The sequence below is a fragment of the Lampris incognitus genome, chromosome 7 (genome assembly GCF_029633865.1).
Source record: "Lampris incognitus isolate fLamInc1 chromosome 7, fLamInc1.hap2, whole genome shotgun sequence".
Lineage (NCBI taxonomy): Eukaryota > Metazoa > Chordata > Actinopteri > Lampriformes > Lampridae > Lampris > Lampris incognitus.
The window spans coordinates 32,989,854-33,061,464 of record NC_079217.1 but is presented as its reverse complement, the minus strand read 5'-3'; the positions used below and the strand labels follow the sequence as shown (position 1 = coordinate 33,061,464).

At 43.4% G+C, this 71,611-nt stretch overlaps 3 protein-coding genes across 5 annotated transcripts; 2 read left to right on the top strand and 1 right to left on the bottom strand.

The window, feature by feature from the left end:
• Positions 1-157: 157 nt before the first annotated feature.
• Positions 158-6,073, top strand: serpinh1b (serpin peptidase inhibitor, clade H (heat shock protein 47), member 1b). Its single transcript, XM_056283438.1, has 7 exons — positions 158-284; positions 1,753-1,902; positions 2,154-2,346; positions 2,926-3,196; positions 4,468-4,566; positions 4,747-4,979; positions 5,363-6,073. The coding sequence occupies exons 2-7, from the start codon at positions 1,784-1,786 to the stop codon at positions 5,663-5,665; spliced, it is 1,218 nt and encodes a 405-aa protein (XP_056139413.1). The 5' UTR covers positions 158-284; positions 1,753-1,783; the 3' UTR covers positions 5,666-6,073.
• Positions 6,074-11,111: 5,038 nt separating this feature from the next.
• Positions 11,112-34,712, bottom strand: gucy2f (guanylate cyclase 2F, retinal). Its single transcript, XM_056283249.1, has 18 exons — positions 33,971-34,712; positions 30,820-31,121; positions 29,385-29,739; positions 28,978-29,062; positions 26,562-26,658; positions 25,637-25,765; positions 25,443-25,523; positions 24,487-24,663; positions 23,385-23,541; positions 22,270-22,419; positions 21,838-21,986; positions 19,351-19,514; positions 18,947-19,139; positions 16,888-17,062; positions 13,816-13,914; positions 13,510-13,604; positions 12,709-12,794; positions 11,112-11,196 (listed from the first exon to the last, which is right to left on the bottom strand). The coding sequence occupies exons 1-18, from the start codon at positions 34,710-34,712 to the stop codon at positions 11,112-11,114; spliced, it is 3,321 nt and encodes a 1,106-aa protein (XP_056139224.1).
• Positions 34,713-51,857: 17,145 nt separating this feature from the next.
• Positions 51,858-68,870, top strand: tsku (tsukushi small leucine rich proteoglycan homolog (Xenopus laevis)). Of its 3 annotated transcripts, XM_056283473.1 has the most exons (4): positions 51,858-52,037; positions 63,021-63,126; positions 63,240-63,551; positions 65,754-68,870. In XM_056283473.1, exons 3-4 carry the CDS (start codon positions 63,246-63,248, stop codon positions 66,492-66,494), a joined length of 1,047 nt encoding a protein of 348 aa, XP_056139448.1. In that variant the 5' UTR covers positions 51,858-52,037; positions 63,021-63,126; positions 63,240-63,245; the 3' UTR covers positions 66,495-68,870. The 3 variants fall into 3 exon arrangements, with proteins under 3 accessions (XP_056139448.1, XP_056139447.1, XP_056139449.1); XM_056283472.1 differs by lacking the exon at positions 63,021-63,126; XM_056283474.1 differs by lacking the exons at positions 51,858-52,037; positions 63,021-63,126 and adding an exon at positions 61,874-62,009.
• The last annotated feature ends 2,741 nt before the right edge of the window (positions 68,871-71,611 follow it).

The window sequence follows — 71,611 nt, the reverse complement described above, 5'->3', positions numbered from 1 at the left end:
CTTTCATCTCAGTTCTAATGGTTTCCATTGGTGGAAAGATTTCAGAAAACTAAACCTAGAACAGCAGCAAAGGGGTTAACCTCTCCCTATCCACACTCGGTTCATGGATGGAGGGGGACGTCCCAGCTCCTGGTTTCCTCAGGAAAGACAGACATCATTTGAATTTCCCACTCCCACTTCTAGAAATTTCTCTGTTAGGGTATATAGACCAGCAGAGAAAGGCAGGCGGATACTATTCTACAGATCGCTCAACTCAGAAGAGGAATTCTGCAAACCAGTGCCAGGTAAGAACTGGGAGTTAACTGGAGATAAGGCCTTGTTTATGGGACAGAATGCATTGGTTGAAGAGACGCTTTGTTTCCATGGTTTAAAGTAACAATGCAGCATTTTTTTGTCGAGCAACTTTCAAATCCAGTTCATCTTTTAAGCAACTTTAAAGACATCTTTTATGGACTAATATAGAGTAAATTTGGTGAGAAGAGTAAAAGGGAGGCGGTAGGAGTAGCTGATAGAACTTTTTTTTGACACTTCCGTAAGTGAGATGATGCTAAAGATTTGTGCCTGAGGCTCATCCATCCATCCATTTTTTTTTATATGATGCATGTTTGACCATATTCATACGAATTGTGGTTAATCTGTGAAATCTACTGTATATGCAGCCAAACTGGCCTTATTGGTCCACTTACCATTCACTTAAGGAGTGCTGGGACACCAAGTCAAATCTGTGCTCCACTGTGGCTGAGCTGACTGGATGATTTTTTTTTTCTGGGCCACATATAGGCCAATGAAAATGGTTTACGTGTCTTTGTGAACGCATGACGAGTAATGCATGTTAATTTAACTGAAAGAGGATCGAGGTTAAACCGCAAGATTGGATGGATAATGAATTACAGAACATTTCTCCATAAGAGCAAGTATAATGTTTTCATGCCTGCTCAATGGAGATTACCACATGCACCTTTTGTCTTTCAGAATGAAAATCGCAGACATCAGTATGAAAACTTTTCAAGGTATCCAAACATGATGCAAAGTCTGTGTTCCGATATGACAAATACACTGGTATTAAAAGAGAGATAAAGACGGCATATACCGTGGCACTATATATTCAAAATGGGGTAACACGTAGAGGAATGACAGACTAGCGACGCTTTAGAAATTGGATAAATCACAGCCCAGGGTTATACACATATTCCTTTGTTTGAAAAAGTGATGGGTGACTTAGCTTTAGGCTGCTGACCAACACCCCTGGATCGCTGTGATCAACTTGAAAAACCTTAACTAAGTATCCTTTGCAATAAGATAACACTCTGGAAAGGAAGACTTTGCGGTTGTCTTAACCGAGGTTTAGCAGAATGCAGACATGTCATTTTCATTTTATCACAAGCTATATCCAAGGCATATAGATGCCAGCACGGCAGGCAGAGGCATCATATTTCAACCACGGCTCTGCAGAGAGCACTACCGGACCTCAGCCGCTGCTGACGTGGCGAGAAACTCGGCTGCCAAAATCTGGAAGATTTTGCTGAGATTCACTGTCGACTCAAAGAGCTCTGTCCTGTAGCTCTTGCTTCCTAAAATGCAATTACACTCTGTATTGCAATGATGTTTTTCTGTGTTTTTTTTTTGAAAAATGTGTAAATAGGCTTTTATGATAATGTTGTTTGCAAGACACACAGTTCTTCATACACTTTCATACAAAATGTTGATACTTCATGCCATCATTTTTATTCTTTTTTTTCTTTTTTCCCCCAGGGTTTCATAGCTGCTTGTTCAAACAGAAAGGATGTGGCTGACCAACATTGTAGCTCTGTGCCTGCTTGCTGTCACGGCCTCTGCGGAGGACAAGAAACTGAGCAGCCATGCCAGTACACTGGCTGACAACAGCGCTAACCTCGCTTTCAGGTCTGAAATGTCACTGTCATGTTAATGTTGTGATACTACTGCATAGCATGGCATATCATGATGGCGGTATTTTGCTTTACATTAACATCAGGATATAAGTGGAGATTTTCACAAAGCTAAAAAATGACATTTAGCTATGATTTGGTTACCACTGAGCAAGAGTTACCGTCTGTATGAAATTGCTTGTCTGGTTTGTCAAAATTGTCTTTCGTATTGAGGTTTGACGTTAAATGTGTTTGATTTGGTTTTAGTCTCTATCACAACATGGCAAAGGACAAGAACACAGAGAACATCCTCATCTCCCCCGTGGTGGTGGCCTCCTCTCTGGGGATAGTGGCCCTCGGCGGGAAGGCCTCCACTGCCTCCCAGGTCAAAACTGTCCTGAGTGCCGACAGCCTGAAAGATGAGCAACTGCACGCAGGGCTGTCAGAACTGCTGACTGAGGCAAGAGCAGTAAAACACACTGCCAACTATGAACATTTCACTTCAGAACTGCTCTTATCCACTTTGAAACTATGCATGTCATATCTAAACAAGGACATACAGCACTGCTAACATGGCAGCCCTGGTGCTGTTCATGTGGTCAGCAGCTCCCCCTTGTGGAGAATCTTCAGCCTGCTAATCACACACGTGTGTGTGTGTGTGGGTGTGTGTGTGTGTTTGAGTTACAAGCCAGGTTCATGAGGTGCTTTGCACATAAAAAAGAGTGTACTGGAAATATATATTGTACACTGGATTCCATGTATTATTCTATTAATTAAGTAGTCCATGATATCCAGAGTAAAAACGTGTTATATGTCAAAGTATTCAGTCACTCGCTGCTTTACAATTACCTGTTGTGCTAAAATTAATTTTGCAAACAAAGGGTGTATTTTTTTTATACATATATCTGCCTGGCTCAGATGGGCCTAAACAAAGAGTAGTTACATTTAATGCATGACCTTAACAGGCCTCCTAAACAACCCACCAAATCTAATAATCATTACATACAGTGACATAATAACTGGTGTCGTGTACCTTCAGGTGAGTGATGCCAAGACACGAAACACAACCTGGAAGATCAGCAATCGCCTCTACGGTCCAAGCTCTGTCTCCTTTGCTGATAACTTTGTGAAGAGCAGCAAAAAGCACTACAACTATGACCACTCTAAAATCAACTTCAGAGACAAGAGGGGCGCGGTGAACTCCATCAACGACTGGGCCACCAAGTCCACCGGTGGCAAACTGCCCGAGGTCACCAAGGACGTGCAGAGCACAGATGGAGCCATGATTGTCAACGCCATGTTCTTCAAGCGTAAGTAGAGATGTAATAAACACCAACATCAACAATTGGTGTTTTTGGCCTCGGACTCATGTGTAATGTTGAACAATCGCGTCAGAAAATTCAACTCAAACATAATTCATCATGGGGCATCTGGGTGGCGTAGCGGTTGCCTACCAACACGGGGATATCCGGTTCGAATCCCCATGTTACCTCCGGTTTGGTTGGGTGTCCGGGAAGCCGAGTGTGGGTAGCCTATGTGTCCTGGTCACTGCACTAGCGCCTCCTGTGGTCGATCGGGGCGCCTATTCGGGGAGGGATAGCATGATCCTCCCACGCGCTACGTCCTCACTGATGAAACTCCTCATTGTCAGCTCAAAAGAAGCGGCTGGTGACTTGGGCGTCTGGGTAGTGTAGCGGTCTATTCCGTTGTCAACCAACACGGGATCGCAGGTCGAATCCCCGTGTTACCTCCGGCATAGTCGGGCGTCCCTACAGACACAATTGGCCGTGTCTGCGGGTGGGAAGTCGGATGTGGGTATTTGTCCTGGTCGCTGCACTAGCGCCTCTTCTGGTCGGTCGGGGCGCCCCCCGGATCGGCAGAGGGTGTGGAGCAGCGACCGGGACTGCTCAAAAAGAGCGGGGTAAATGGCCAGATACGATTGGGGAGAAAAAGGAGGGATATAAAAAAAATGCTGGTACTCCACATGTAACGGAGGAGACATGTGGTAGTCTGCAGCCCTCCCCGGATCGGCAGAGCGGGTGGAGCAGCGACTGGGACAGCTCGGAAAAGTGGGATAATTGGCCTAGTGCAATTGGGGAGAAAAACGGGGAAAAATCCAAAGAAAAAAAGAAAAGAAAAAAAGACAGATTTATCAATTAATTAAAGCAGAAATCTCAGAGATTCTTACATTAATAAATGTATGTATTATTTATTTATTTGACTTAACTAGGTAAGTTATCTTTTGCTGAATGAGGTGGCACAATGTCGATTCAACCTATCGGCCACTGATAGAAGCCCTTGCATTTGTAAGAAATACAACCGTGCGTCTTTGGCAACACTCCCACCAAAATCCCAAGCATCCGTAAGTGACATGTTTGCGGATAGGCGGAACGAACGCTCTGTGCTCCAGTATTGTGGAGGACAAATTAGTTAGCAGTTTCCAAATGAATCCTGGGAAGTGTATGCCAACAAAGAACCGTACCAGAATCTTCGAGATTCCCGCTTTAACAGTTTGCTGTAACTGAAATAGTTTCATGTTAAAAGTGAGCAGATGAATAATTAAATCCTCCATTGTCAATAGCACACTGGGATGAGAAATTCCACGAGAAGATGGTGGACAACCGCGGCTTTCTAGTCACGCGATCATTCACTGTTGGTGTCCCCATGATGCACCGTACAGGTGAGTTTTCTCCCATCATGTTTACATGTGATCTTTTTTTTTTCTCATTTTGGACTTATAAAAGCTAAGAGCTTATTTTCCCTGATACTATCTAGATACCCTGCTTTTAATTCAACCAGCTTCTCGTTACAATCAAAACAAGAAGCAGACATTCAGATTGTTTAAACCTCTCTTGCCCAGGTGTTTATGACTTCTACGAAGACACAGAACATGGTGTTAATGTGCTGAACATGCCTTTGGGCCAGAAGCAAACCTCTATGATCTTCATCATGCCCTTCCACCTGGAGCCCCTGGAGCGCCTGGAGAAGCTCCTGACCAGAAAACAGGTCGACACCTGGCTCAGCAAGATGACCCAGACGGCCGTGGCCATCTCCCTCCCCAAAGTCAGCATTGAAGTCAGCCACAACCTACAGGTAAATGATGATACCTACTTATCTCACAGAAAATGCAAGCCATGGAGCTGTGTTTTGTGCTAATGGTGTGATTTAGCCAATGTTTGTCTTGTTCTCTCAGTCAGTGGTTGACATGTATTTGCTATAGAAACCAAAGCTTAAAAAAATTAAGACGAAAATCCAGAGAAACAGGTACCTGATCAAAATAACATACGCTGAGATAAATCCTTCTTACGGGAGCTCTGTGGTGTGCAGATCTTCCATTGCAGTTGTGATATATATTTTCTCCAATTCTACGATATACCAAATTAAGAAAAAACTCATGTATTTTAAAAGGTATGAACATAAGATGTTTCAACAATCACACAATATACTTTTTAATTTTTTATGTTTCTCCTTTCTAGAAACATCTTGCCAACCTCGGCCTGACGGAAGCTGTAGATAAAGCCAAGGCCGACCTATCCAACATCTCTGGCAAGAAGGATCTCTATCTCTCCGAGGTCTTCCATGCTTCAGCCCTGGAACTGGACACAGAAGGAAATCCTATTGACACCAGCATCTTTGGCACGGAAAAGCTGAGGAATCCTAAGCTTTTCTATGTAGACCACCCCTTCATCTTCCTGGTGAAAGACAACAAGACCAACTCCATCCTATACATCGGCAGAATGGTCCGGCCAAAAGGAGACAAGATGCGCGATGAGCTGTAACGTAGATTTTTTTTTAATGTTGTAACTGTGGTGCCAACCTTTTGTCACAGGTGAAATTGTGTCAGGAAAAAAGTGTTCATGTTTTCGATAATGTCAAGAGCACATTCCAATAGGCAATCTGTGGACTGACTATCTGAGCTTGCTGATTTTACAGAAAGATTTAACACTTGCAGGGAATAAATGTGAATGAACACAATAGGTCTTTTTAAAGTCTTTCATATGATTTTTTTTCCAATATCCCAGAATTCACCAATATGTGCCTTTATTACCTTTTTTCTTGAAAAAAAAACAAACAATTACACAATGGCAGTCAGCATGACACAGCATGCTTTTATTAAGTATGGGATCTCTATTTCAACCCTTTTTACACAATAGTGGAAGCCTCTTGGATGAGAGGCGAAACGTCTTCACGTATGTATATATACCAAGTCCAATTGCACTTGATTCAACTCCTTTGTATAACACTTTTTACAGTTTTTTTTCTATTATTTTTCTATTATTTTTTTTTGCAGCCGGGTATTAGTAGTTATTGATTGATTCTGTTATGATCTATGAGTGTTTTCTTACATTATCTTTAACGTTTAAAGAGATAAGATTGTTGCACAAGCTTATTTCATGGTTTCGTAACACTCCCTGATGTTTCTTCCATCTGCACTGATGTTTTCCTCTGTGGTCGCTAAGCTTGCAATGGATCAGTGCCAAATGACGGTTGCTTAAATTATCCTCACCTGCCAGACATACGATGCAGTTGTATTGCTAAAGGTGTTTCCCACAAAATACTGTTGGAATGGTGTGATAATGCAACAATGTGTTTTCAATAAAAGATAACCAAAGGATGTTTTTGTGTGTGCAATTTCTTTAAAGCATCTCATACTATGGATTCCATACTGCAGAACACATAACAGTGGATTGTGTCTTTAACGACGAGTTCACCACAGAGATAACATCCCAGATGAAATGATAACAGTCTTTCCAGTTGACTGGTGGGAGCAACATTCCTCTCACGTCTGGAATGCAGGGAGATGACAATGATCCCTGTTCTCCTTCAGGAAAGTATCAGTTTGCAATGACCAAAAAGTCAAGGAAGTCTATAAAGGTGATAAGCTGAGCAGAGGACATGCAAACCTTTGAGTTCCATTACTTGGGATTGCAGGGTTTGCATGGCAGCAGTGGAAGTTGAATCTCTCATGCTGATAAAAAAAAAGACATTTCTTCGAAACTGACTAAAAAGTCATTAAAAAACAATCAAAATGCAGAGATTTGAAAGAACATTTTGTTCTAACTTCTGTAAAAAGACCCTATCAAAAAGCACTCCTATCAAAACCTCATCCTTTAGATAAGGTAAAGGAATGTAATAACACAAAAACATGTCATGTCTAGCTCCTCAAATGGATGCGCTCCCATCGTGGGAACATGAACAATGTATATAGACCCTCGAGATTTTCTTGGGTATGATCTAGGCGCCATCATCTGGTTGAAATTAGAATCATGGCCGGATTAACCCGCCAGGGGCTCCTGGGACAAAAATGCACTATGGGCCCCAACCAATCCGATGATTGTACGCTCTGTGCATTGTGTGTGTACAAAGAGTGGCTATGTACCCGTCTTAAGGCCTCCATCACTTCAGGTGATATTATGTTTAAATGGTGCATATTAGGGTTAGGGTTAGGGTTAGGGTTTGCATTCAACCAAAGGATCACAAACTAATTGACACATGGTGAATTTGGAGCCTCTGGGGCCCTTGGATGTCTGAGGCCCTGGGGCAATTGCCCAGTCAGCAATCCTGTCTTTAGTAGAATGAACACACCATGAGGAAATACAAATGACGCATGCTGTGACAAATCAAATATGTATTTACTTCATTATGCTGTATTTACATTACTTTACATCTCATTTAGAAATGTACAAGACAAGTAACAATAATAAATATAAACAGTAAATTACATAATGTACATGACTCGGGTTGAAATTGTTCAAATGTGTTATGGTGCACATCAAGTATTTATCAATATGCTATTATTGTCATAAGACCATGAAACTGCTTTACCTGCTTTGAGGGGATAATATCCTTAGCTGAGGTTTATCAATACATAAATACCTAATCGTTGGAATCAGTTTCATAAAAGGGTTATTGTTTTATCAGCCAGGTGCTTAAGGTACCTATCACCCTTTTTGAAAACTATTTTTATTTCATGATTTAGTCTCTGTAATCTTGAGCTTTATATTTTCTCGCCAACAGATATCCCTTTGTAAAAAAGAAAAAGAAAAAAGAAGATGGATTACTCATTTTGAAAAAGTATTATGTTTTCTTCTTCTTCAAGTATCCATATACACCAACCTTCAATATATTTGGTCAGTGAAAATCTCTCTTTTTAAATTTTTCAATTTACTAAGTATTTCCTTAATTCAAACACCGGATACATCCATTCAAATCTTTTGCTCCTACCTAGGTAACATTTACACTTTAACTTGTTAGATGGCGCTATGGTGTGTGAAGGCAGCAGCGAGCAGGGTCGATAACTCCATACTCAAACTGTCATCCGGAGCAGATGGTTTTACATGGCAAGTCTTCAAGGACTGAGATGTTTTTTGACACGAGGCATAGACATGGACCCATTTCCCAGCTCTTCCAAATACATTTAACCTACATGCTAAAGTGTTTGATATTATTTCCATTGACCGCAGAGGTACCAAAGAAGAAAACGTGTCACAGTGTATCTGTCCACACCTTGATGTCAAAAGGGGCCCTCTAAAGATATTCTGGCTTCTGCAGGTTTCCAGTTTGTGCCTCCACCTCTATTGAAGTCAATGGTAGGCAGCTCAAAATCTAGCTATTTTTACAAAATATTGAAGTACTCACTCTACAGTTTGTGCTTGAGCACATTAAACCATCCATCCATTATCTGAACCACTTATCCTGCTCTCAGTGTCAAGGGGATGCTGGATCATATCTCAGCCGTCATTGGGTAGCAGGAGGGGAGATACCCTGGGCAGGCCATCACAGGGCTCACACTCACACACACACACACACACACACACACACACACACACACACACACACACACACACACACACACACACACACACACACACACACACACACACACACACACACACACACACACACACACACACACACACACACATTCATACCTAGGGACAATTTAGTATGGCCAATTCACCTGACCTACATGTCTTTGGACTGTGGGAGGAAACCGAAGCCCCCGGAGGAATCCCATGCAGACACGGGGAGAACATGCAAACTCCACACAGAGGACAACCCTGGATGACGACCCCCCCCCCCAGGTTGGATTACCCCGGGGCTTGAACCCAGGACCTTCTTGCTCTGAGGCGACCACATTAACCACTGTGCCACTGTGCCGCCGCACATTAAACCCGCGGACAGAAATCAACTTTGTGTGACAATATTGAAATTACATTCAATAACTTTTCTTTTTACAACCATATGTTTTGATTGATTTCACTTATTATTGATAAACTACTGATTAAAAATATGATTTTAGAAAAGGAAATTATTTTCAACAGCTAACTAGAAATACTGCTCAATTAGGAGTAGCATTTCCATCATTTCAGGCCACATGAAATTCAAAATATGAAACAAATATACTTAAAAATGTGAAAAAAATATATGAATAATATCAAAATGAATGATTGCCTGCTCATTTACGACCAAATTTTCTCTCTAAAAATGTCACTTCTACAAGCAAATCTAACGACTACTACAATTCAACACCAGATGTTGTTAACCAACTTTTATTCAGTCAGTTAGCCAGTGATGAGTGCAGAAAAGTCACTGGGAAAAAAGGGGTTGACAAAATGGAAATTTTCTTTGAATTATTATAAATAACAATACCATGACAAATTTGAAACCAAATATTTCATTAACAAATAGATGCCTTTCTGTTTGCCAAAAAGTTTTTTTTTCCCTAATTATTTTATGGACTTCAGTGGAGTTAAAATTGTGCACTGGGACTCAAGTGAATTAAGAAAACTTTTCTGTTAGAATTTTAGAATGATGCAAGGCATGGATGGCCAGATTCAAATCATTCTTAACCTATCAGATCGATGTCATCACCCTTTTGTTAATGTAAACATCTGGAAAAGTATGAGTAAATTGCTGAATTTCTCGAACAAAATATTCACTCAAAAATGATTTGAATGATGCCTTTCCTTCCTGTCACTAACATGTTCACCTCCCAAAGCCCTCAACTATTTTTACAAAAGCAATAGAAATAAAGTAGCCTATTTCTCTCAGTGCAAGAGATATTATATACAATAGCAGCCTTAGCCTCCCACCTTGGAGGGCTAACCTTGAATGAAGCCTGTGCAATAAAATATTTAGCCAAACCTAGCAAAACTAGTCTGCACCTCCTTCTTCTGCACTTACTGCCATTCTCTTAATGGAAAACTCTGATCCTTTCAAGACAAACTAAAACTAAAAAGTGACAAAACATTCGTAATAGAAAATAAACCACATTCAGTTTTCACACAGACCTTTAGCAAAAACATGGCCAACATACTTCCACTTCGTCACTGAAGGATAAAGATTGGTTCTCCCCATTCTACCCAGTGTTGAAAAAAAGAAAGAAAAAGAAGCTGTTGCCTTTGATTGTGTGTGATAACTTATTTTGTGTTTCAACACAATGTATAATACAATATAAGTGTTGTCACTGACATATATTTATGTTTATTTTGCCAGATGACTGCATGGCTGGAAAAAAAGTGATTTGATCAAGGGTCACAAAATGCTAACTGGCTAATCAAGGCTAATGGTAATTTCAACGCTGTTAGCATTTTGTGACCCTTTATAAAATCACTTTTTATAGACACACAGTCATCTGAGAACAGAAACATATAGATATGTCAATGAAAATACCTGTATTGTGTTATACACTGTGCTGCAACACAAAATAAGTGATCATAGACACAATGGAAGACGACAGACAGATTGTTGGCTTTTTAATATTGCAGGCAATGGGGAAGTCATGTTGGTGAAAAAGGTCTCCTGAAAGCTACAATAGTTGTGTGGTGTGATGGATGTTTCAACTCCAATGGGTGTTTCAACTTGTGACTCTGACATAGGTGACCACTCAGTGGCCAGTAAGTTAAGAGAGGAGTGAATAGATGTGTTCTTCATAAGGAAACAGGGTGCTTTTGCTGTGATCCCATCACACATATAGGCAGGTTAATACACCAACCTTCATTACATGAGCACCGTCTCGTTCTGCTGTGCTGGCTAGGCACAGATTAGCCAGATGATGGGCAATCCTATTAAAGAAGTCTGCATTAAGCCAATGTGAACAGGCCAGGTTGTGCCTTCTAGCCTTCACCTGCATCTTCCTCTTATCTCACCTCTGTCTCTTTTTAATCCTCCTCCTTTCTCCTCCTGTTTTGTGTCCTTTATTTCCTCTTGTCTTCTACTCATTCAGATCTTGGGCTTGTCTACCTGCCTGTTGGCTTTGCGAAAAATGGTCTTGATCTCGTCTGTCACCATGTCTTGCCAGTTGTCCCTAGGGAAGATCAGATTTGAATTAGGGGATGACGTTCTTGTAATGCATCGTGACATTTGATAAGCAGTTTTTGGGTGGAACACTGTAGCAGACAATGACAGCCAAACATGAACAAAAGATAGATTAATATCATACCACAATGCTGACAAAAAAAGAGCAAATACTGCTGGAAATACAAAAGACCACAAAGAGTGCGTTAATTATGAAAGTGAAGCAGCCACAGTAAACTTGAATAAACTCAGCGAAGAGGGCTGTGCCTAATCTCCCTCTACAAGGATATAGAAGGTGATAAGATCAAGATATAATTACCTCTTGCTCCACTAGACTCATTTATAAGGACTCCATGCTGTTTATGTGTGCATGTTTATGTGTGTGACTGCACATGTGTTGGCAAGTGGAGGTGTAAAAGAAGACTGAATTTAAAGTACAAAGTAGTGATGTGTTGGTCACGAACAAGCTGTCTCTATGAGCCGTTGTTCTGTCGACATGTGCTACCTATCAAGATGTGCTCCTTAGCGATTCTGTACATGGTTAGGCGAGGTCAGGGTCAGGGCTAGGGTTAGGGTTAGGATTAGGGGTTAGGGGTTAGGCAGAGGTGGGCAATCTTATCCAGAAAGGGCTGGTGTGGGTGCAGGTCTTTGCTCCAACCAAGCAGTTACACACCTGTGTCTCCTAATCAAGTTCCTCAGCAAAGACTCTACTGGATGGTTAGTGGGATCAGGTGTGTAACTGCTTGGTTGGGACAAAAACCTGCACCCACACCGGCCCTTTCTAGATGAGATTGCCCACCCCTGGGTCAGGGTTAGGGTCAGGTTTAGGGTCAGGGTTAGGGGTTAGGGGTAAAGGTTAGGGGTTAGGATTAGGGTTAAGGTCAGGGTTAGGGTTAGGGTTAGGGTTAGAGTGCTTTCACCAAGGCAGCATAAATCATCAGAACACCAGAATTCCCATCACTAGTACAAAGGTTGCCTTAGACCACAAAAAAAACCAAACAAACACAAGCTGCATTTCAGTGACAACACCAGCAGGCATGCAAGTCACTACCTCCTATGTTTGGACTAAGAGGGTCAAGCTTTTTTCTCTGTTGTCTTTTTCCTGTACGCTGCTACATCCTCAGGCTTCAGGCCATGATTGTCTTCCCTAAAGTAACGGTCACATAGTTAGAAAGAGTAATGTCAGCCTCGTTCAAACAACATTCAGTTCTATAAATATGTTAAATGCTGGGTGCATATCTGCCCATACAGGGTATGGTAATAAAGGATATATCATGTAGCTAAAACCTTTTGAAATCCTGTTAAAGTGAACATTTAAAAGAAAAAAAATGTGGGTGATTCTTGTGTAACCAGACAGCATTGACAGCTCTGCAATTTACGCTAAGAGGAGAGTCAAAGTTTTACAAAACACAACCGGATGCTATAGACTTTGATAAGCCTCGAAGAATTTATGTCACTCAATACTGTTTAATTTCTGTTATTCATCCTTGCCAATGGACAAAGGACTGACTGTGCAGCTTACCCTGGTTTAATCTCTGGAGGTTTTGGCAATGGCTTTGTGAAGCTCGTTTTCCCCACCAGCCAGTATGTCTCTTCAATGCCTTTACCCTGAAAAAAAACAAAAACAAACTCATTGTTCAATTCAGTATCCAGTGTGCACTTACTCTATACTATAATTCCAATTATTAATCTTATCTGTAAAGTGGAAACGATGAGTAAGTTTTGTATTGACAATATGAAAGGCTGAGACAGTGTGTGTGTGTGTGTGTGTGTGTGTGTGTGTGTGTGTGTGTGTGTGTGTGTGTGTGTGTGTGTGTGTGTGTGTGTGTGTGTGTGTGTGTGTGTGTGTGTGTGTGTAACAAGTTATTTTGATAAAGATTAAGTTCACAGGTTTGAAATGTTTGGACTGAAATTACACTGATGTGAGTTGTGGTGCAAATAATAAAAAAAATTGAGCACTGGTGTATTTTCCATGCAGACTGCAGAGGCTTGCAATCCGTTTCCAACTGGCACCTCTGATATGCATTGAAATAACTTAATATAACCTTTGGTGGAAAATTAGGAGGATGAGAGATAAGAAATACAGCAAACTGAAGTCAAGGACTGCATAGTAGTTTTGCAGCATATGGAGTAACCTGTTTGGACAGTTGAAAATTGGCCATATCTAAGTTTGTGGAAAGCTGTGCATACTATAGCTCAGCTGCACATTTGTGGATGAAAAGGTTTAGCAGAGCCAGGGAAACTCTACTTCTGAAGTGTTTGTCACAATTTCCAAACTTTGATATAAGAGGACACTGGTTAAAGGGCATTATTGTCATGTTACCTTCAGCTCCGTCTTGCCCCTGACCTCTATCTTATAGCCCTCATCGAGAGAATGGAGGATCTTCACAGTGCTCATGTTCACATGGATTCTATAAGCTGGGGAGAGATGTTAGAGATTGAATGGAGCAGGAACAAGCCTGACGCACAGAAAATGAAACATGGTGCACGGTGCATGCTACATGATCACAAAACAAAAAGAAGAGCTGAGAGGAGGCAAGCACAGAAAAGAGAAGAAGAAGAAAAAAAACAGAGCAGAGTAGATCTCAGCCCATTATAACACAAAAGGAGACATGTAGGAGATACCCACGCAGCCCAGTTGATTCCATCCGAGAGGCAGTGTTGACCGTGTCTCCAAAAAGGCAGTACCGAGGCATGGTCAGACCCACCACACCGGCTACACAGGACCCTGGAAAGACATTTTCAACACTACCAAATCAAACCTTGATGTGTGGGATGAACTACAACAGAGTCTATGGCAGCTACATTGAGCATGTTGGCCAAATCTACCAATCTTTTTTAAACTTCAATATCAGTCTCAGGTGTATATCTTTACATGAATTATTCAAAAAGATATTGCGCAAGTAAGCAAACCCATGGGTTGCTTTGTGTTTCTGTTATAGCTGTGCACTCCATCATCTTTCACATCTTATTCGTTAGTTTGAACAGCTGGAAAGCCGAGAGGTACAGAGTGTAGGGTGATACACTGTAGAGAAAGTTCAGGCACATTTGATCTTATGCTGGCCTGTGTAAGTAACTCCAGAGGTACTCGCTTTAACTGCTCTCACATTTGGAAAAAAAATCATTCTATTATAAGAAAAATACAAGAAAGATATACAGCAGCCTTACAACCCCACCTAGGATTACCCTCTGCATACCTGGACCACATTTGGCCAGGAATGTTGCTAATTACTAATTCGTAGCCAATACTTGGTTGAGTCCTTGTAGATAACATTCTTCTCAAGATTCATTGTCAGAACAAACTTTTCAAGAACATGAGCACAGAGTTTGTTTTCTTTTTGTTTTGTTTTTTTTGGGACGTTTGAGAATAACTGTGTACTTGGCAGTCTTTTTCTCAACTGTTTTGACTGCTGATAGACTGGCAGTTCTACTCTTTTATGGAGATGTAGTTCTGGTTTTTGTGCTGCTTTATAAGCTTAACAAAATTCTCTTGCGGCAAAATTACTGAAAAATACACCTCCGATACTTTGTGGGTGGCCAGTTAAATTGATAAAACTTCCTTTTTGTCTGTTCTTCATTCCTTTTTTTTCTCTTTTTTATGGAGCTCATACTTGAGCCCAAATATATTTCATCCAACATGCTGCGCAAGAATTCAATACCAAAGAGGAACTAGGGTTGTTAAAGATAACATTTAAAAGATAATGTGCTTTCTGGGGCCCCTGGATGGCAGCTCATTGTTGTGGGTGTGGATGTGGACTGCAGGCTGCAGAGCGGGGGGAGGGGGGGCGGGCTGTCGGGCTTGCTCCCACTGTGTGGCTTTTCTGTGATGGGCACTGCAGGTGTGGATGGTTGTGGGGGGGGGGGCATCATGTGGCCTGTAGCCTGGGTTGGGTGTATTCAGCTACGTGGATGTGCTTGATGCATGTGACCGGATGGGACATCTTGGTGCGGTGCAGAGGGTCTCAACCCTACATCAGGCATGGTTGAGCATGCCCCCCAGCCTGCCCGCTGGGTGGGCGGTCCTGGCGGTGGATTGGTCTGTTGGTCACAGGGCCCGGCTCTAGGCCGGCAGTCTAAGCTTGCTGTCCGTGGCTCGGGTCCCATGCCTGCATGTACGCCTTGTGGTTTTGCGCATTGGGATTGCAGGTCCAGCTTGTGGTTTTGGGGACTAGTTTGTGCTCCTCAAGGGCATCCGGGGCTGTTGCTCTGTGGACTCCTGTCCCCCCTGTGGGATCAGTGTTCCTCTGGGATTGTGGTGCTTTGGGCTCTGGCAGTTCTCCTGGTCTGAGGTGTCTGCGCTACTATGGGGCCCGTGCGTGGCTGCAGAGTCTGTCTGCTGCACAGAGGCACTGCGATAAATCGCGAGTCTCAGACAGCAGAATTTATGGGGACTAACCCTGTGCACTCACAGGTGGACATGTCACATACACACAGGTGGATACATCACATGCACATACACACTGCTAGCATCTGCCTCACACACTTCCTGGAAAATTCTCTGGATTACAACCTTCTTCTTATATTCTTTATCCCCCCTTGTTCCCCTTTTTCTATCTTCTCCTTTATCACCACAGCAGATGTGGGCAATCTTATCCAGAAAGGGCCAGTGTGGGTGCAGGTCTTTGTTCCAACCAAGCAGTTACACACCTGTGTCTCCTAATCAAGTTCCTCAGCAAAGACTCTGCTGGTTGATTAGTGGGATCAGGTGTGTAACTGCTTGGTTGGAACAAAAACTTGCACCCACACCGGCCCTTTCTGGATGATATTGCCCACCCCTAGAAAGGGGTGGGCAATTGACCAGGTAGCGTAGCAGTCTATTCAGTTGTCTATCAACATGAGGATCGCCAGTTCGAATCCCCATCGGGCATCCCTACGGACACAATTGGCCGTGTCTGCAGGTGGGAAGCCGGATGTGGGTATATGGCCTGGTCGCTGCACTAGCGCCTCCTCTGGTCGGTCGGGGCACCTGTTGGGGGGATAGCGTGATATTCCCACGTGCTATGTCCCCCTGGCGAAACTCCTCACTGTCAGGTGAAAAGAAGCGGCTGGCAACTCTACATGAATCGGAGGAGACATGTGGTAATCTGCAGCCCTCCACGGATCGGCAGAGGGGGTGGGGAAGCGACCGGGACGGCTCGGGAGGGTGGAGTAATTGGCCAAGTACAATTAAAGGGAAAAAGAGGGGAAAATAATTAAAAAAATAGATAAGATTGATTGATATTATATTGATATATAGATGGATATAATTATGTTTTGTTGAACATATATGTCTATCTCTTATCATATACATGTCATTTTTCGTTTCTGAGTTTCCTTGTTTCACTTGTGGAGAGGCGATGCTGATTGGTTGTTTAGCTGATCAAACATGCTGAAGAGGGGGACCGGTGACAGCTAAAAATCTGTAATAAAGACCCTGTGCTTTTGTTATCCCACAGATCATCAAAAGAACAAAATTATTTTCAGCCGTTCTTCATAATTAATAAAGATTGCCTTTGCATGCGGAGAACCTTAACTCCACTTGCAGATTAACTCTGTCTAGAACACATTGGCATGCACATTCTGTGTTGTATGCCAAGCCTGCTGACAGCACATGTTTTAAAAAAAGGTAACTTGTTTGGATAAACACATGTTGCCTTTTGAGAACGGTTATTGGAGAAGTTTAGAAATGTAAACTGGGTGCTAGAGTTGTTCCAGAGCTGACCTGAGTGGATTCCTATACGTATCCTAACAGGCACATCAGGCATGTGCCGCATCTGGAAGCTTCCCACTGAGCTGAGGATGTTCAGAGACATGTTGGCAATCTCTGCAGCATGCTTGTTGCCATTCCTCTTGGGCAGGCCTGATGCCACCATGTAAGCATCACCAATGGTCTCCACCTAAGGGACATGAATAGGAGTAAGTGGATCAGTGAGTTATTACATTATGTCCAAAGGAGTTGAATCAAGTGCAACTGGACTTGGTATATATACCAAGTCCAGTTGCACTTGATTCAACTTCTTTGGATAACCATGACCTGGATGAATGAGAACATTCACAGACATTATATTATGTGTTTTGTCCATTGAAGCTGAACTACTGAATTTCCCTGCAAACAAAATAGATTTGTTTACATTCAACAAATCTCTCATGCAGATGTAAAGTATGTTGTTAGACCCTGCTGGCTATGTTGGCAAAATTTATTAACTTCTGAAATGTTCCAAAAATCTTTTTTTTTTATATCTGGAAGGCTACAATGCTTACAAGGCACCGATGTTTTCATTCAGATTTCAGTACAGCGACTTGGAGAGGAAGCTCCTGCCTTTTCATTTGTTTGACAACTTAAGCTGCAGGCATGACTGACATCCTTCTGCTTTGTCTTAGTACAGCAAAGATCAGTTCCCCCCATTGCCTCCATTGTTAAAAAGCCAACTTTCTGTCACCTCAATTCTGTCTCTGATTACTTGTATCTTGTGTTTCAACATAATGACAAATACAATAATGGTATTGCCGTTGACATATCTTTATTTTTTGATTGTCAGATGATTGTTGACGATAAAACATTGCTTTGATTGAGGGCCACAAATTGCTAACAGCCCTGAATTACTTTAAGCCTTTGTAAATCAGTTAAAATTTTGTTACTTAGCATTACACTTCAGTGCTTGTGGGGTGTAGTATATGTATGTCCTCATGAGGGTGGTTGAAAATCACATGATCTTGTTTTTTTTTCCCCTACGTTACGGGGACCTACTTTGCTCACTAGCACTACTAGTGGCCAACATTTCTAAAGTTCATCTTTAATACCATAGTTCGCTGTTTTTCTTTTCAAATACATCAGTTCACTGAGGTTACACCTCTACTATATGCAAATGTTATCAATGTCCAAAAATCAAAACACAATGTTCAGTTGGCAGTTGTGTAATACACTGCTAACTGAGTGGATTAACATTCATAAAATTTTATCAACAAAGACATTGATTTTTTTTTGTTTTTTTGTGTATGTTTGTTTTTTGTCAATATGACACCAATTTAGATGGACTGAACGAGGTTATAGTTTGCTAGCCTAGAATGGCTTTGAGTACATTGTTGCAGTCTTTCGGTCCGTTTCTAATAGATTAAAAATATATTTCATTTGTTTGTTAGCTAACATAAGCTTGTGAGAAACAGTTGAAGCTAGTTTGAACTAGCAAGCAATGGTGTTTGTTTTTGTTGTCAATATGCGTGGGTTTCCTCCGGGTGCTCTGGTTTCCTCCCACAGTCCAAAGACATGTAGGTCAGGTGAATCGGCCGTACTAAATTGTCCCTAGGTGTGAATGTCTGTGTGTCAGTCCTGATGGCCTGGTAGCCTGTCCAGGGTGTCTCCCTGCCTGCCGCTCAATGACTGCTGGGATAGACTCCAGCATTCCCGTGACCCTGAGAGCAGGATAAGTGGTTTGGATAATGGATGGATGGATGGAAACTGTGATTTTTTTTAAATGGACAAATCTCTCAAAATGATTAAATTTCTTGCACTAATGCATTTTTGCGAAGTGATCTCAGATCCTCTGCATTCAAGTAAACTGAACCCTTGAGTTTTTATTAACAAAGACCAACGTGTATTTGTTTACTAATTTGTAATACTGTCAATATTCTAATGCCATGTTCACAATTTTCATGAAAACTTGGACATCATGCTCAGTCATTAAATCAGCCACTCAACTTAAAAGGACCTTAAAGGACAATAGTGGCAGGGAATGTATGCAATGTCATTTGAATTGGAACTGATAGAAAGTACACAGTCGGACCTTGTAGACATCATGGTTGCTGAGCACTGCGTCAAACAGAGAGTAGAGGTCATTGAGAAGGTCCACAACCTCGATGGGATCACTAAGGGAAGAGATGGTGGTGAAGCCCACAATGTCGCTGAAATAGATTGTCACTTGGTCAAAGAACTCTGGCTCCACTGTGGCGCCGGTCTTCAGAGCCTCTGCCACAGAACTGAAGGGTGGGGAAACAAAACAAAGTTATGAGGACAGGATAACTGTGGATGTGGTGATGCTAAAACCCACCCAAAGTCACTGTGCCCATCTTCTGAAAAACAGAGTTCAACTAGCTGTGCAAGTCAGTGTGTTCATGTCTGTTTATTAAAAGAAAGGCTATGACATGGTTGCTTCTGTGTGTCTTTGGCTGCATGTACGTGCTGACTCACGGTGGGAGCATCTCAGCCAAGAGTTTCTCTGTTCTCTGTTTTTCCACTTCCAGCTCCTCCGTCCTCTCTCGTATCAACTCCTCCAGGTTAGAGCTGTACTGCTCCAGCATTCTCAGCATGGAGTCAATAATGTTGGTCTTTTTACCCTTGTTGATGAGCTTGAACTATTGGCCACAAAATACAGAGAACAATTCCATTGTGCAAACAACAAGTTTTCCTTACGGTAATGGCCTAACTAACCTATAGGCTAATTCTTTGTAGCCTACACAACAGTATGTGCCACTAAACAAACTATATGGAGACCTAGACAACTAGCATGCACTGATGTGCTGAAAATAATAGATTGAAATATCTAGATAAAGGCTGAGAATATAAAAGTGGAACTGTCATTAAAGGTAACTTGTTCATAGGGCATATTTGTCAAAATGTCAGTTAATTCCCTCACAGTTCTATTATGACTTGTTTGCCCACCATTAAAGTATTACCTTGAAATGTTAATGAGGAGACATATGCATAGGAACAATCATAACAAGATGATATGGGCCTCGTAATGGATTTTATACAGTAACAATGGTATGAAGCCTTGTGATTCAGGGTATCATACTAGTATTGGCTTTTTTAGAGCATCAATCCACCTGTGTAAGTCCACATCAACAGCAAAGTTTACAGCCAAATAAGTGAAGTAGGTTGTATATATTTTGTGCATTACCTTTTCTGTGGCAGCCATGACATGTAACTGAGCAGTGACGATCCCTATATAGAGTTTCAGCTGAGCGAGGAAAATTGCTCCTACTATAGATCAGCAGTCTTGTGAGACCCAAAATTATACTGTTGCTCTATCATTCAATAAATATCAAGGGCTTTAATTTAAGTAGTATAGTGCCTGGTCTAATCAGGAATATAGACTTTTCTGTGTGACCCAAGAAGGCAACACATAAAAATGTCATCATAATAATGATCATACCAATAAAAGAGTGATACATAAACCAACCATGTTGAATAGATACACTATAAGAGCTAAAAGGAAAGCGGGAAAATTCCTTAAACCTTTAATGAAAGCTTCAATGAGAGCATTTAAATCTTTTTGATGCGCTTTTCAAAAGGATGGAGCCACAAAACGGCATGCATCCTTTTAGGGAAACAATTACAAATTCCAACCTTATCTTTCAATATATGTTGTAGAGATAGTGAAAGAATGACTGAAAGAATGAAAGCCACTTTATTTGACACTGTATTTTTACAACGAATTGTATTCTTACAATGAATGTGTTCTCTGCATTTAACTCATCCTATTGTATAGGGGCAGTGGGCAGCTGCTGTGCCCGGGGACCAACTCCAGTTCTTCTTTCCATTGCCTTGCTCAGGGGCACAGACAGGAGTATTAACCCTAACATGCATGTCTTTTTGATGGTGGGAGGAAACTGGAGCACCCGGAGGAAACCCACGCAGACATGGGGAGAACATGCAAACTCCACACAGAAAGGACCTGGGACGGCCTGAGGTTCGTACCCAGGACCTTCTTGCTGTGAGGCAACAGTGCTAACCACTGGGCCACTGTGCCACCACAGAATAATGCGCCATTAGTTACCATGATAGTGAGTAATTTTCTGTGCATAAAATGCCATCAAAATTGTGTCTATCTGCGATATCACTGGCAGATAATCTGGGAATGGGAAAATTTCTTCCTGTTTTGCTGATAGGCTGTATTGTCTAAGGTCCCTTTCACACTTGAAAGTCCAAACCAAGGTCTGAACCAGAGTCTGGTTCTGGTGCTTTCACATATGTTATTTTATAGTCATTAGGTTCAGGACTTTTGCTTTCATACCAGCGGACCTTGACTTGAACTTTTGGCTCGTTGTTGCCGCCAGGTGCGCTCGTTGTTGCCAGGTGCACTCGTTGTTGCCAGGCGCGCTCGCTGTTGCTAGGTGTTACTGTTTGTGTTTGTTTTATCACTTCCTATGATTGATCCGAAAGTCTGAACCTTTGATTTCACATTAGACATTCATGAACCTTGGTCTGCACCGAGACTACCTCCTGAGCTTGGACCAAAGACCGAGTCTTTGATCCCTGTACCCTGGTCGAAGAGGTTTCACACCTGGCAATCTGGTTCGGACTTTTCTGGAAAGTCTGAAAGTCCGGACTAAACAACATAAGTGTGAAAGGGCCCTAAATGAATGCAATTATCAACACTATGAGAAAAATTAAAATATCAACATTACATACATCTGTATAATGTAGCATTGATATTCACATTGTGTTATACAATGCAGCCTATTGGCAAACCAGGCAGTACATTTTCACATTCATGGATTGTCTGCCAGTGATGTCACTAGTGGACACAATTTGGGTGCCATTTTAGAGACACACAGAAGACTGCTCAGTATTATGACTGCGAATGAAGTGTTATCCCTATAAACACATACAAAAAGAAGATGTTGAAAATCATTATTGTTTCCCCTTAACCCTAACCCTACGTCTAAAATGTACCTGGTCGAAGATCTCATCAAAGCCTGGTCTACGGTCCGGCAGTTCACTCCAGCACTGCTTCATCAGCTGGATGCACTCCAGAGGAGCCTGGTCTGGGGCTACAGTGGGACGACACATGGGAGGGGGCTTCTTCACCTTACGGATGATTTCTAAAGAATTGGTGTGGCAGAAGGGGACAGGTTTATCATAAGTAAAACATTTTAATGTTTAGAAAACCAGTGACACGGTATTGGATTTTTGAGATGTCTAGCAGAAAAATTACAGATTTTTTTTCTTCCAAAACCCCAACACACAGATGAAAGAAGAGGGAGGAATGCTGACACACTACTACAACACTGTGAATTAGGGCAAGGAGTAAAAATACATTTACTAACAGTAAATTTGCAGAAAACGAACAGTAACATTTATCTCTTTTCCGCTTTCTAAACGTACCCTCAGGAAGTAGACCTAACATGCAGTATGGCGCACCCCTTACTACCACTTCTTGGAGAATGATTGCAAAGCTGTACACATCTCCCTTATAGGTCCCTTTACGCATGCTCTCCGGGTCTCGCAAGAATTCTGGAGCTGTCCAAAACAATTCTGAAGGGGGAAAAAGGTTTCAAATTGGGAAGGAGTGGGGGTGGGGTGGAAGGGGTTAGTAGGAGGAATTGACACCAGCTAAAATCCATACATGAAACTCAGACATGAGCTTTTAGCTGTGGTTAAGTACTGAACATGTGCTCTACCTGCCACATAAGCACGGATCCATTCAATTTCTGTTTAATCTCTGAAATGTTTCCTCTTTGACCAAACTCACCTGTGGTATGGTCATAGCTTGAGCTATAGGTAATGACTGGAAGAGTAAGATCCCGGTTACAAGTGATGGACATGTGCTATCTCTGTGGGGTTACATGGGATCACCCTACATGATAGGCCGAGGAGCTTGCAAATACAGGAGAAAGTCTTGGAAGAGTTGTTGCTCCACTACACTGATAGGAGAGACGTTTTGGACATCTGATGAGACCCTGGGACAGACCAAGAATATGCTGGAAAGAGTTTGTATCACTGTTAGCCTGTCTGGGAAAATGTGGGGATCTCTCAGGAGAGAATGGGGGAAACTGCAGGGGAGAAGGATGTTTGGGCTGTTCTGACGGTCCTATTGCTACAGTGACCTTGACCCAGAGCAACAGTTTTAAAAATAGACAGAATGGATGTACGGGGTGTTTCCTACCATGCATACAAAATAGTTGGTCTTAATGCAGAGATTATTGTTGTTGCTTTTTTATTGCAGGTTTAGTCTTTAGTTTGGGTTCTGTAATAATCACTCTCTACTTATGGGGAAAAGTTTTACAACAAAATAAGACGGGATTAATTTCTTGAAAATATGAACATTATTAATTCTATTTAAGGCATTTGCTTAAAAATAGAAACACTGCAGAATCAGAGTGTACATGTATGCATATTGGCTATGTTGTGCAATGTAGACAAAGTAAGCTTCATTTTTTTTAAAAATCATACCATGTAGGATACTAGAATGAAAGTAATTATTCATGGACACAAATTACCTTCAGGTTGGGGATCTTCTGTTGGAGCTTTCTGGGATTCCAGCAGCTCATTGAAACCGTAGTCAGTAACCTTCAGGACAAAACGTCCATCTACCACACAGTTACGAGACTTAAGTCTGCCATGGGGGAAATCTCTGTGGTGCAGGTATTTCATACCCTAGTAAGACAACAAAGAATTGATTTGCAATTGTGTCCTTGAACAACATGTTCAATCCCCACAAGCTCCACAATACTGTGGCGGTCTCTGGCCTCTGACCCCCCACATTAAGAGAAAGGGTGCACTTCCTCCCTCAGTGTTCAGTAGGCTATCACAAATGAATAAAATGTTTTTCATCAAACCAGCATGCTGAGATCATGATCATGACAGCGAAGCTTCTTTTCTATCATCAGCTGAATCAACACCTGAATTAGCCATTGTGTTGTGAGAAAAACAAATGCTGTCCGTGACTGCATTAGTTACTCTGTTAGAAGGTGCTTAGAGCTGGTGCTTTCTTTGTATATGAAATGGTGTAGCATTAAGGTATCTTTTATTTTTGTGTTATAATGACCTGTTGACATTGTCTGTGGTCTTGTCTTCTATGACTGTCAACTGTATAATCAAGTCAAATTTAATCACAATTTAGTCACAGAGGGCTTTACAATCACAATTACATTTTTTGCAAACTACAACACCCCTAATTCTTGGACCCCCAATTCAGATGAAGAAAAACTCCATCGAAAAAAAAAACTGTCAGGAAAATAAAATGGGAGAAACCTCAGGAAGATTGACTGAGAGCATCTGTATGCCATTAAAAAGAAAAAGTCCTTATTCTAGGACATATAGACATGCATTAGGTGCAGAGTGCACAGAGTAGACAAGCAATAAAAGATTTTAAAAAAAACTACTCAATCACATAAGCTATAGAGAAAATATTTATATGATTACTATACAAGTTAAAGCAAAACAAGCACAACTTAATGGTTGATTCATTTTTTGGGAAACAATACAATGATGTTTTTATTTGTTGTGTGCTTTAATCTAATTCCTCCCTGCAAAGGTCGTTTCCCTTTCATAATTTTTTTCCTGTATGTTTTCTAAATATAACACTGTTTTTCAGTTTACCTTAATGAGGTCTAGCAGAAGTGAGGACTTGAACATCCAGTCCAGTTTCACATCGTCATTCCTCAGCAGGTCGTGCAGACTGCCCCGAGAGCAATGCTCTGTCACCACAGCAAACATGGAGCAGTCAGAGAAGAAACCAAGGAATGGGTTGACGTTTTCATTTCTCAGGTCCTTCATCTGGCAAAGCAGATACATAGACTAGTTAATGGAATGATTAACAACCACTTTTTTTTATAAGGTTAATGCCCATGTGACAATTGCTTTCGCCAATTGGTATCAATCGTAAAACAGTTCAACACAAATGAACAATGCAAGCATTAAGATTGCAAATCCCGGGATGCCTGGGTAGCATAGCTGTCTATTCCGTTGCCTACCAACATGGGAATCGGTGGTTCAAATCCCAGTGTTACCTCCAGTTTGGCCGGGCATCCCTACAGACACAATTGGCCGTGTCTGCGGGTGGGAAGCCGGATGTGGGTATGTGTCCTGGTCACCAAAATAGCGCCTCCTCTGGTCGGTTGGGGCGCCTATTCAGGGAGAAGGGGGAACAGTGGGGGATAACGTGATCCTCCCACAGCTCTCCCCGGATCGGCAGAGGGGATGGAGCAGCGACCAGGACAGCTCGAAAGAGTGGGGTAATGGGCCGGATACAATTGGGGAGAAAAAGGGAGGGAAAAAAAATCCCCCCCCCCAAAAAAAAGATTGCAAATCCCCATTCAAAGAGTTCATGAAGTGGGTTTATTGTGTGAGGGGCACAACTGCAGTTACAAAATGCAATGCAACTTCGAATTATCCACCTATGCAAACATTCTGCCCATAGGTTTAAATATGTAGGTGGTGGGCCAGACATTAGTTGTATGCAACTATGAATGCTGCTGAAGCAAATTACAGCCTTTCTATACCACCTCATCTGCAGCATGAATGATGCTTAAAGTGGTGATGAAGTCTAGTTTTACCTTTGTGAAAGTCCTCGTGGTGCTCTGCTTCACCTCCTTAAAGTGACCCTCCTCAAATTTCTTCAGCCACACCCAGTCACCCTGTGAGGGTAACCGTATAATTCAGATAGAAAATATTTCAAAGCCCTCCGTGATGTAAGAATATATAAGCAGATAAATGGGCGGACTGGTTTGCATACTTAAATATAACCCACCTCATACACGGCTACATTGGTGGTCTCATGTGTTACTGTTGGAGTGCTGCTGACTGAATATGAGTGGTCTCCAGATTTCATACTATCTTCTATTGCACTTGAACAACCCAGATCCTCTAAGTTGATTTTCTGTGGGACAGCAAAGATCAGATATAATCTTGAATCCTAACTTTGTACCTGTAGTGTGGAAAATGTGCTGTTAAATCTGACAATCTGAGTTACAGACATCTGAACTGTGCATCTAGAGGCCCAACAGACAACTGCAAGAACCACTGTGGCGCTACTGCTTCTTCTATTTACATTTATTGGATTTAAGATAGGTCTTGTACAGGTTTTTGATCTTTGTAAAAAATATTTTTCCTCTATTTTAAGTTTAAAGTCTATTTTAGGTCGATTTTAAGTATATAAAAAAAGGTACTTACGTACGTATAGTTTGTGAATGAAACCAATATTTAGAGGTTTACATCAATTGTTTATCTTTATCTAATATATCAAATAGGCATAGTGGACATTTTTATTTTATTTTGTTTTTTTTCCCAATGCCAAAGATGCAAAAAAAACAAACACAAAAAAACAAAAACAAAAACTTGGTTGTCTATGAATTATGGAAGAACCATGAATTTTGTCTTTTAGAGAGAATTGTGCGAGATGACTTATATTTTTCAATGTTTTAAACATCGATTCTGCAATTCAACATGCTTAAGATCTGAAACCATTCCTTGGTATCACTTTCAAAGCATTTTAGATTCAGAGGCTCTACAGACTGTAGAATGAGGTGATGTGATTTAGTGCTTCACAAAAAGCAAATACCATACCTTTACAGGGATGACTACCAGGATATGGAGTTAAGGCTTTAAAGTTCAATAACAAAAATAGATGAAAAACTGTTTTAGATGGATCAGGAAAGGTAAAAGAAGGATCTTACTTTTTTACTAAGCTGGGGGTTGATAAAAGTGAGATCCTCTAAGGTTAACAGGATCCGATTGGGCCCCTTGACCAGCTGGATCTGCTGGATTCTCCTCCTGGAAAACAGATTAGGATTCAGAAATGATAAGGAAATTAGTTAAACCAATGAAGATGGGTGTCCCTTAAATCTAATTTCATGAACATAGCATCTATTAACAAAGCAAAGATTACATTGTTTTAAGAAACTGACTTCAGGCTCCTGGTATCAGTCAATAGCAGCTCCATGGTATGAACCGTAATATGATAAACAGGGTTTTTAAATGTCTGTCCTGTTGAACCCTTAACAAGCCACCTCCTGACTAAATTTACAAACTTGTACATTACCGCAACATTTTTTAAACAAATTAGCAGCAAGCCTTTTGGGAGAATGTGTCGGCCTTGATAAAGCAGGTTAGCATGGCTTCCCTCAGCAGTCTGTTAGCATGGCTTCCCTCAGTAGTGTATCAACCTACACTACCGTTCAAAAGTTTGGGATCACCCAAACAATTTTGTGTTTTCCATGAAAAGTCACACTTATTCACCACCATATGTTGTGAAATGAATAGAAAATAGAGTCAAGACATTGACAAGGTTAGAAATAATGATTTGTATTTGAAATAAGATTTTTTTTACATCAAACTTTGCTTTCGTCAAAGAATCCTCCATTTGCAGGAATTACAGCATTGCAGACCTTTGGCATTCTAGCTGTTAATTTGTTGAGGTAATCTGGAGAAATTGCACCCCACGCTTCCAGAAGCAGCTCCCACAAGTTGGATTGGTTGGATGGGCACTTCTTTGAGCAGATTGAGTTTCTGGAGCATCACATTTGTGGGGTCAATTAAACGCTCAAAATGGCCAGAAAAAAAGAACTTTCATCTGAAACTCGACAGTCTATTCTTGTTCTTAGAAATGAAGGCTATTCCATGCGAGAAATTGCTAAGAAATTGAAGATTTCCTACACCGGTGTGTACTACTCCCTTCAGAGGACAGCACAAACAGGCTCTAACCAGAGTAGAAAAAGAAGTGGGAGGCCGCGTTGCACAACTGAGCAAGAAGATAAGTACATTAGAGTCTCTAGTTTGAGAAACAGACGCCTCACAGGTCCCCAACTGGCATCTTCATTAAATAGTACCTGTTAGAGCCTGTTTGTGCTGTCCTCTGAAGGGAGTAGTACACACCGGTGTAGGAAATCTTCAATTTCTTAGCAATTTCTCGCATGGAATAGCCTTCATTTCTAAGAACAAGAATAGACTGTCGAGTTTCAGATGAAAGTTCTCTTTTTCTGGCCATTTTGAGCGTTTAATTGACCCCACAAATGTGATGCTCCAGAAACTCAATCTGCTCAAAGAAGTGCCCATCCAACCAATCCAACTTGTGGGAGCTGCTTCTGGAAGCGTGGGGTGCAATTTCTCCAGATTACCTCAACAAATTAACAGCTAGAATGCCAAAGGTCTGCAATGCTGTAATTGCTGCAAATGGAGGATTCTTTGACGAAAGCAAAGTTTGATGTAAAAAAAATCTTATTTCAAATACAAATCATTATTTCTAACCTTGTCAATGTCTTGACTCTATTTTCTATTCATTTCACAACATATGGTGGTGAATAAGTGTGACTTTTCATGGAAAACACGAAATTGTTTGGGTGATCCCAAACTTTTGAACGGTAGTGTACATGTTGTTTTACAGTGTTCAGCTCACTGCTGCTTTCTTTGTGGGAATACATCTCAGGTCTATTTTGGAAATTGAAGTATTAAATTAGGAGTGGCTGAAGTGGCATCACCAACAAATGCTAGCAACATCTGTGGTTGTGCTACGGTGACTTTCAAACTCAACTTACAGTTGATCCCCGTTCGGGATCAGTAGAATAAGCCTTTGAAAATCCTTGACCATCCTTTTAAAGAATCTCACCACCTAGATCATCTTCGCTCTTTTGGTTGTCTTTACTCCAAAGAGGTTCCCTTGGTTAACTAAGATGCTACTGCTCTGCTACTTTAAATGGTCCATAGTACCAAGTATAGACGGGGAACGTGGTAAATAAGGTTAGAGGTTTAGCACCCATATTTAATCTGAGGTTTTATAAAGTACACACTACAAGTACCTATTCCATTAAATAGTAAAATGGTAAATGGATTGTATTTATATAGCACCTTTCTAGCTACAACTGCACTTTACAATTAATGAATGCCTCAAATGCATTCATGAATTAATGAATGCCTCATAAGTTGCTTGTCACCAAGGTGACAACCAGTTTATCAAGGGCAGTTAGGGGTTAGATGTCTTGCTCAAGAATGCCTCAACATTTTTGCAAGGAGTAGTGACGATTGAACTGGCAACCCCTCATTTACCAGACGACCCTCTCTACCTCCTAGCCACTGTCACCCCAGTGAAGGATGTACCTTATCAATAATGTTAGACCAAGTCCTCCTATGGCCACAATGAAGACGACAACAAAAGCCGCTATGACATAGGTGATCTCCACACCTACAGAGGACAATTGGAGACATGGTGGTGTGGGACAGAAACATTCACTAAAATTTATGAAAATTACATTTGTCTAAGCAATCATGGGAAACATACACAATTGTGCGCGTGTGTGCATGCACACACACACACACAAACATATTTTAAGTGTTTTAAACTGAATCAAGAAAGTAAATCGTACTCAATTAAAATTTATAGATTCAGTATGTTTTAAAAAAAATCCCTCTATCACTTGGCCCAGCTATCTATTACTGCACAGACTGGCCATAGTGAGTGAGCGAGACAGAGAAAAGAGAAGCGAGGACAAATCCAAGTTCCTTACCACCAGAACAGATAGCATTGGGGTCAAACCAGCAGCTGGAGTCTGAGACTGGAGGGGATCCCCCAGGAAAATGGATGGACCTCCCTGCAAACCTAACTATCTCAGAGTTCAGATCCACCAGGTAGACACAGTACAGTTGGCTTCTTCTGCTATCTGAATCGAGGATGATGTAGTTGGTTTTGCCTTCCCCTCCAGGGTCCACCTTTATCCTCTGGTTGAAACCATCAAAGGTGGTATTTCTTGTGAGGTAGGCTATGTTAGAGCCTGACAGCCACAGGCCAGCTCTTCTGGCATTGTTGATGGATTTGGCCAACAGGTATATACTGTTGTAGATGGTCCCAAAAAGTGGATTGACCTGCAAGGTAAAAACATAAGAGGGTGTGTAAAAGGATTGGAGAATCATGATATTGTATATATATGTTTTTACTTATTGTGCCACTCTAAAATGTCCTTTTTAGAATATAACACAACAACAAAAAGGAACTGCTAGAGCCTGCTGCCCAATGACTGTTTGGATAGGCTCCAGCATCCCCGCGACCCTGTGAGCAGGATAAACGGTTGGGCTAATGGATGGATGGATGGATGGACATGGTTGTATGTCATTACATCATCATCATCATCATCATCATCAGGTCGAGTATTCTAGGATGTCATTACAATGACAGAAAATAGATAGTGTTTTAAATCTAATTCAGGCTGGGTGGAAGTCTTATTGGCAAATATTGTGTATACATGGGTAAAAGGATTTTAGATTTGACATGCTAAATCACACCAAAACTCAGTAGATGTTTTGATCAGTTACAAGCCATATACCCAAATAACCAATAGAAAAGTCACAATTTATGGCTATACAATGTGAACCAAACTTTATATAGTTAAGGACAATGGAATATAACAAAGTTTTTTATTATAAAATGCATCATGCATCATGCAAAAAAAAAAAGAAAAAAAGAAAAAAAGACATGCATGTTAGGGTTAGTTCTCCTGTCTGTGCCCCTGACCGAGGCATGGCAAGAAGAACTGGAGTTGGTCCCTGGGCACTGCTAGAAGGCTGCTTACTGTTCCTAGCTACACAGGTAGGATGGTTTTAATGCAGAGCGTAATTTCCCTATGGAGATCAATAGAGTATATCAAAATAGAAAAATAAAAAATCTTTGTAAATTAGGTTGTTTAAGTGGGAAAAAGATATAAGGGATTCCAAATCTAACTAAAGTCTTAATTTATTTCATATCATAAAATTGGAAACCTTTCTGTCTATGATAATACTTAGTGAATAACCTTTGGTAGTCTTGACAGACACTCAGCCATACAGTTATAGTGTGGATGAATGTAATAAAAAAACAGAGTTAAGTCTGGGCTTGGTCTACCATTTCTGGGTTTAACAAAGGTCGCATTTATGCATCAGAATGAACACATTCAAGTCAAATCAGGTCACCTGCTCTGGTTCCACAGCTACTGGCAGTTCCTCAGTCCTCTTGGCCATGTTGAAAGCCTGGTTGAAGGACATGAGCTCTGAGGCCATGGTAATGGTTAACACAGTGTCATAGGCCTGCCTCAGCCTACTGTCGTTTTGCAGGGGGAAGTAGGAGATGTTGGTGTACGGCAGACTGTAGAGGAGTGTATCATAGGGCACAAACACATATTGCCCCCTGGTTAGGCCCATTTCATGAGCCTTGAGAAGAAAATGTGTCTGCTGCTCCCCTCCGATCAGGACTGAATGCATGCACATGATGATGACTGGAACATACACAGAAAAGCCACAGTGGAAGATTGCCAAAACATTTACAAGTATGGGATGTGTATATGGAGTAATAATGCATGTACACACACCATACTGACACAGTACTGTTCAACTGTATCTGTGTGCCGTTTCACCCTTGATGTGACTAATTCATAGATACATTAATTCATTAATCTTCAGCCACTTCTCCGGGGTTGGGTTGCGGTGGCAGCAAGCTAAGTAGGGCACTCCAGACGTCCCTCTCCCCAGCAACGCCCTGCAGCTCCCCCTGGGGAATCCCAAGGTGTTCCCAGGCCAGATTGGACATGTAGTCCCTCCAGTGAGTTCTGGGTCTACCTCGGGGTCTCCTACCAGTTGGCCATGCCCAGCAAACCTCCAAAGGAAGGCTCCCAGGGGGCATCCTAATCAGATGCCCGAACCACCTCAACTGGCTCCTTTCAATGTGAAGGAGCAGCGGCTCTACTGCGAGCTCCCTCCGGATGTCCGAGATCCTCACCCTATCTCTAAGGCTGAGCCCAGACACGCCACGGAGGAAAATAATTTCAGCTGCTTGTATCTGCGATCTCACTCTTTCGGTCACTACCCAAAGCTCATGACCATAGGTTAGGGTTGGAACGAAGATTGACTAGCAAATTGAGAGCTTTGCCTTCCGGCTCAGTTTCCTCTTCACCACAACAGTCCAGTACAACATCCACATTACTGCTGATGCGGCGCCTATCCGCCTGTCAATCTCCCCCTCTACCCTACCCTCATTTGTGAACAAGACCCCGAAATACTTGAACTCCTTCACTTGAGGCAACAACTCATCCCCAACCCGGAGGGAGCAATCCACCATTTTCCACTAGAGAACCATGATCTCAGACTTGGATGTGCTGACTCTCATCCCGGCCATATCACACTCAGCTGCAAACCGCCCCAGTATGCACTGGAGATCACATTCTGATGAAGCCAACCAATCCACATCATCTGCAAAAAGCAGAGATGTAATTCTGAGGTTTCCAAAATGAACACACTCCTCACCTTGGCAGCGCCTTGAGAGCCTGTCCATGAATATCACCAACAGAATCGGAGACAAGGGACAACCTTGGCGGAGTCCGACACCCACCGAAAACGTGTTTGACTTTGTGCTGAGAATGTGGTCACAGCTCTCACTTTGATTATACAAGGACCGGATGGCTTGTAGCAACTGCCCCGGTACCTCATACTCCCGCAGTACCCCCCCAGAGTGCACCGGGGTACATGGTTGAAAGCCTTCTCCAAGTCCACAAAACACATACTATATAGACTGGCTGGTCAAACACCCATGCCCCCCTCATCACTTCCGCAAGGGTAGTTCATAAACTTAGCACAAAAAGTAAGGACATTTGTGTTTGATAGATTATGTCTTTGTTGTAACAATGCTTCTTGGCAATTAATCTTATATCAGGCACCTGATTGTCAGCACCTGGGGTACCAGAAGCTCAAAACAAGAGTAAATAGCAACAGCAAATAAGCTTGTTTGGCACTGACAGAGAAGATTTGGCAAATTTTCCATGGGTGAAATCCGTATACTCAGCTCTGCTACTCATCCCACAAATGCATGTTCCTTACAAATGTGGCGCCATTTAAAAGGGGAATAAACAGGCTTTCCAACGGTATAAGATTTATTGCCAAGAAGCATTGTTACAACAAAAAAATAATCTACCAAACACAAATGTCCTTACTTTTTGTGCTAAGTATAGATATGTTTGGAAATGCCACTTCCTTTTTTTGGGGTGGGGGGTTGGGGGGAGGTTCACCCTTTTTTCCCATCGATTGTACCTCCCCAATCACCCCGCTCACTGAGTCGTCCCGATTTCTGCTCCACCCCTTCGACCGATCCGGGGAGGGCTGCAGACTACCACATGCCTCCTCCGAAACTCGAGGAGTCGCCAGCCGCTTCTTTTCACCTGACAGTAAGGAGTTTCGCCAGGGGGACGTAGCGTGTGGGAGGATCACGCTATTCCCCACTGTTCCCCCTCTTCCCCGAACAGGCGCCCGACCGACCAAAGGAGGCGCTAGTGCAAGGACACATACCCACATCCAGCTTCCCTCCCGCAGACACGACCAATTGTGTATGTAGGGACGCCCGACCGAGACAGAGGTAACACGGGGATTCGAACGGCGATCCCCATGTTGATAGGCAACAGAATAGACCGCTACGCTACCTGGACTCCCCGGGGGAATGATATTCCTTTGTCTTCTGTCTTCTGATCATATTTTCAGCCCATATCTTGTGTCCACTGTTGCTTTTTCAAAGATTTTGCCCGTATAAGGTTATCAGGGTGGATCCCAGGGCTATTACCCCCTCTTCTCGTCTCATTCAAAAATAGATACAGGCCAGCATGGTTGACATTTTACCGGTGGTTATTTAGTATAGTTATGTTTCTAAAATGGACGGAAATTGATAAAACAGAAGCCATCAAAGCATGTGAGGAGAGAGAAATGGCGGACAGTTAAGCATGTTTTTCGGCGGCCAACATCATAGCTGATGATGCCAAACCGACCGGCATTAAGGAAAATATGTTTTGGGAGAAAATAGCTTCCTGGACAGGTGGTACAAATACAAAAGATGATATGACCAGCCGATCTAGTAGCATGGATAAGAAACAGACCTCGATATGATGGTTTCAAATTATTTCAAGAATAACGATATAAAGAATTATATTGTTACCTATAAATTAGTGTGTTTGACTGAAACACAAGAATGTGTCCTCATGATTTCATTAAACAATGCTTTAAGCCACATAAATTAATCTTGATTCAGCTTCATTACATAATAAACGACAGTCAACTTAAATTTAAATTCAATTTAAACACGACTCACCCTTTATCTCTCCTGCAGCCTGTATCCTCCTCAGTGTGTCTTCCATCTCAGTGCCATTTTTACCGATAGATGTCACTATGCCAACAAGAAGCCCCCTGTTTCTTAAGGCATTAGCTAGGTTACCAGCAGCATCCATCCATATATCCTCATTGGACGAGACCACACCAATATTTGCCCACCTGAAATGTCTCAGCACAGTGAACAACACTTGAGTGGGAGACGGCAATGTCCTTGCAAAGGTTGGATATCCACTGCTGCGATCCAAGTCATAGTTGGTGCAGCCATACGAAAAGATGGCTTTATCCCAGTTCTTGCCTAAAAGTGAAGCCGAATTGCAATAGCCTGAGTTCGTGGGGCCCAGAAAGGCATCGGCCATCTTCTCATAGTAAACAAATGTGGTGAGAGCCTTAGATGTTTCGCATGGCTCCTCAAGAATAATAAAGTCCATTTTCAAGCCCAAATCTAAAGTAAAGTCCTCGTTTATCCTGCCCACAGCCAGTTTGGCGGCTGCTGCTGGAAGGGCCCTGGAGTAAATGGGATCGCAGTTCCAGGGTCCAAGGACCCCCACTTTGAATATTAAACACCGGACACAACATGGGAACGTTAGAACTCCGAGGAGGATCCATAGCAGAATGTTATAAAATGGCAGTGTTGAAAAGCTATGCTTACTTTTGAGAATGGGAACACATGGATGGTTGGACTCCCATTGCGGCCCTCTAAAAATTAGAGGAATATGTTGCATTGTCCTTCCAGAATATCCCAATAAGTGAATTCTTAACTTCACCTTAGCATTATTAATCTTGCGAAAGACACCTGCAAAATATGCAGAAATAATGGTTTGTATTTACAATTCAGCAAATGTTTTTAAAATATATTAAAAGATGTCCAAGGAATCAGAAACAACTGAAATTTAATGATTAAATCACTTACCATTTCTTTTACACTCTTATTGGACAGCCTCACGGTCCAAAGTGTCCAGCTTCAAGTTCAAATAAGTAAAATCCTTACCTAACCATTCCAAAGCTCATCCGTCGACACCACACTGAGAAAAGATTCACCCTATCGTTCAAATGACGAGTCCATGGGCCATAATGTCTGCGGTGGCTAAGACGGGGCTGAGAATGACACACCAAGTTCCGTGTGTCTTGTCGCGTTTAGAGACGACTTCAGCACCCCGGAGGGCTACTTACATCCCTCAGCTAGTGAAAGACTCTTTCAGCTCCCATTTACAGATAACAAGATCACACAGCCACACGCCATCTGCATTTTATGTGTCTGTTATGACCTGTATGCCCGTCTATAAGTACAAAATTACATTGCGTTCAGATAAAAATGTAAATCTCATCCAGTTCTTTGCCAAAAAAAGAAAAAAAAAAAGAAAAAAAAAGGATTTCAATCATTTTGGTTGGGGAAAATAATATTGGTTCCATAGTCAAAATGACGCCATATTCACTTACAGGCCTATTCAATCAAAGTCCTTTGCAAGAGACTTAGAGCCGAATGGGTGTTGCTCAGGTAACTAATCCATACTTGATAAAGCAATATGTAAGAGGATTGACAACATACGCCAGAGTGAAAAACAGTACACAGAAATCCTGTTCAGGAGGAGGGAGATGCACTGAGCCTCCTTCACATCCAAAACACCCAATGTGAATATAGTGACCACAAAAAACAAAAAAAAACCCAAAACATAAACTCTCATGAATTGAAACTTCCAACCAAGCAACAAACATATTACGGACATGAAGATGGACCTGACAGGATAGTGTTGACCTAGTAAGCCAAATAATGAATAATGCGACAAAATAGCACGGGCAAAATGAATGGTGTACTGGGGTCAGTTGAGGCTTTTTGCCATGGAGACGCCTTCATTGCATGAAAACACCTGAAGCGTGCTTTAATTGGTGTAATATAACGGTGGTACAGCTCCAACAGTTGAGATGAGTTTGAACCCTGGTGGAGCAGGGATAATTAAAGATAACGAAGGGTTCTCCCGGTGGGTCCTGCAGGGTGCTCTCACAGTTGCGTGCGTCAGGTCTTTTCAACTCTGCCTGATGACTCCACCGCTGAGATTACCTCGTTGAGGTGACAGTTCAGTCAAGAACAACTGTTTGCCATAATAAGGTCTTAAACAAACATTTCAGGGCTATATTGACTCGGATGACATTGACTGAATTACTAACAAGGTCCTAATGCAGCAAGGTGAGATATGCTGGAACAGTAGCCGTTATTCAGGGAAGTGGTGCAGTTGATATTACACAAGGTCTAAAGAAGTCATGATGAACAAAATGTGTCGACAACACATGCAAGTAAAGCTTTGAAAGAAAGAAAAACGGGTATATTCGTTTCATGTTTATCTAAACCTAAACAGGCTGATAAGCAATTTATGGCATATGAACCGTACAATTAGGGATGTGAACATTGACTACCATTTAACGAACCAAAATGAATCACAGCTGTTTTAAAAACAGTGCAACAATAGGAACTACTAAGCTGAACGAATGCAGACAGGACACGTCTCAAGCTGCAGCAATGACACCACTTTATACTGCATGTATATACATGCCCTGTGTGTGTGTGTTTTACCTTGTGCGTGAATGTTAGTGTGTGTGTGTGTGTGTGTGTGTGTGTATGTGTGTGACAGAGAGAGAGAGAGTAAAAGAGGGAGAGCAAGAGAGAAAGCGAGAGAGAGAGAGAGAGAGAGAGAGAGAGAGAGAGAGAGAGAGAGAGAGAGAGAGAGAGAGAGAGAGAGAGAGAGAGAGAGAGAGAGAGAGAGAGAAACAGGTAAAGTGGGCGGTGTTAAGTATTTGTGTTCGTGTATGTGTGTGTATGTGTGTGTGTGTTTGTGTATGTGTGTATATGTGTGTGTTTGTGTATATGTGTATATGTGTGTAAAGCAGAGTGACAGAATAATCGCAATAGATAAACAGCTAGAAAGAGAGACAGGGAGAGCGAGAGAGCGTGAGAGAGTTGTGTGTAAGGGTGGCTTTTCATGTATGTGTGTGTGTGTGTGTGTGTGTGTGTGGTTTCATCCTCGTCTGTGTGCTCAGAGAGGAGTAGTGGGGCTAGCGACTCCACCTTTGTTGACCCATATCCCATGTAAGCTGATGAGCCTCTTAAAAGTAACACCTTGATATCACTTTCCTGCATCCACAAATAGAGGAGAAGAATTACGGCTCAGCAGAATATCCACACAGCGATGGACTGGGAATGCTTTGGATGAGGCCTGTTGAGCAAGCCCTGCACCGTACCCAGCTAGGCTTCACAAATGCAACATTACTTTGTATGTCCCACTGAATATATTGTGTGTGTGTGTGTGTGTGTGTGTGTGTGTGTGTTGTGTATGTGTGTGTTGTGTATGTGTGTTGTTTCTCACACACACAATCAAGTGTAAACAAAGTAAGCCCCCAAAGACTGGAATATCCTAAAATATTTTGAGCAGTCCCATCTCCACAGAATGCAACAAGCAAAGCGGTGCGTTGCTCCTCAATAACATTGATGCATGTAGGCTTTAAAATATCAGTTTCCTCCATCAGGGGATTTATGACCTGTAGTTACTACAGATCCTTAAAAGTGACAATGACGACAATGAATGGTTGTGCTGGCTCATCAGAGGAGACAGGGTGCGTTTGTATTGTTCTAGTGTATTTGTATGTTTTCAGCTCCATCTACTGGACGATTCCTTACAATAACCATTTCAAAACAAAAGTATCTGACCCCACTGTACATTTACATTTATTGAAACATTTTGGGACACGAATTGCACTGATTGCTTATTAATCAGTATAGCCAATATATTTATATATATAACAATCAAATAGCACCATATGCGCTGTCATAAAATAGACAATTAAAGTTCAAATGTATAATTTTTTCTTTATTCATTTACAGGCGAATAAAAAGGAAAAACAGAAAAAACACAAACAGAAAAAAACTGATTTTTTTTTTTTACAAAATTTTGTCATCAGCTGTCAACAAATCATCATCCCTGATATTTGCATGTAGTAGTTTATGGGTGTGTTTTGGGATACTGTTTAGCTCACCTCATGAATATAATGGCCAGTTGGAGAGCCCAGATCGAGAGCAGGGGTCAACGACCAGGTTTTGACTGAGAACACCAACCTCGATGTCCCTTGTTGGATTTGAATCTTTCGTTTTTTTTTAACAAAAAAGCTGCCCATTCTCTGCTACAAACAATATAATTTGAGCAATTAAAGTTATTCATTCATTCATCATCAGCCGCTTCGCCGGGGTCGGGCCGCGGTGGCAGCAAGTTAAGTAGGGCACTCCAGATGTCCCTCTCACCAGCTACGCCCTCCAGCTCCTCCTGGGGGATCCCAATGCGTTCCCAGGCCAGATTGGACATGTAGTCCCTCCAGCGAGTTCTGGGTCTACCCCCTGGGTCTCCTCCCAGTTGGCCGTACCCGGTAAACCTCCAAAGGAAGGAGCCCAGGAGGCATCCTTATCAGATGCCCGAACCACCTCAACTGGCTGATTTCGACGCGAAGGAGAAGCAGCTCTACTCCGAGCTCCCTCCGGATGTCCGAGCTCCTCACCCTATCTCTAAGGCTGAGCCCAGACACCCTACGGAGGAAACTCATTTCAGCCGCTTGTATCCGCGATCTCACCCTTTCGGTCACTACCTGTTATATTTTGTAACTTCGTCCTTTACCTTATTTCTTTTAATTATGTTTTTCAGAATCAAATCACCGACATCTGTTTTGAAATCCAGCTCTTTTACTGATGTCTCAACTGTGGACGTAATTGTCTTCCCTTGGTTACCTTTCTCTATCACATAGTTCCTCTTAAAGGTACAGTACACCATTCAGTACATGACATCCCCCTTTTACCTGGATATATAGTGATCTAATAACCAAATTTTCTCAACTGAGTAACATTTCCAATTACAAATACAACCAAAATAATAATCTCCACAACCTGTTTCTGCTTCAAATTTTCTATAAACAAAACATTTGATTTAAGTAAAGACATAGAGGCCTTAGAGAAAGTGTTAAAGGTCTGCTGTGTTCAACTTGCATGGCAGGACATCTGGAAGAGTCTATAGCTAATTGTTGCCCTGGGTTCAAACCAGCATTCCCATCGTCCAATTTTTCTGTCCCATGTTGGTCTCCTGTTCCCTCTGTGATGTACTTCTTTACACAGGTTGTGTTTCTGCTGTACTGAGCTCCAGTAAGTGATTCAATGGCTACTTTGTTTCTATTTTTACTGACTACTTTATGTGGTATCTTGCCAAAAGTTGTACTACTACTAATGATAATGCATTTTATTTGTGGGTCCCTTTCAAAGCACTCAAGTACACCCTACAGAACACAGTAAAAAAAACAAAAACAAGCAGCACTGTATCAGACAGCGTAAAATCAAAACAAAGCAGGGTAGACAATAAAAAGTTAACACAACAGATAAGTATAAAATCAGCATCTGCACAAAACTCAATGAAGCGTGGATCAGACTGAATATGCCAGTTTGAAAAGGTACATTTTGAGATGGGATTTGTAGGTTGTAAGAGAGCCAATGTTGCAAATTTCTTGTGGGAGAGAATTCCATAGGTGGGGGGCAGAACGACTGAAGGCTCTAGTCCCCATGGAAGCGGGCCGATGGTGTAGTGAGTTGGAGAGCAGAAGAGGATCTGAGAATGCGGGGAGGGGGTGCGGATATGAAGGAGTTTGGAAAGATATGAAGGAGCCAAGTTATTAAGGACCTTAAAGGTGAGCAGGATCTTGACGTCAATACGGTATATAACAGGAAGCCAATGGAGTTGCTGAAGAACAGGAGTGATATGATCTATGGAAGGAGTTCTGGTAATGATATGGGCAGCTGAATTCTGGACCAACTGAAGCTTACGAAGACACTGAAGGGAAGACCAAAGAGGATAGAATTACAGTAGTCAATACGGGATGTAACCAGGGTGTGAGTGAGTATGGCTGTGCTTTTAGGTGTAAGTGACAGCTGAAGACGATTAATATTGCGTAGGTGGAAGTATGCAGACCGAGTAACATTGTTGATGTGGGCTTCAAAAGATAATGTGCTGTCCAGGATGACACCCAGACTCTTAACTTGAGGCGATGGGGGGACTATAGAATTGTCAATAGTAAGGAGAAAAACTACCAGTTTTGGCCCAAATAGATTTAGTGCCAACTGAAAGGACCTCCATTTTATCACTATTAAGTTTGAGGAAGTGGTATGAGAACCAGAACTTAATTTCGAGTAAACAGTCAGAAAGGGAAGTGGGCGGAAGAGGTAGGTTTGGTGGATAGATAAAGTTGGGTGATAAAGCTGGGTGTCATCCACGTAGCAGGGAAATTGAATGCCAAATTTCCTGAAAATGTGGCCAAGAGGTAGTAGGTAAATAATAAATAGGAGGGGTCCCAATACTGAGCCCTGGGGAACACTGGTAATAACAGGAAAGGACTCAGATTTCAAAATTTTAAGTTGGACAAACTGAGTGCGGCCAGAGAGGTATGATCTAAACCAGTCAAGGGGGGTGCCAGTTATTCCAGTGGAGGCTAAGCTTTCTAGTAGGATTTTGTGTGAGATGGTATCAAAGGCTGCACTCAGATCAAGGAGGACAAGTATGGTTAAGAGCCCAGAGTCAGCTGCCATCAAAAGATCATTAGTGATTTTCACCAATGCGGTTTCCGTCCTGTGCATGGAGTGAAAACCACACTGGAATTGTTCAAACAGATTGTTGTTAGTCAAGTGAGCGTGTACCTGAGATGCGACTGTACTTTCAAGTGCTTTAGAGAGAAATGGTAAATTTGAGAGTGGGCAAAAATTATTCAAATTGTTGGGGTCTGCACCAGGTTTCCTGAGTATTGGAGTTATTGTAGCTGTTTTGGGAGATGAGGAAACAAGACCAGAGGTAAGAGAGGAATATATGATATCAGTTATTAAAGAGGATAGAGAAGGTAGACAGGCTTTTACTAAATGAGTAGGAAGGTGATCTAACTGACAGGTAGATGATTTTGGATTTGTGAATAAGACCAGATATTTCTGCAACAGTTGGGAGTTTAACACTAGATAGTGAAAAACAGAGGGGAACATAGAAGGGTGAATAAGATTAACTGTGTTATGCTCGCGCACCAGAACCTGACCCGTGTGGCGAAACCCAAGACAGACAGACACGAGATGACTTCTAAGTCTACAAAGGGGGGTTTTATTGTGGGAGGGGAATGTATGGTGAAAAAAGGCGTTCTGTTAGTGGGATGTGTGAATAAACTATGTGTGGTGTCCCGTGGTTTGCGTGTATAACTATGTGTGAGTGTTTTTAGCCAATGTGTGGTGCGGTATGTAAATGACCAGGAGGTGTTGAAGAAATGTGCGTGCACCTGGCGAGAAAGTCCAGTCCGTGATCCAAGAGGGGTTGTCCGAGAAAGTCCAGGTCCGAGATCCGGGAAGTCGAGTCCGAAAGGAGGGGTCCAGGTAGAGGGACAAGGGGGGAGATCGCAGGAGAGGTCCGGGGAGAAACGTAAAGGTCGCTGGGGACGAGGGGAGCCGTGGAAATCGCGGAGGGAGAGTCTTGGGAGGAAACAGACACGAAGATAAGACACTGGGGAATAAACAGAAAGCAAGGAACGCTGGAGGGCTTGTCAGAACTTTACCGCAGGGTTCAGTACGTCGAAGCACTGAGAGACGTTCTGGGAGGCTTCTTGTAGAAGGCTGCCTGATTGCCACAGGTGTGCCTGATGGATGATGGCAAACACCTGGTGCAGTGCAGCGCTCGTCTCAGAGCGCGAGCCGAGCGCTCGGATGTTTCCGGCACGTCCGAGCTGGGGGAGTGGCTTGAACGTGCCGGGGAGGCAGCTCGGGGCGGTGTAACCACAACAGGACCCCCCCCCCCCTCCTACGGGAGACACCGGGCGACCGTCCGATGGCGTTGGGGTGGGCCCGATAGAACTCCTCCAGGAGTGCGGGGTCGGCCAGGTAGGACCGGGGAACCTAGCTGCGGTCCTCGGGCCCATAGCCAACCCAGTCCACCAGGTATTGGTACCCACGCCCCCGGCGGCGTACGGCGAGCAGCTGGTCGACATCCCAGACCATGTCACCACCGTCGAGGACCCTGGGGGGTGGAGGAGCTTGGACAGGGGGAGACAGGGGGCTGGTGGCTACCGGTTTGAGGCGCGAGACATGGAAGACGGGATGGATCTTGAGTGAGGTAGGGAGATGGAGACGCACCGCCGAAGGGTTGACGATGCGGTCGATGGTGTAGGGACCGACGTAGCGGGGAGCCAGCTTCCGGTTGAGGGTAGGGAGGGGCAGGTCCCGGGCCAGGAGCCATACCCTCTGGCCAGGTCGATAAGCTGGGGCCGGCACTCTCCGCCGGTTGGCGCTGCGCCGGGCCCGCTCTGTAGCTTGCAACATAGCGGCCCGGGCGGTCTTCCAAACGCGCCGGCATCGGCGGAGATGGGCCCTCGTGGACGGGACCGCTACCTCCAACTCCTGATGGGGGAACAGAGGGGGTTGATAGCCCAGGGAACACTCGAAGGGGGACAAACCGGTAGCCGAACTCTCCATGGAGTTGAGCGAGTACTCCACCCAGGGCAGGTACTTGCTCCAGGAGGCGGGGTTGCTGGTGGTAACGCAACGCAAAGCCGCCTCCAGGGCTTGATTGGCCCGCTCTGCCTGCCCATTGGTCTGGGGGTGATACCCGGAGGAGAGGCTGACCGTGGCCCCAATCCCCTTACAGAAGGCCTGCCATACCTTCGAAGTGAACTGGGGACCACGGTCAGAGACAATGTCCAGGGGAATCCCATGAGGTCGGACGACGTGGGAGACGAGAAGGTCCGCCGTCTCGGCTGCAGAGGGGAGTTTGGTGAGGGCAACAAAATGGACGGCCTTGGAAAACCGGTCGACAATGGTCAGGATGGTGTCATTGCCTTGGGACACGGGGAGGCCAGTTACGAAGTCCAAGGCAATGTGGGACCAAGGTCGGCCGGGGACAGGAAGGGGGCGCAGGAGACCTGCTGGAGGGCGACGGAGAGCCTTGCTGCGGGCGCAGGCTGCCACGAACTCTCTGGTGTCTGCCTCCATGGTGGGCCACCAGAAACCCCTGCGGATGAAGGCCGCCGTTCGGTAGACACCGGGGTGGCAGGCAAGATGGCTGGAGTGGCCCCACTCCAGCACCTGGGGCCGGACAGAGGGAGGCACAAATAGCCGGTTCCGGGGTCCATTGCCTGGGTCGGGATGGGCGCGCTGGGCCCTTCTCACCACTGATTCGATGGCCCAGGTGACGGCGCCCACCACCCGGGCCGGGGGAAGGATGGTGTCTGGGGCGTCAGGGGACCCCTCGGGAAACAGACGGGAGAGGGCGTCTGCCCTGACGTTCTTGGTGCCCGGGCGGTAGGTGAGGGTGAAGTCGAACTGGCTGAAGAAGAGAGCCCAGCGCGCCTGCCTGGGGTTGAGCCTCTTAGCCGTCCGTACGTAGGTCAGGTTTTTGTGATCGGACCATACGATGAACGGCTGCCCTGCTCCCTCCAGCCAGTGTCTCCACTCCTCTAGGGCGGCGTGGACGGCCAGCAACTCCCTGTTGCCGATGTCATAATTCTTCTCCGCAGGACTGAAACGCCGGGAGAAGGCGCACGGGTGGATCTTCTGGTCCTCCTCCGACCGCTGGGAGAGGACGGCTCCGATGCCCGTGTCCGATGCGTCCACCTCCACGATGAACTGTCTGCACGGGTCCGGGTGGGCGAGCACCGGAGCCGTTGTGAACAGCCTCTTCAGGGCCAAGAAGGCGGCTTCCGCCTCCGAGTTCCAGGAAAAAGGGCGGAGGTTGGAGGTGAGTGCAGTGAGGGGGGCGGCCACACGGCTGAACCCCCTGATGAAGCGCCGGTAGAAGTTTGCAAACCCCAGGAAGCGCTGGAGTTGCGTCCTGTTGGTGGGCCGTGCCCACTCCTCCACCGCTCGGGTCTTCCTGGGGTCAGTGCGGACGAGCCCCTTCTCCACGATGTGGCCAAGGAACTCCACGGAGGCGGAGTGGAACACGCACTTCTCGGCTTTCACGAAGAGCCTGTTCTCCAGCAGCCGTTGGAGGACCAGGCGGACATGCTGGTGGTGTTCCTCCTCAGTCCTGGAGAACACGAGTATGTCATCCAGGTACACCACCGCGAACGTGTTCAGCATGTCCCGGAGCACGTCGTTGACCAATGCCTGGAAGACGGCCGGGGCGTTGGTGAGGCCGAAGGGCATAACGAGGTACTCGAAATGCCCTAGGTGGGTGTTGCAGGCCGTCTTCCATTCATCCCCTTCCCGGATGCGCACCAGGTGGTACGCGCTGCGCAGGTCCAGCTTCGTGAACACCGTGGCGTGAGTGAGTGGCTCGAACGTGGAACTCATAAGGGGGAGTGGGTATTTATTTTTCACCGTGATATTATTTAACATTCGATAATCTATGCAAGGCCTCAGGCTGCCCTCCTTTGCCACAAAAAAGAAGCCCGCCGCCACCGGGGAAGACGAGGGCCTTAGGATTCCTGAGGCCAGGGACTCTGATATAATTGCGCATAGCCTCCTTCTCTGGGACGGAGAGGTTATACAACCGACCGGTGGGAAGGGCGGCCCCGGGAAAGAGATCTATGGCACAATCATAGGGACGGTGAGGGAAAGTGCACTTTTACTAAATACAGGGGCTAAATCGTGATAAATGGAAGGAACACCAGTGAGATCCGTGGGAGGAGGCACGGGTCTGAGGCCGCTGGACGGGGAGTGGGCGGAGCGAAGGCAGTTGGCATGACACGCAACGCTCCAACCCAAAATCCGCCCAGTAGACCAAGAGATGTAGGGATCGTGCCGTTCCAACCACGGTCTTCCTAACACCAGGGGCGCGCAAAACCAAGAAACGGATAGCTTCCACGTGATTACCCGAAAGAGTGAGGGTGAGGGAAGCAGTGCTGTGTGTGATTTTACCCAGTGAACGTCCATCTAGGGCTTGGGCTGTGAGGGGTGTGTCTAGGGGGACGAGTGGAATGCCGGCCTGCCGGGCCAGCGAGGTGTCCATCAAACACTCGTCCGCCCCCGAATCCAGGAGTGCACCAACAGACAGTGAGCGGTTACCCCAGGTGAGAGTGACCGGAAAGAGGTGGTTGTGCTCCTTCTTGGGCTGGGGCTGAGGAAGGGTCGTCAGACTCACTAGGACACCCCTCACTAGTGAGCCGGGTCTTTTTGGGCGAGTCGGGCAGGCCTTGATATAGTGGCCCGACCTCCCGCAGTAGAGGCAGAGGTGGCCATGCATCCTCTGCTCCCCAACTTCCAGCGGGAGCCGTGACCGACCCAACTGCATGGGCTCCTCCTCCGGCCTGGATCCAGAAGCCACCCAGGGTTGCGAGGTGGAGTGTGAGGGTGGAGAGAGCCCACGGGACGCTGACCCAGGGAAGGCACCGGTAGGACGGACGGGGGTTGGTCTATGGGAGGGGCCAGCGCGCGGGGCGCGTTCCTGGCGCCGCTCCCGCAGCCGTTCGTCCATCTGGAGGGCGACGAGCTCGTTGAAGGAGGCAGGGCGGTCCCGAACGATAAGATCTTTGATGGGCTCGCTCAGCCCCCTCCTGTACGCGCTCTTGAGCGCAGTGTCATCCCACCCACTGTCTGCCGCGAGTATCCTTACCTCCAGGGAATACTCTGCCACCGACCTGGCTCCCTGTTGGATGGAATGGAGGCGGCCGGCAGCGTCCTGCCCGTCAGCTGGGTGGTCGAACACCAGATTGAACTCGCGGCGGAAGGCACCATAGTCCGAGGCGAGCTGCTCGGTATGGCCTACCGCCGCTATGGCCCAGCTGAGGGCTTTGCCGGTGAGGAGGGACATGACAAGGGCTACCTTGGTCTCTCCTGTCCCATACTTAGCTGGCGTTTGAACAGGAGCTCACACGGACCAAGGAAACCCCTGCACAGCTCGAACTCCCCACCGAAGGCCTTGGGGCAGGGGAGGTTAGGCTCGCACCGGGGGTCCAGTGGGGGTTGACTCGGAGGGGGAACGTCGGGACCAGGAACGGGGAAACCGGAGGCCGAGCTGGGGGCAGAGACCGAGGCCAGGGCAGGGTGGTCGCTCATCCTGGAGACCGCTGTGGAGAGTGCAGCGATCTGCGCGGTGAGGGCATCTAACGTGCTCGTCGCGGCCTGGGAGCCGGACTGAAGATCGCTGATCTCTCCGGTGACACGGGTGAAGGCAGTAGTAAGCTCTGAGCAGAGAGAGGCAAGTTGGCAACTGTGACTTCTTACTACTGCCTCTAGGGGGACGCGGCTCAGGGGCGTCACAGGGACCGTCCGCTCCTTGGGTTTGCCTGGGTCCATAATGGCTTCGACGTTCTGTTATGCTCGCGCACCAGAACCTGACCCGTGTGGCGAAACCCAAGACAGACAGACACGAGATGACTTCTAAGTCTTCAAAGGGGGGGGGGGTTTATTGTGGGAGGGGAATGTATGGTGAAAAAAGGCGTTCCGTTAGTGGGATGTGTGAATAAACTATGTGTGGTGTCCCGTGGTTTGCGTGTATAACTATGTGTGAGTGTTTTTAGCCAATGTGTGGTGCGGTATGTAAATGACCAGGAGGTGTTGAAGAAATGTGCGTGCACCTGGCGAGAAAGTCCAGTCCGTGATCCAAGAGGGGTTGTCCGAGAAAGTCCAGGTCCGAGATCCGGGAAGTCGAGTCCGAAAGGAGGGGTCCAGGTAGAGGGACAAGGGGGGAGATCGCAGGAGAGGTCCGGGGAGAAACGTAAAGGTCGCTGGGGACGAGGGAGACGCGGGGAGCCGTGGAAATCGCGGAGGGAGAGTCTTGGGAGGAAACAGAGACACGAAGATAAGACACTGGGGAATAAACAGAAAGCAAGGACCGCTGGAGGGCTTGTCAGAACTTTACCGCAGGGTTCAGTACGTCGAAGCACTGAGAGACGTTCTGGGAGGCTTCTTGTAGAAGGCTGCCTGATTGCCACAGGTGTGCCTGATGGATGATGGCAAACACCTGGTGCAGTGCAGCGCTCGTCTCAGAGCGCGAGCCGAGCGCTCGGATGTTTCCGGCACGTCCGAGCTGGGGGAGTGGCTTGAACGTGCCGGGGAGGCAGCTCGGGGCGGTGTAACCACAACAAACTGTATGCAATATTGTTTGAAGAGGTCAATTACTGATGAATATTTTCAATGTTGGCATTAAAAAAGGTCATGAAAGCATTACATTACACAACTGAATACAGGTGAGGTGCGAGAGTGACTGGTGGCCATAAAATATCATTTACCATGGAAAAAAGGGTTCTAGTGTTCCCTTCATCTGATCTAATTAAATTTGAGTAATAAGACGATTTAGCTGTGGACAGAGCCTCCTTTTATTAATCATGTGGTCATTATACATGTCTTTATGAACAACAAGGCCAGTTTTTGTGTAAAGGCATTCCAGGTGATGGCATTTAGCTTTAAGCTGGCGTAGTGCAGGTGTAAACCAAGGGGCAGAGTAAACGGAACTTATTCACCTTATGTTGTCTCACCAGGATGTGATCTCCAGCATCCACATCTAAATATTTTGCTTTTCGTTGCTCATCATCATACAGCTTGTATTTCCCTTTCTGTTCTGCATATTTATCACATACATCCAAATCCATGGGTGCAGACGTGATTTCCGGGAACTTGCCTCTCATTTTCCTGTTGAACAAGAGTTCTGCTGGGCTTTTGCCTGTTGTGTTGTGTGTAATTCCTCTGTACACTGTGACATATCGCCTAAGTTCTTTCTGCCACTCCAGTCCATCTGACTGTGCAATCCGAATGCCTTTCATAATTGAAGCACTCTGGCGCTCACTTCACCATTAGCTTGAGCCCACTTTGGAGTTGTTTTCACGTGTGTGATTCCATTTTGAGCATAACAGTTTCTGAACTCATCTAATTTGAACTGTGGCCCATATCAGATTTCATTGTGACAGGTAATCCGTGTCGACTGAATATTGACTCAAGACTGTCAATCACTTTTTCAGTTGTTGTGGAGGTAAGCACAAAATACTCGTATATCTGCTGTAGTAGTCTACCACAACTAGAATTGAGTGTTTTGAAGGTAAAGGTGCGAGTAGGTCTACAGCTAAATCTTGCCATGGTCCATCTGGCATTGGTGTTGGCATTTTTGGTTCTGGTGTGTCTGGTCGTGATATAATTTGACACCCATGACATGCTCTACGTTGTCTTTCTATGGCCCTATCCATGCCTGGCCACCATACTTGCTTCTCAGATGTTGCGTGGTTCCTACAATCCCTAAATGTCCCTCATGTACTAGTATGAGTGCTCTCGGCCGTAAGGCATTTGGTAGCACTATATGTGTACCTTGTAGGATAATATAGCCAAATAACACACAGTTCATTAATTACATGTGCATATGCCATACATTTTTCAAAATGTCCAGTTTCTATAGATTTTCTCATCTCAATCAACTCTGGATCAGTCTTTGATGCTTCTTCCACCTCCCTTGTAGTCAGAATTTTGGGGGTGACATTCACGGCAACAAATCACACATGTTCATCTGAGCCATGTGCATGGCATTCTTTCATAGCCGTCTTCTCCAACTGCTGTGAAAATTAGTCAGCTATGTTCACTTTTCCCAGCACATGGACATGTTTGAAGTCATAAGGCTGTAAACGCAAATTAATTTTTCTATGCGGGCACAGGGCTTGGATCGTGAGTTGTATATTGACTCCAAAGGTTTGTGGTCAGTGACCAGATTGAACTGTCTGCCATACACGTATGGGTGAAGTCTTTCACAGGCCCACAGCAGAGCTACAGCCTCCCTCTCCTTTTGAGAATATCTCCTTTCACAATCGTTAAAGCTTCTGCTCACATAGCAATAGGAATCATCTCCCCCTGCTGGCATTGTATGAGCACAGTGCCTAGTCCCACTGGGCTTGCATCTGCAATCACTTGTGCTGGAGCATCTTTATCAAAGTATGCTAGAGTTCCAGCTTTCACCAGTCCATCTTTGAGTGCATTGAATGCTCTTCTTTGCTCTTGACTGAGGGTAAATTTAGTGTCTTTTCTGGTTAGGCGTTTTTAACGGTTCTGCCAGAGCTGCAAATTGTGGAATGAATCTGCTACTATAGCAAACAAGACCTAAAAAGCTTCTCACTTCTGAGGCATTTTCTGGCTCTCTGGTTTCCACTATTGCTCTAACGCTCTCTTCCATAGGTCCAGTGCCTTTGTTTGTCCGCAAAATTCCCATGAAGATCAAGTGATCCATATTGAATTCACATTTGCGTGATTCAAGGTAAGTCCACACTCCTGCAGATGTTTCATGACAGCATGTAGCCATTGATTATGTGTCCTTTGGTCTGGTGCATGAACGATGACATAATCACCTTGGCTGCGCCTTGAGATCCTGTCCATGAATATCACAAACAGAATTGGAGACAAGGGACAACCTTGTTGGATTTCAACACCCATTGAAAACGGGTTTGACTTTGTCCCAAGAATGCGGCTCGTAGCAACTGCCCCGGTACCCCATACTCCCACAGTACCCCCCACAGAGTGCCCCGGGGTACACGGTAGTAAGCCTTCTCCAAGTCCACAAAACAAATATATTAGACTGGCTGGTCAAACTCCCATGCCCCCCTCAGCACTTTTGCAATACAAATTGGAACACACCCTCCAGTCCCCCTTTTTAAATATGGGAACCACCACTCCAAGTCTGCCACTTCACAGGTACTATTCCCGACTTCCACGCGAAACTGAAGAGGCGTGTCAGCCAAGACAGCCCAACAATGTCCAGAGCCGAAGCATCTCAGGGCGAATCTCATCCACACCTGGCACCTTACCACCGAGGAGCTTCTTAACTACCTCAGAGACCTCTGCCAGGGATATGGGTGGGCCGTCCCCCGAGTCCTCAGACTCTACCTCCTCCACTGAGGACGTGTTGGCCGGGTTCAGGCGCTCCTCAAAGTATTCTTTCCACCGCTCGACAACATCCCCAGTCCGGGTCAACAGTTCCCCTGCCTGGCTGAACATAGCCGTAGTCAAGCCCTGCTTTCCCTTTCCTGAGTCGCCTGGTGGTTTGCCAGAACTTCCTTGAGGCCAATCAAAAGTCCTCCTCCATAGCATCGCCAAAGTCCTCCTGCACTCGAGTTTTTGCTTCCACGACCACCGAAGCAGCAGCCCTTCTGGCCTCTTGGTACCTGTCTGCTGCTTCAGGAGACCCCTGGACCAAACAAGCCTGAAAGGCCTCCTTCTTCAACCTGACGGCTTCCCTCACCACCAGTGTCCACCAGCGGGTTCTTCGGTTGCATCTCGACAGGCACCAATGACCTTATGACCACAGCTCCTGCCTGCCACATCTGCGATAGAGGCTTTGAACATGGCCCACTTAGACTCCATGTCCCCAGCCTCCCTCGGGATACAAGAGAACTTCTTCTGGAGGTGGGAGTTGAAGACCTCACAGACAGGGGCCTCTACCAGAGATTCCCAGTTCACCCTCACTACATGTTTGGGTTTGCCAGGTCTGTCTGGCAGCCTTCCCCGCCATCTGATCCAACTCACCACCAGGTGGTGATCAGTTGACAGCTCTGCTCTTCTCTTCACCTGAGTGTCCAAAACATACGGCCACAGATCAGATGATATGACCACAAAGTCTATCATCATGTTCTGGTACCAAGTACACTTGTGAAATACCTTATGTTCAAACATCATGTTTGTTATGACCAATCCATGACTAGCACAGAAATCCAATAACAAGGCACCTTTCGGGTTCAGATCGGGGAGGCCGTTCCTCCCATCACGCCCCTCCAGGTTTCTCCATCATTGCCCACACTTGCAGTTGTATAGAGGAGACCCTCTCATTCCTTGGAGAGAATTACAACACAGCAGTGCTCAACCGGGGACTTGTGAGTATCCCCACACCCACCCGGTGCCTGCCACCTTGGCCAACTCTGGAAAAGTAATGAGTCCAGCCTCTCTCCAGGAATTTGGTACCAGAGCCCATGCTATGTGTGGAGGTGAGCCCAACTATATCTAGTTAGTACCAGTCCATCTCCCACACCAGCTCAGGCTCCTTCTCTGCCAGAGAGGTAACATTCCACATCCTGAGGACCAATCTGCAATGCTAGAAGTCGGCACGCCCCGGTCCCCTCTTTTGTCTGCCGCCCGGCCTGCTTTGCACCCTACCCCAATGCTCATCCCCGCGTGTGGTGGGTCCAGGGGTGGTGTCTTCATGTTGTTTTTTTGGGCTGAGCCCGACCGGGCATCATGGGCCAAGACCCGGCCACCAGACGCTCACCGGCAAGCTCCCTTCCCAGGTCTGGCTCCAGGAGAGGGTCCTGGTTTCCCTTTGCTGGGCAAGGTGCTGTAATTCTGCTGGTGTAATTCCATTGGGTTTCTTGGGAATAGTTCTTAGTCTGGCCCCTCCCCTGGGACCAATTTGCCTTGGGAGATCCTACCAGGGGCTATTGCCCCCGACAACACAGCTCCCAAGATCACCGGGACACACAAACCCCTCCAACACGTTAAGGTGGCGATTCTCGGGGGGGGGGGGTTATTCACAACTTGAAAACTCCACGTCAGAGCCCGCATAAGCCCACAACATAACAAAAGCAAGGGCTTCAGACAGTTAATCTTTCTGATCGTTTCACTCAAATGATTTCTTTGTCCACAAAGCAAACCAACATGTTGCAATGCCATCCATAGTACAGTCCATGTGTTTACTATCTGGGTTGTATCTCTCGCTCTCTCCTCTAGAGGGCGGAACGACTCCAGAACTCTGTCTCGCCGCTTTTCCGACTGGACTGGGTTGCGGCGGAAACCAACAAGGGACTTTATGGGATGGGAGCAGTGTGTGTGTGTGTGTGTGTGTGTGTGTGTGTGTGTGTGTGTGTGTGTGTGTGTGTGTGTGTGTGTGTGTGTGTGTGTGTGTCCGTTTCTTCTTACCATGACAGCTGATTGTTTTGCCACAGTCGGCCAGTGGTTTGGAGACCGTGTGGACCAGTACAGGACCCAGACTGCCCACAATGACCAGATGAGGGACCCAACATGGGAGTCGGGTCGCGCGGTTCGGTGAAGTAAGACAAGAAGCGAATTGTTCGGCAGGAGACCCGACTTTTATTATTTGGTGGCCGAGGTAAGTGTGAAAGTGATTTATTTCGCTCTCTCTCCCTCTCTCTCCCTCTCTCCCTCTCTCTCTCGGATGAGTTTGTCTAAAATGTCGACTTTTAAACTAGTTCGGACACGGTGGGGCAGACCAGCAGACCTCTCTGGTCAGATCATATTTCACATTGGCTGAGTTCACCGTAACCGCCCTCGTCGTTTTTGACGTTGAGTTCAGTAATCATGTGCTCTGACTTGTCGGACTTCACAACGGGTCATTTATACAAATATGTGCAGAGGTTCTCCGGAATATAAATTGTGCAAAACTCTTGAAGCGCGACGAGGTGACATGTGGAGTTTTGATGGGCATCAGAGAAGGGGCGGGGACTGACTGGTAGGAGATAGCAAATAATACTTAACGGGTTTAGGCAGGTCTGATGTAATCTGTGGACTTTTCCCCCGAAAATGGAGTAATGTGAGGACTGTTCTGAACGGATTGCCACGGCTGCAAGAAATTTGATCTGCAGAGGTACCCGATGCCTGTTTGCCCGCCTCCTTCGCAGGGCAAGGAAAGGCTCCTTTGGCTCACTTTATAACAATTCACAAATAAGGGCAGCTGTAGTGCCATTGCCATGGGATTAAAGTTTGAGGAAGCTAGTGCTTCGAAAACAACACATAATGCAAGTAAAGTAGGCTGCAGGCAGCACAGTTTTCTGTGTGACGATTGCAGTGATAGAAGAGGCACTTTATCCTTCCCACCAACTTCAACGCGCAATGTTGCGCATTAGAAACACGAATTGGAGGAAAATGGAGCAGACCTGAAACTCAACTTTGATGAACAGAAATTGGTTATCAACCAAATTAGACGGCTTATTATTAGTTTCTTTCAATTAGTCCCACCGTTCATCAGTTTATTATGCAGTTTAATTATTTTTGTCTCTGAGCTTTTGTCCTAATGAATACATGCTTATCTGGGTTGGTAGGTTCCTGTTGGTGCGTAATTCTTTTTAACTCTTAAATGCCATCAGTTTGATTTAAAACTCCATGGCCTTTCTCGATGTCATGCATTAATTCGGCTTAAAAGGATTAGTGTGGCTGCCAGCTTCTAATTAAATTGTTTTCTGCCTCTTCAAAGCAGAGATTAAATTGAGGCAGTCTAATCACAATGACAGGATGAAAACTTGGAAGCATTTTTTTCCCCTAACAGAACCAACTAGTGTCCTGAGTTAACATGAGGTTCAATTTACTGAAGACAGTATCGGCGTGTATACTGTAGCTTGTGGCCAGAAAATCAAGTAGAAAAGTATCAAAGTATGTGCCTAACATATTCATGTTATCTGTCTGGGATGGAGTCTTAAAAGTGATCATTGAATTCTTGCATTTCTCTATCAATAGTTTTTTTTTTTTTTACAGAACCTGTGCACTGAGAAATGCCTTCAGTCGTATATTTGACCTGAAACGACTGATGCAATGAAATAACTTTGTTGAATCAAGTGAAATGGTTGGCTGCAATAGTCAATGTTGAGTTTTAGGATTGGAGACGTGTAATAGAATGTGCTTTGTGTATTTCTGTGCAGTAAGAAAGTGTTTGTGTTTGGATTCAGTGTGCTGTATTCCAAGTAGGGCAAAAACAACAACACCTTTGGGGGTAGAGCAGGTCATCTGGTAACGGGAGGGTTGCTGGTTCGATCCTTGGCACCTCCTGGCAAAAATGCCGAGGTGTCCTTGAGCAAGACACCTAACTTCTCCTGATGAGCTGATTGTTACCTTGCATGGTTGACACCGCCATGTGTGTGTGTGTGTGTGTGTGTGTGTGTGGGGGGGGGGGTTGAATGTGAGGCATTCATTGGTTGTAAAGCACTTTGATTGGCTGTTACGGTTAGAACATTGAACACCTGATATTGTCATTGGACTGACTTGTGACATAAGCAAATGTTCCATTGAGAAGAAACCAATGAGATTAGCAGAAACAGTTTTTCATGAAGCATAAAAGCTATTTTTGAATTATTCACCTTTCACAAGATAATCCTTAAGAAAACTTAAGAGGAGATGCATATTTTAGAATTGTCTTTGTGAAGATGCCAAAGACTGATGGTGATGTTTCATATCGAGTAATGATGATACCACAAAAACAAGTGCTTGATGGCAAATACATTAGAAATTTATTATTTACCTCGGCAGTTACTGGTATTAGGACCAAAATATCTGTATTTGTTGTATCCTGAAATAGTTCATTGTAGTCTGCCAGGAGCACCCCATCATGAAGGTGTGGGGATGAAGGTGTCAGGAGTTCTGACAGTGTGGGGGTGGGATTTCACAGGCCGCTGTCAATTGTCCACCTGGGGGAATTGTAATTTTAACTGCCGTTGCTGTTGGCTAATTACAGTAGTTAGCAGTTCCCTGTTAACTGAGACTTATTGGTGAAAGGTTCAGAGAAACACCTGGTGTTGAAAGTTTATGATCCATGGTGCAGAAACAGATGGACCAATAGATGCAGGGAGGAAGGGATGGATAGGTGGATGTTGCTGTGAGGCCAAATGGGGACGAGACTACCATTGTTGTAGACTAGACATGTATTTGTAATAATCACTTGGTTGTACCATCAGTTTCCCACGTATTCATCTACTTGTCACCCCCTAGGCGATTCCTTAACAAGATGAATTGTTCAGACTTGTAACAGTAGAACTGGATTACAACACTACGACACTCTTCCTTCTAGTAATTAGCCTTATAAGAGCTAAAGATACAGTTTACAATTACGACTAAATGAGACTGAAGCCTATGCAATGAAAAATGAAATCCAGATTTTAAGAAATAATTTCCAAAAAAACTGCTGTATAGATGAGCTGGGTGATATGGAAAGTGTTATTATAATAAATCATAAGGATTTTTACTCAATATTGATTTATAACATGATATTTGCTTACATATGCATACAGAAATACCATGTTTTAAAGAATTTAACTGAGGTTCATCACATTGAACTGTTTGGTAATGTAAAGTATGATATAAAACCAAAACTAGACTTTCCCCACAGGGATTAATAAAGTATATCTTATCTTATCTTATCTTATCTTATCTTATCTTATCTTATCTTATCTTATCTTATCTTATCTTATCTTATCTTATCTAGCTGAGATTATAAATCTCCCTCAAATATTTCAGACCTCATTTTGCGAGAAATTAGAGGTAGAGTACTTATTGTCGTTATTTTAGACAACAAAATTGTGTATCACAATATGACAATATTCAAAATTCATCTCAATGCAATACCGATGAAAGATGATAAATAATAATGATAAATAAATAATAATGTTGAATCATTTTCCAGTGTTAGTATAATTACTTAACAGTGGATCTGATCAAAGAAGGTTGAATCAGTTCATCTGGATACAATGGTAGACATTGTATCCAGATGAACTGATTCAACCTTCTTTGATTTTCTTGCCTGGGTTATTGAACATGCATCAAAATACAGTGGATCTGGTTTGTTTCAGTTTGATGAGCACTAATTTAAGGCTCCTGAAGCTTTACATCCACACATGTATGTTTTGATGCTGTCTGTTACTGGGATATGGAGAGTTTGTTGTAACTGTCAATTACATATAGCAGACCAGTTTGGAAGAACACTTTTACTAATGGTACAATACAAATATAGCTAAAACTATAAAGTTCAGATGTCTATATCTTTTTGGTTTTTTTTTGTTGTTGCTTTGCTTGGTGAGGAAGGTGCTGACACAGAAGTGCTATAGGGATTCTGTTTAGTTTCATATTTACTACTGGAGTTTAAAATACCTGAACACCATCGCTATTACAAAAACAACAGTCTTCAGGATTGTTGCCTCAAATTTCCTCAACCACAACTTGTTTAGATGATAAGATTCATTCTAATGATTACCTCATGACTTTGCAAAGTTAGCCATGTTGTTGGCGTGTAAGTCTTGTTTCAGTTGGTGGACATCTTGGTTTAGAAAGAAACTCGTGGGAGGTTTTATGCATTCCAGGACACACAGTAACGAGCAAACGTTGTTTAGTTCTGTTTCCATTTGATTTGGCCGTTAGAATAATAAGACATGCCCAGTCCTGCCTTACCAAAAATTAAAGTTGAGAAGACTTTGACCTTTAGTCAGTACATGTAGGAGTCATGGAGAAGTGAGGTATCTAAATAATCAAACTATTGCTTAGTATAAGTGCTTACAGTCTGCATTTAGCAAAACATCAGTTGTGAGTTAGTCATCAAAAAAGGGCAGTTGTACTACTTGTAAGAATACTTTTTAAGTATAAAAAGTAGGTTTTTGGAAATTGTACACAATTTCTTCTATATATATATATATATATATATATATATATATATATATACACAGAGAGAGAGAGAGAGAGAGAGAGAGAGAGAGCGCTTTTTTCCGAAACCGTCAATGTTGTTATAAGTGCTCAACTAATGAGGAGCGGAATATATATATATATATATATATATATATATATATATATATATATATATATGTGTGTGTGTGTGTGTGTGTGTGTGTGTGTGTGTGTGTGTGTGTGTGTGTGTGTGTGTGTGTATATATATATATATGTGTGTGTGTGTGTGTGTGTATATATATATATATATATAGATAGATAGATAGATAGATAGATAGATAGATAGATAGATAGATAGATAGATAGATAGATAGATATAGATATAGATATAGATAGATAGATAGATAGATAGATAGATAGATAGATAGATAGATAGATAGATAGATAGATAGATAGATAGATAGATAGATAGATAGATAGATAGATAGATAGATAGATAGATAGATAGATAGATAGATAGATAGATAGATAGATAGTGTTTTTTTCTGAAATGTCAATGGTGTTGTTATAAGTGCTCAACTAATGAGGAGCGGAATATCAATACATATACAAGAAAAAGCTTTAATACATTGCAGTACAGGCCTGTTTCATGCGTCGCACACTCATCAGCAGCTAATAATTAGCAGCTGATATATATATATATATATAAATTCATTTGTGTTGCAATATGTACATAATAAGAATTTCAAGCCTGTCTTTTTTTTTCTGAGTATATCAAATGTTGATACTTATATCCTCAATGAAGGTTTTTGCAAAGGTATAATAAAAGTCCTTAATTTGATAGCCTGAGAAACATTCTGCCTTTTTCACAAGAGCCTACCAAATACACCAAGGGCTTTTTTGTAGAAACTATCATCTTTATCCCCTTGATGTAGTATGTTTCCATGTTTTCAAAGCACTTGTATCGTGGGGTTTCAGTCAGGGTCTCCAGTAACAAACTGCACCCACCCCCCAGCACACCCACACATTTCTCATATTGTGCCAATACAGCCAACACAGCCACATTCAAAATACACTATATGCGCTACTGGATCAACACCAATGAGACAGCTGACCTTCAACAACCACAATGCACACCACTGTGCACTATAACGGCTACTGCAGCATCACCATCAGATCTTCCTTTATGTCACTCAGCAACCAGATTGCACGCACACACCACATGGCACAAAAACAAAAACAACTAGAGGAGTGCACTCAGTAAAGTGCAGATCTCCACCAGATGTATATCCCCTTCTCCGCTGCTCAGACTTGTCGACAAACCACCGTTTTTGTTTTTTTAACTTTTTTGTTTTTTTGCCTACTGGTAGAAGGGGTCCATATTAAAAGAATTCAGATGTGTTTAACTATCATGGTTTTCATGATATAAAATGAAAGTAGGCAAATGACTCTCATTCATTCTAAAGCAATAAAGCAACGGTAAGAAAACGTAGCTCAACCATGGGGATTTTTTTATTGTAGCTACTGAGATGTTTTCCAGCTGTGACTGCAAGTAATCCTTCTCTTGAATTTCTTTTTTCTTTTTTCTTTTTTCTTTTTTTATATCGGCGTGGTAACACTGAAGTCTGTCGCACCTCTGCATCTAATCCACTTAATGATCACAGAAAATTGAATCAGTTCATCTGGACATAATGTTGATTGAGAGAGGAACATTTCATCACTCATCTAAGTGACCTCTTCAGTGTCAACTGACTGCAGGTATCCCCACCCTTATAAACAATACAGTGGCATAACGATCAAAACCAGTGATCGGTTTCATATGCAAATTACCGTGACCATTAATTAGCGTTGCAATGGCCATGTGTACTATTCATAGTGGATGTGGGAATAGCTGCAATCACAGCATTGCAAGATGGCGACACATGTACTCTTAGCCCCCCCCCCCCCCCCCAGTTCAGGCATGGTCATTCCCTCTTCACATAGATGGCCTCTTTGACTCCCAGTTCAAACTACATGAAACTAACTTGGGAAGTTAGATTAATGTAGCTTCCACCACTGCAGTGGGTCTGCGTTGGTGTCTGTCCCAGATGACAACAAGTAGGGTGACAGCTTAGCTTCAATTTTGTCTTGCTCTGACTGGGAGGTAGACAACACTTTCTTCTTGAAGAAGCTTGCGAGTTTTTTTTCCTTCTTTGTAACAGGTTCGGCCCTGTGTGATGGCCTGGCGGCCTGTCCAGGGTGTCTCCCCGCTTGCCGCCCAATGACTGCTGGTCTCCAGCATCCCCGCAACCCTAAGAGCAGGATAGTGGTTCAGATAATGGATGGATGTAACAGGTTCACCTTCTTGTTGGTGCACTTCTTGGTGTTCCAAGCTGGGATTTACTTTTCTCAGCTAGAAGAGACATCAGCTCTTTAACAGCTCTTTTCTTGATTCCATCCGCTTTATCATCTGCTATGTAGGTTGTCCAAAACCAGGGGTCCATGAGTGAGGCCATGTCCAGGAGTTCCTGTGTAACAGGGTCATTGTATTTATTGTTGAGCTACTTGAGTATGTTGCTCTTGATTTGTTTGGTGAGCTCGGTCTCACACTCCTCTGGCTGCAAGAAGGCTTTAACAGGTGGAGTACCGATTTAACGTAGGAGACACTCACAAAGGCCTCACCAGATAGGGCATCAGTGAATTCGTTCAGTGGACTTACAGCCTTATTCATTGGTGGGCACCAGGTGCCTGCTTTTCTTGTCAGCTCCCAGGATCTTTGCTGTGGCCTTCTCCTGTTCCAACACTCATTCTATCATCAGGCTTCTCGAACCCTATCTGGTTGGCGACTCGGTGATGAGGTTGTGAGAGAGTAGACCGGGCTCAGACTGTACTACTACCATATCTCTTCTCTTCTTCCAACCGAAGGAATAGGCACTAATAATATTTTTGCAGACCTTGATGGCACAGTCAGTCCATGGAACTTTCATACCATTCACTGTAAAAAGAAAAAGAAAAGGGAAGAAACCAAAAAGGAACATTTTAGAATGGCAACAGTTAATCATTAATGTGACAAGGACATCATTCACACATTGTGATAGTCTAATACTTCTTAATGAAGCTTAATTGTGTTTGGCAAAGAAAAAATGTTTCACATTGTAGTCATAATCTCATTAATGCATAGCCCACACACACACACACACACACACACACACACACACACACACACACACACACACACACACACACACACACACACACACACACACTAGTATTACATAATTTTTGTTATATAAATTGGACAATGCATTTTGAGTGAAATGCTTGCAGCTGGGCAGCTGATATTTCAGGTCAATAATTTGCAGCATCTTAATGAACCTGTTTTTTTTCTACTGTAAAGATGGGGATCATATCTTTTGTGATGTAATTTGTCAGTGCATCTGGGATCGCCTGCCACCACGGCCCTCTCTTGTCGTAAGGAATGACTGTTGAAAATGCTGCTGCCAAGTTTACCTGTTATTTTTGTATTATTTTTGTGGCTTGGGCTGGCATCTGCATCTCTGAGTGCTACACACTCCTGCCATCCCACTGCATGTCTCTGTCACAGGTGCTGGAATAAGTTGGTAGTGTTCCCTTGTCTTGTAGCAAAAGGCTTTCTAAAAACCTTACACAGAAAAGTTGTTTGTTCTATGTCTGACCGCTTGAATCTGAACCACTTCTATACAACTGAAATAATACCACCTTTTTTAAGAATGAGTTCTTCATTTGTGCTCGTGGACATCTTTATGGTCTGTTGCAGGCTGAGCTTTGTGCATGTTCTGGAAAGTCAGAGAGATCCATCCACTGCAATTCCTAGAAAAATGTTTAAATTGTGATTTCAAGTTTGTGTCTCTGCAGACCGGAGACTTTGAGAGGGAATGAGTAATTGTAAGCCTCTGTCAATCAGAAGCTTACAATCCTCTGTCAGTCAAAAACTAATTCAGGGTGGTTAAGGTTAGGGTTAAGGGTTGGGATGGGTGTTTACACGCTCACTCTCCAGCACCATGTTTGTCTGCAGCTACCCAATTCTCCGGTCTGCAGACACCCTACTTTGCCATTTTGTGGTTTTACCATTTTACAAATTGTAGGAGAGTGAAAATGCAAATTAATCAATTAAATGTAAAAAATGGCCCAGCTCTAGTCTAATGTATTACAAACTTCATTGAAATCTATCAGAACACTGTTCTAAAGTAATACTGACTGTCCAACAGAGGAGTGGCCACATCGGCATCATGTTTCTTTTTTCTTTTTTTTCTGCTGGAGTTGTTTCAAATACGTACGTGTTTGCCTGCACCAGTGTTTGTGTAACCTGGTCCAAAAAATCTAATAGCATTATACTGAGACTGGAGAGTGTCTCCAAGCATGGTAAAGATGCCAGTTGGTATTATATAACCTGGCTCCATGGTCCAGATGGATAAAATTAATATTTATTTTTTTAAGAGAGAAAAGTTATGTATTTCAGCTTTAATTTACATTAGCTGGTGAAAGAGAGGAACTCCAGTAAAGCTCCTTTTAATAAATTGGAGGATGGTGCTGTTTTGCATGATAAATTGTATGGGATTCTTTTGTTGAACTACAACACTTTGGACTCCAGAGGAAATAGCCATAGTGATGATTCTTTGAAATTAAAAATCACTGTTATATGCAGGTTCATTTTTTGTTTTTGTAATGCAATGCTTCAGCCTGTTTTTCACCTCTACTGGAGAGACTTTGAATGCTTCTTTTCACTCATATCTCAACTTGAATCTCTGTTTTGCAGCAATATGATCTTGAAAAGCACAAAAATCACTGGAAAAGTGAAATGCAGACACATTTGGTGTTTTTTTTTTCTAGTGAGGGTGCTCCTCTGTAGGGAAGCACAGGGGAAACAAGGCCTTGGGAAAACAGATCACGGGTGAAAGAGGTATTGGGAAATATGGGGTAAATGCCAAGTTTACTCTTTCCTACTCTAGTCCGTTTCCAGGGGCTTAGAAAACAGATTAAAGGTCTAGTGTCCTTTTTTATTTATTTATGTATTTTTTTGTTGACATTGTTGTCCTCTGTGATGCTGGTGGCTTTTTTCTCTCTCTCCCATACACCAAACCCATTTGTGTATACTAGCATGTGTTGTTTCCTAGTGTTTGCATGCTGTGATGCGCACACTCATGTACACAAAGCGCGACAGGGTTTCTGTGAGGATAGGCCAAGAACAAATTGATCTCTCCATTCTGTAATTCCGTTCCGTGTTTTGCATAAACCATAGGGCCCTACAGGTCCAATAACAAGCCCAGTACCCCAATCAGTCCAATACACGTTCACCGTTATGCTCTCTATATTTGCACCCACCTTACTCCAAAGACTGACACATGTAGCAGCATAATATAGAAGGCAGTCCAATTGCTGATTACCAAAAGCTGTGTCTTTTCCACACTTGCCCCAGTGGAGCGGAGCCCCGCCCACAACTAAACTACTTGGGCTTTATGTGGAAATGGGTGTGTCTTCAGCGGAAGAGCCTTTAAGTGGAGCACCTCCTTCACTTTGTTGCTCCACTGTGTCCCAGTATATGTGTGTTAGTGCTGCGTATGTGTGTAATAGGGTTGTTAACCCACTCTATGCATATGCTCATCTGAATCATTGGAATGGAGTGAGTCTTTCAGTTGTAACATGCAGTTGTGTTCGTGGAGGTGTCTTGCAACAAACTTAAGTAGAGGTATGATAGTATTATGTCTTGCTCTTCTTTCCTCTTGTGATCTCTTAATGAATCTTAAGTTGTGTGGAATGTTTAACTCATTAAGTGTACATATATCGTGTGGTTTTACAGATGCTTTCATTTTGAATTTGTGCCTTCTTTTTTCATATAGTGAAACCACAGGACAGTTTTTTATTTTTTATTTTTTTTGGTAAAGAAAATTGTTGCAAAAGTACTTTTTGTCTGTTTTTTTTTTTTTTTTTGGTCACTGAATCACTCAGGGCCAAACACTAATGTCAAACTTTTAAGCTGTAACAAGTATTTTAAGGGCCTTGAGTTACGCTAAACCTTTTTGTTGTTTTTTTTCTTTTTCTCGAAGTCGTGCATGTTCATAGTAGTGTGTAAACTAAGAAAGTGCAAATGAACTGTTTGATCAGAGAAATTAGGTCACACCCGCTGGGAAACCAAGGTTGGAGTTAAACCATACTGCTCAAGTTGCATGAAAAAAGCTTGAAGTTCTTCCAGCAAAGTTGAAGAAAGAGCTCAAAGGTGGCATTTTCAAAGGAAAACTCCACCTTGAAAAAAAAAAGAGGCAAACCTTTATTATTTGTGATGAAGTTTTGGGATTTTGTCTGATTTGGTAATCAAGGCATTTGGGGAGGTAGGGTTGTTTGCATGGTTAATGACAGGCTTTGAGGTTCGTTTGTACCTTTGGACTTGCTCCAGTGTCATGATGTAATACATAACTGCAGGGGCAGCCAGAAGTGTAGTCCTAGAAACCCATGTCACTAAAGGACACGTTAAACAGAGATGGGTACTGAATCCCAATATTAAACGGGCCCCGGGGTTACATTATTAAAGACAGTGGTATTGATAAATTCCGACATTAACGGTTCTGCTATCGGTATTATAGAAATTCTAACCTTTGTACTTTTAGTTGCATCATGATCGACTCGATGTACCTATCAAGGCTGCTTAGTTCCAACAACTTTTGAAAGGGAGATTTTCAGTATTGCTGTCTTCTTGTTTTAGTATTGGGGATAACGTTGGTAAGCATGATTCTGAATGCATCAAGTGATTGGAGCTACAGTCGTATCACAGAGCCATCAAACAAGAAGCAACACAGCACAAACTTAGGGTATATCAGAATTAAATTGAATAAAGAAAAAGAAAAAACAACACTGGCTCTTAAAGTTAAATGGTTTAGTTTTAGGTCTTATGAATTATTAAAAGTTTTTTTTTCTTTTCTAGAGTACAATGGCGCTGCTGCTGGGTCTTGGCTTGTCTCTGCTGATAGCGGTCTATTCCAGCAGTGTGAAGAACTGCCACCCAGGCTGTCACTGTGAGGTGGAGAGCTTTGGACTGTTTGACAGTTTCAGTCTTACAAGGGTAGATTGCCGAGAGCTAGGGCCTAGCACCACCATGCCTGTCCCTATCCCTCTGGACACCACCCACCTGGACTTGTCTTCCAACACCATTGGACCGCTTAATGATGCCATGCTAACTGGGCCAGGCTACACCACCCTGGTTAGTTTGGACCTCAGTAGCAACCACATTACTAAGGTCAGTCCTGGATGAACACCCTCGAAAAGGGATCTTTAATATACAACTTTAAAGGTTATTAGCGGTCCAAGCACCAAATTCTGGGAATCCTACCGTTATTGCTGTGATTATTTCTTCTTCTTCTTCTGTAAGAGTGTCTAGGTCGCAGAAACCATAAATTCTACATACAGCAACCAGAGTTACAGAAAACTGCTAAATCTCAACCACTACTCAGGCATAAAAAAGTCTCTCAGCCAATGGTGACGCTATAGCAACCACTTTTATGTTTTGAACTTCTGAACCTAAAGTCATAGAAACAAAATTATTTTTTTTCTCTATGTTTCCTGCCTCAAACGTAACTAGTTTCACATAGTGTCGCTCATACTGGATTTTCTGTCATTTTGAATTAAAAAAAAAAGAAGAAGCCCCCCCACTCAAAACTCCTGCTAGACTGTTGACAATCAACTCCAAATTTGGCACACATCATCTCCGGACCCCATGACTAAAAGTTATCAGAAAGATTTTGGATACACTTTATCTTTTTGTCTCTATTGGCCAATCAATTTTAGGGTGTGGCACATATTTGACAAAATGAACCATTACTTGTGAATGGAAGTCTGATATTCATGAAATTTGATGCACATTATTGGAGAGCAACTCTGGATTGGTTCGCAAAATTTTGAGAATTTTGACTCATATGCTCATTTTGGCTACTACGTTAGATAAATGTTTATAATTCCTCAACAGTGTGATGGATTTTAGTCATATTTGGTATTTAGTGTCTTTAAAAAAAAGGTCATGTCAACATCTACAGGGTCAGGTTGCTTGACTAGCTAATGGTGGCCATATTTTTTTAATTAGAAAACAGTAGCCTCTACATGCTCAGGTGTTTGCTCAATCTTCTTAAAACTCGGCACTTATATGTGTGTGCTAGTACCAATAAAATACTAGCCTTTAAATTGTATAATGATTGGCCCATAGGGGCACTACAGCAACATATTTTACATTTGTGCCTTTTGCTCTTGAAATGTTGCATGTAGAAAAAATATTACTTTTTGTCCATAACTCCGGGCCATCATACTGGCTGTCACTTTGGTTTTGTCCACCATTTGAATTAAAAAAAAAAAACTATATTTACAAAGTCCTCCTAGACCAATGATCCAATTATCTCCAAATTTGGCATTGCATCATTTCTGCATGACTGAAACTCAAAAGTTATCAAAAATGTTGTGGTTCCCCTCATTGTTTGGTGGCTATCAGGCAACCAATTTTAGGACATGGCACATATTTAACAAAGTAAATCATTATGCGAAATCTGATCCCCGAGAAAGTCAACACGCAGTATCAGATAATGACCGAATTGAAATGCAAAATTTTAAGAATTTTGGTCTATAGGTAGCACTACAGGGCCACTAATTCTGTCCAATTTTCATCAGTTCTGGCAAAAATATGTCTGGACCAGCCTTAGTAAAAGCTATCCATTTGTTTTTTGATATTCCGTACAGTTTTGGTATTATTGGTTTCATATTTTATAAGTGGGGCCTATTTTAAAAAATGGCAATAACCTATGAATATATCATGCTATCTGAAACAAATATTTTATACATGTGCAGGTATTAATCGTTAAAAAATTGGTGGCATAATGTCCATGGGTAGCACTATAGACACATCATAACTTTAAATGATCGTAAACAGCCACTGAATTTATATCTGTCATTGTATACAATACTAATTCCATTCCAATTTCAAAATGCTCATCATTGCATACCAATATACCATCGATAAGGTCATAATGATGACATGAATAGTTAATGAGTTATAGGATGCAATGAAGTCTATGGAGCTCCATTCACTTCGACTTTATGGATATTTTTCTCATAAAAGTGTCAGGATCTCAGAGACCACACATGCCACCGGGATCATACTTGCACATAGGTCGACATCACAGATATGCATCACAGGTCATCAGGTACTTCAACCCCACTAATTGCCACTTGCAGCTTTATTTCAAAATTACTGCTGAAATGAATTAAGAATTGTTGTGCTGACTTGTTCCTCCCTCATACTTTTTCTTAATTTTGCTCGTCTTTTTCCTCTTCATACTGATTTCTCTGCATTTCTTCCTGTGCCTCCTGTCATATTTCTTATTCTCCATCTCTTGTTTTCTTTCCTCTACCTTTCCTTCTTATTTTACCTTATTGTTCTCTCCCTCACCGCCCTTAGGTAAGCGCCAATGCATTGTCCAAGCTCCGGTACCTGCAGACGCTGGATCTGAGCCACAATTCCCTTGAGAAACTTTACTCCAGCTCCTTCTCCGGTCTCCCTCTAGCCGATGTGGACCTTAGCTACAACAACTTTCGAGAGTTCGACATGGATGTGTTCACAGCAAAAGCTAATGGTGAATTTCTAAGCGTTGATCTGTCTTATAACCAGATACTCGCTGTTTCCAGGAATCCTCATGGAGGAGCCTTGCACATCCAGAGCTTAAGTCTGACAGGAAACCATCTGACAAGTGTTCCAAAGCTGGCAGGCATTCCACTTAGGTACCTGAACTTGGATGGGAACCCCATCACCAGCATTGAGGAGGGGGCCTTTGATCAGCTAAAGGATCTGGTTTACTTGTCTCTCAGTGGCCTCAATGAGCTACAGAAGATCCAGCCCCAAAGTTTTAAGAGCCTGCAGAGCCTCCAAATTCTGGATCTGTCTAACAACCCAAAGCTCAAAATGCTGGCCCCTGCAGTTTTTAGTGGACTAGTCTCCCTCCAAGAGCTTAATTTGTCTAACTCTGGGGTGACATCTTTGCCTAGTAATATGCTTGCCCATTTTCCCAGTATTAAGAGTATCATGCTGGGAGAGAACATCCGATGCTGGAGGACCCAGAAACAAGGACAGTTCCACCGGCAGCTGGGGCAAGTGACACACGACGAAGTGCTGAGCTGTAATGTTGAAGGAATTGTATTTTGAGAGAGCACCTTTGCGAATAGACAACCTGCTACAATTCCAGTACAGAAAAAGTGCCTTTTGTACACTTAAGGTATGCAAAGCACTGTTTTGGTTTTTCCTGTTACTTGATTGTTACTCTTACGTGTTATCTGGTCCAACTTTGAATTATATATCATATAAAGGATTAATGAAGCCTTCATGAACACTAAACAAAACCTTTATAGATGTTGGAGATATTCTAACATTTGCAGATCAGTTTGGCACCCTTTACAGTATTTTATATAACACACACACACATTATTTATTTTGTATCTTTATTTGTTTTAAAGTGTTGATGAATTATTCATGAATCCTAAAAGTTGTGATTTATTTTTAAATCAAAGACCATTTTACGTATTTGAACTATTTGTAATTTGCACTTATCTTAGTCATTGTTTTATATTTAACTCCCATATGGTCAAAATGTCATGTAATTAATGCCTTCTTTGAGTCACTTAAGATAAAAAACATTGGTGAATATCAGTGCTAACATTTGACCACTAAGGTTTTTTTTTTTTGTCACTTTGAAAGTGATGCTGCTTTAGAATGGTATAGATGAAGCATACACATGAGAAAATACTGTTCTTCATTGTCCAATGACAACTTGAAAATATGTGCCCTGCAAAGACATTCATGTGTTTATTTGGCACTCTCCATTTGACCAACCTAAAAGCAGGCTTCACACAACCAGTAAATCTAGCTGATGGCAGAATAATATCAGTTGTTTACATCCACAGAAAGACCATTTCAGTTCTTCAATTTACATGACTTTACCCATAACTGATAGCTGGCAACATATATTTTTTGTTTAATTTGTATTTAGGAATGCTGGAAATAGACTCCAGCATCCCCGTGACCCTGAGAGCAGGATAAGTGGTTCAGATAATGGATGGATGGATGGATGGATGGATTGTATTTATTAAAAAGTAACTGTCAGGTTGGTCCACCACATAAACCATGGTTAAAGAACCTGTGACTTGCAACAAAATGCCAAATGCTTTGTTTTTGTCAATATTACACAACTTGGGGGGGGGGCATGGGGGAGGCATCCGGTTGGCGTGGCGGGCTACTCCGTTGCCTACCAGCACAGGGATCAGCGTTTCGAATCCCCGTGTTGCCTCCGGCTTGGTTGGGCGTCCCTACAGATACAATTGGCTGTGTCTGCGGGTGGGAAGCCGGATGTGGGTATGTGTCCCAATTGCTGCAATAGCACCTGCTCTGGTCATTCGGGGCGCCTATTTGGAGGGGAGGGGGGACAGGGGGGGGTAGTGTGATCCTCCCACATGCTACATCCCGCTGGTGAAACTCCTCACTGTGAAGTGAAAAGAAGCAGCTGGCGACTCCACATGTATCGGAGGAGGCATGTGGTAGTCTGTAGCCCTCCCCAGATTGGCAGAGGGGGTGGAGCAGCGACCAGGACCTCGGAAGAATGGGGTAATTGGCCAGATACAATTGGGGAGAAAAGGGGGGTGGACACCCCCCCCAAAAAAAATATACAACTGGAGTAAGTAAGCCTTGAATGTTGCCCCAGAGTTTTTGCTGGTCGCTGATTTAACCACGTTCCAACTGTGAAAAACACATTTCAAAACACAATAATGGAAATAACTTTTTTTCATGTTGATCTGTTGTGACTTCCTTCTACCATGTTTGATAAAGTTTAAAATTTGCCAACTTGTACTCATTAAAATTTTGGTTTACGTTTGCCAATACCTAATCATGTGGAAACATGAAACCCCCGAGCTATACTGTGCCATAAGGTGTGTGCAAGCCTGCATGGTCATTCCTGTGGTATTTAATGGACCTGAAAAAGCAATCAGCCTCGAGACTGCAGATGAGGTATTTTGAATGTTTAAATCTGTGTAGCAAGAATGGTTTTATTTCAACTCAACCAGTGCAAAATGTAAAACTTAAACAGATTGTCAGTTTTGAATGTTATAGCATTCCCTTGTTACTCTTAATTGTTGTGTTGTTATAGCATTCCCTCTTTACCCTTAATTGTTGTGTTCAAGACAGGGTGTAGTAAACTCTTTTTGGGGAAAAAAAAAGTTTCAGCTTCAAAAATTTGAATGAAATCCACCTTCTGTATCCATTTAGTTCTAAATGAAATGATTCCATTACCGGTATAGAGGTTTATTTTTGTGTAACTATTCTGTACATACTTTATATTCAAATAATTTTTAATAAATTGGTGATTCTCATATTCATGGCTTGAACAACTTGTTATGTAATTGGTTATAATACCCATTTATCATCCATCCAGTGCTCTTATCTCTTAGCCTTAAGGCATTACCACACTTATAAAAACATCAGGTCAGCAATTAAAAGGTGTGTCAGTGAAATAAAATTAAAGTTCACGTTTGAAGCTAAAATCTATATGTTATTCTATAGTCACTGATTTTTTATCTATGTCCCCACTCAATTACTCTCTTTCATAGTTTGGATTTTCGGCACTGTCTCTGATGTAACAACACACAATACTGACTCATAATCGGGTGTGTCTCTCCACAACACAAAACAAGCTTAGATCTTTGTGGTTCACCCTTGCAGCTGTTGATTTACTTTCAGTAGGTTTGTGTGTCTAAGTTCATTGCTTTATTGACTTGAAAGTCCCAATGAATATGCCACATATACACACAAACACTGAGTCACTTTGGTCTTGAGTGGTCCTTTAAAACACAAGTGGTCAGACACGCCAGGACTTGGTGGGTTACCCTGCTCTGCTGGCCTGCCTCCCTAAAGAAAATGAGTGTAAGAGAGAAGTGGGGGGAAAAAGAGAGAAAGAAAGAGCCCAAGTCTCAGTCATGGCAGCTCACAGATCTCCTCTGTGTGCTTGGGAGTGAGCGTTCCATTGTGAGTTTTGTCCTCCGAGACACAGAAAAGCATTCATGTTGTGGCATCTTGCCCTCCCTGACGCTGCCAAAGCAGAGCCCCTTTGAAATTCTAAGACACCCATATGCAGAAAACAGCCAGGAAAGGGCTAAATAAACCAAGGAGTTTTCACAGTTTGAGTCAGCGTTATGTGCAAAGTGTTACAGCCCTTCTGAAAAAGCAGGCTTTGTTGGGACTACTTGCCTTGCAACATCAGTATTGCTAGAATGCTTCAAATAAATCTTGGAGGTCTCCAGACAAGCTAAAAGCTGTTATGTGCCTATGCATGTGTGTATTTGAATGCATGTCTCTGTGCATAGAGATTTTCTTTCGTTTGTGTGTATGAGTGTAAGTGACAGTGTGTTTTCATGCTTGTGTATGTGCGAGTGCATGTCTGTGCTGCTTCTTCAGGGGAGTGGGTGAGAGATTGTCTGAGAGCTTCAGCACTCAGCGGATGACTCCATCTCTTAAAACCTTTCCAGATGTCGCCACTATTCGTCCGTCTCCTAAAGTGCCTGCATGTCGAGACCTCGGGGACCATCCATCCATCAGTGACCCCGGTTGCATTCCCTTTAAAATAGGGATCAATGCTCACTAAAACAACGCAACACTGCAAAGTCATCCCTGGAATGTGACAGCACAACAAATCAAATTACAAACCCACTCTCAGCCGTTTTTCTCCAGCTCTAGGAGACATCATTAGCTGCCTTTATTAACTTAAAGCCACCTTTGAGTTATGCAACTTTTACTCTTTATCCCCTCCAAGGTTAGATTTGCATGTACTCATTTGGCAGATGTTTTTATCTGAAGCCACCTACGAGACAGTCAGCAGTTAGCAGATCTGAGTGGTATCAGCTGGCCTCATGGAGCACCAGACACTAATCATATCATAAGATTAGATTAGAAGTTGAGGAATGTGAGATGTAAGGGGGGGTATAACTGAAGATAAGAGAAACATCTTATTCAGAAAGGTTCTCAAAACACTAATTTGATAATATCAAGGTGTCCGGTCCTCATGCTCCTCCACCCCCCAACCCCCTTTGTACTGCTGGCTTTCTGTACAAGTCAGGAAGGTCTTAGGCCAGAAACAAGAAAACACAATGAACTATCCAGCAGAGAAGAAAACCATCAGTACTGGGAGGGCCTGATGACCATTTGGTGACACTGAAATAGTAGATGTTTGAGCCGCTCTGGTGGCCGAGCGGAATAAACCGCCGTTCTTGCAACCCGCTCGTCATGTGGCTGGGAGGTTCGTATCCCAGACTCGCCGTAACCGGTCACGGCCAGAGCGTCCACGGGGTAGGGTATTCATTTGGCCACCCTTACCCGAGGGATCGTGAGTGTAGATCTGTGTAATGTTCGGAGACTCGTCGTTCTCCAGCGCTCCCTCTGGCCGACCCGCGCCCCTGCAGCCAAGCAACTGAAAGCATTCTCCCTACGCCTCCTTCGCGGCTTGAAGGGGATGCAACCCATGCGAGGCTTCAGTGTGTAAAATAACGAGAGCAGCCGACACGAGTTTGAAGGAAGCTAGTGTTACGCCTATCTCCTTCCTGTGGAAACGTGAGCCAGGGGAGTTATTCGACAAAAGTTCCGGCCATATGCCATTGGGTTAACCGGTGGGATAAGGGGAAAAACTAGTAATACATTAAAAAAGAAATAGTAGATGTTTTATGCTTACTTACCAAGAGATAAGCGGGCAGAGAAAATCAGTGTCCCGCACATGTCCAGCACATTACACATTCCAGCGAAAATGTACCTTGAAACTGAATTTTCTTGTGAAATTCATACGATCGTTTACTACTATTCAAACTTGATTCGTGAAGGTCCCCCCCCCCCTCAATACCATCAGTAGTTGGGACGTTGGGTTAGATACAGTATCCTGGTTGATGTTGAAGGAATGTGACATAAATGTAGAACCACAGTGAGAAAGGAAATTCGTGTTCAATGAAACAAAGAAGTGCCAGACTACAATACGTTGTAAACAGAGCAGCCCCTGTTATCAGCTGTTTCTTTTTTTCCCCCTCCTAGAGTGGTTGGGTCCTCCGGTGTGAACCTAAAGACAGTGTTATCTGACAAATGTCCCACACAGATAACCTTTTTCCCTCGGTCATCTAAAGGGAGCCAACAGGCAAAAAAAACAAACAAAGAAAAAAACAAAAAACAAAGGCACAATTGGTCTTTTACGGTCACCATTGATCCTCAAGTGTTGCAGTGAGTTTTAGCAATTTAAT

Excerpts from the sequence above, each read along its gene's own strand:
- serpinh1b (XM_056283438.1), top strand. The coding sequence starts at position 1,784 with ATGTGGCTGACCAACATTGTAGCTCTGTGCCTGCTTGCTGTCACGGCC. Across the intron at positions 3,197-4,467 it reads CAACGCCATGTTCTTCAAGC|CACACTGGGATGAGAAATTC; the intron begins GTAAGTAGAGAT and ends CATTGTCAATAG. Across the intron at positions 4,980-5,362 it reads AAGTCAGCCACAACCTACAG|AAACATCTTGCCAACCTCGG; the intron begins GTAAATGATGAT and ends TCTCCTTTCTAG.
- gucy2f (XM_056283249.1), bottom strand. The coding sequence starts at position 34,712 with ATGCAACATATTCCTCTAATTTTTAGAGGGCCGCAATGGGAGTCCAAC. Across the intron at positions 25,766-26,561 it reads ACCCCCAGCTTAGTAAAAAA|AAAATCAACTTAGAGGATCT; the intron begins GTAAGATCCTTC and ends GCTGTCCCACAG. Across the intron at positions 13,915-16,887 it reads ACGTATAGGAATCCACTCAG|GGTCCTGTGTAGCCGGTGTG; the intron begins GTCAGCTCTGGA and ends ATGTCTTTCCAG.
- tsku (XM_056283472.1), top strand. The coding sequence starts at position 63,246 with ATGGCGCTGCTGCTGGGTCTTGGCTTGTCTCTGCTGATAGCGGTCTAT. Across the intron at positions 63,552-65,753 it reads GTAGCAACCACATTACTAAG|GTAAGCGCCAATGCATTGTC; the intron begins GTCAGTCCTGGA and ends CACCGCCCTTAG.